The sequence below is a fragment of the Pollachius pollachius genome, assembly GCF_949987615.1.
Source record: "Pollachius pollachius genome assembly, chromosome: 3".
Taxonomy (NCBI): Eukaryota; Metazoa; Chordata; class Actinopteri; order Gadiformes; family Gadidae; genus Pollachius; species Pollachius pollachius.
Window position 1 is genome coordinate 15,896,745 of NC_136936.1, and position 65,101 is coordinate 15,961,845.

At 45.1% G+C, this 65,101-nt stretch overlaps 2 protein-coding genes across 2 annotated transcripts; both read left to right on the forward strand.

The window, feature by feature from the left end:
* Positions 1-24,831: 24,831 nt before the first annotated feature.
* LOC307073754 (uncharacterized protein) lies at positions 24,832-28,360 on the forward strand (the record flags this gene model as incomplete). Its single annotated transcript, XM_079733714.1, has 6 exons — positions 24,832-24,836; positions 25,015-25,226; positions 25,855-26,017; positions 26,780-26,871; positions 27,904-28,052; positions 28,190-28,360. 6 exons carry the CDS (start codon positions 24,832-24,834, stop codon positions 28,358-28,360), a joined length of 792 nt encoding a protein of 263 aa, XP_079589840.1.
* An 8,194-nt stretch (positions 28,361-36,554) lies between these two features.
* Positions 36,555-45,412, forward strand: scn3b (sodium channel, voltage-gated, type III, beta). Its single transcript, XM_079731803.1, has 6 exons — positions 36,555-36,665; positions 37,953-38,119; positions 38,621-38,849; positions 41,092-41,230; positions 44,308-44,408; positions 45,126-45,412. Exons 1-5 carry the CDS (start codon positions 36,611-36,613, stop codon positions 44,378-44,380), a joined length of 663 nt encoding a protein of 220 aa, XP_079587929.1. The 5' UTR covers positions 36,555-36,610; the 3' UTR covers positions 44,381-44,408; positions 45,126-45,412.
* Positions 45,413-65,101: the final 19,689 nt, after the last annotated feature.

Here is a 65,101-nt window from a genome sequence, read left to right on the forward strand (position 1 = left end):
GGCCACTACTGTCCCGACGGGACTGCAGTACCGCACCCCTGTCCCCCAGGTGGGTTATCACTTTTCAGCCCGGTGGTAAGATCCATAGGAGGACTCTCTGCCATATCACCATGGGCACAGATCCCGGGGGGGTTGGGGGGGGATACGTGTACCCACCCAACGTAGATTATTTATATTTCGATGTCATTGAAATATATATTTAATAGAAGCAGGCTCCACTTTTTTTTAATAATTCTCACACATAAATACAACACATCCTAAAGGTTTGTATCCTGCTTAGTGGTGAAACCGTTGCCTACTTTCAGAGAATGCATGGTGCTGCATTTGTGGATGTGTAAAATACGTAAATATGGATAGTGATTGCCTTAAGTGATTTATTATTGTAGCTACTATTAATGGCTGTGTGTCTGCTACAGCAGATCACTTGATGTACGTTGGTGATATTATTGGTGTGTCCCCTCAAGAGAATGCAGTGCTCAGTTATAATGAGATCTGTGTCCTTGCAACATAACATATGTGCTACTGTATCGTCATGAGGAGGCCATATTGCCTTATTTTGTTCAAGGCTTTATTCTATGTACTGTCTAGAGTTGTTCTTCGTAGCCTTTCTAAGGAACTGCAATTTATGAATGAAATCCTCCCGAAGATGCACTGTGCTCTGGCTATATCCGGGACTCAGACCAAAGTTGTAGAACCTAAAAGGAGCACAGGAAAAACATCATCCTTAAAAGCTGGCTAATAACCCCCTAATAGCTAGCTACTTAACAGAGCAAATAAAGCAGTCTGGGAATCTAAACATACCTAACGTTATCTGACATTTAGGTGCACACGTGTGTGTCTGTGTGTGTGTTTCTGAACATGTTTCTATGTGCATACGTAGGTATGTGTGCATGTGTGTGTGATTGATAGAGAGAAAGTGGGGGATGAAGGAGAGTGTGAACAAGCTGTCCTGGTTCATCATGGCTTTCCTCGCTTAACAGGAACCTTCCAGGGCCGGTCTGGGGCTGCGTCTCAGGGCGCCTGTACACCCTGCCCCCCTGGGTCCTACTGCCCCTCCTGGGCTCAGCCCTCCGTCCAGCACCTCTGTCCCCAGGGATGGTTCTGTCCACTGGGCTCATTGTCTGACCATCCTCAAGGTACACACAAACATGCATGCACGTACGCGCACACATGCACGCACATACACACACACACACCCACACACATACACATGTACACATATGTACACACACACGCAAACACACACACAACCACACACATGTACACATACGTACACACAAACACACACACACCACACACATGTACACACACGCACACACGTGTACACAGGCACACACTCTCACACACACACACACACACCAGTACCCACACACACACACACAAGCAATCTCATACATTCACGTATGAATGCGCACACGCACAAACACACAGTCACACACACACAAACAGACACAGTTCATTGGTGCTCAACCGCATTTCAAATCAATGCCATAAACAATGGTAATTTGCAGTAAATGGACTTCTATCAATAAGGTGTTGCAGTACCGTCGGCTGATGGACAACAAAGGCAACTTTGTCGGCTACGGGGTCAGCTGATGTCACATGTCATCATTTTTATCGCAATTGCATCACAGAAACCAGCCAACCAGGAGCTGTTGGTTGTGCTAGCCTGTGTCACAGATTGAGCTGTGGCCCATGAGTGCATGCTTTATTGTTTCATCTGCTAAATCACCCGATATAAATAAATATACAGCCAATAAGAATGAAAGACTGCAGTGAGCAGTGTAAAACCAGAGATTCTGCTGTGACCTAGGTTTATATTTCAGCGTTTGTTTTAATGCCTAATCGTGATACCTTACGTATATATCTTATTTGGTACTTCCAAGGGAAATATATTGTTTGAAATCTGCTTTTTTTGTTTAAACCTTCAACCGTGGAGTAAATACTCTCTTACCGCTCTCTACCCACCGAAGGCGTTTGTCTGATCTTAAACTACAAACCATGGCGAGGTTTATTGCTTCAAAGCGCCTCTCCCACCTCTTCCTAATTTCCCGGCTGCGTCGAGATTCTTTGAAATACTACTTCCTCCATTTCTTCACCCACGACCGTTCGTGGGAGAAGTCGCTATGTTAAACGAAGCATGAAAAGGCAGTCTTCTTCAATCTCCTTTCCACTTTGTCGTCAAAGACGAGCACCTGCTGCCTGTTGTTCTCCCTGGTGCCCTGCAGGGGGAGCTGCCTCTTTCTTATTCCTCGCCCCATTGACGCCCCATTGACCACCCTTCTTATCCATCAACTCCCATAATTGCCTTCTAGTCTACCTCTGTAGGACTATCTATACATGTATAGATACAGGTATTGACTATCATTGTTGATGTACTGTATGTATCTGTCATTATGTCTAGATCGTTATCCCTTTATCTTTCCCTCTATCTGCCTCTCTGTCTGTATGCCTCTCTGTTTGTCTCTCAATCTCAATCACTATATCTCTATCTCTGTCTCTGTCTGTCTCTCTCTCCCTCTCTCTCTGTGTCTCTGTCTCTTCAATCACTTCACTGGGTCTATAATGTTGGGGATAGGTGTGTCTGACACACTGATGTGTGTGTGTGTGTGTGTGTGTGTGTGTGTGTGTGTGTGGTACAGATTGCCAGTGCCCACCGGGCCATGCATGTCCACCTGGAAGTTCTGAGCCGGCGGTCTGCAGCCCTGGAACATTCCAGGCCTCCGCTGGACAGTCAACGTGTGAAGCTTGCCCACCAGGTGACCAGCCCACCCACACACCAGGTTCTGGGCCCAGAGTTCTAGGAAGTTGTTATCCCTATGGTAACGGCTCACTCCAACTGTGCGCTAATTGGTTTTTAGCGAGTAGCCTACGCGTCGTTGAGTTTAACTGTTCGTTAAAATGAACATTGTTGTATATAAAACGTGCCACACACACCGTGGCGTTATCCTACACGTGTCTGAAAGGCTTAAGCCTGTCTCGGAGTGAGGCGTATCCATAAACAGCTGACCAGACAGAGCTCCTCACGTCCACACGTCAACACGTCCAACCGCACAACATAGTGTAGCCTACCCTCTCAGTGTTGGTGTCGGCTCTGCGTTATGTCAAAGTGCCTTTAAAAAGGCACCTTGACATTATGAAAAGAATGGGACCTGACAGTTGGGAATGGGACCAAGCAGTTCATAAACTGTTTGGTGGGAACTGGCAAAAACAATGCAACAACAAAACAACTAGGCTATTTTCTAAATGACGCTAGAGACTCCTATGTCCAAGACCATAGAAGGCATACCAACACAATATGATTTTGAGTCCACTGGCACTTTAACGAGAGATACCAAACCCAGGCTTTTTTGTGAGGGGAATTGACTGGAATTTAAATTGTCTTGTCTAGGTTTCTACTGTATGGAGGGTGCGTGGCTTCCTACTCCATGCCCCCCAGGAAGTGTGAGTCCATTACCTAATCAGACAGCCCCTGGTGACTGCTCCCTCTGCCCCTCCGGCTCCTTCTGCAAAAGCAGCGGTCTGACCCAGTCGTCTGGACCCTGCAGCCCAGGTTTCAATCTCCGATCTCATTATGTTGGGGTGAACAGTGGGAGAAGCTATCATTTTGTTTCGTGTGCTGCAGCCCACTTGGAACTAAAAATAGACGGGGCTGTATTAGCTTAGCTTTTTCTTCAATATCCTTGGCCCCCCATTACTCGGGTACGTAACGTATAAATAGCAACCTAACCTTTTGGTATTTGCAACCTTTTTTTTCTAGGTCATTTCTGTACTCAGGGAGCCAGCGAAGCTTCCCCTGTCTCCCAGCCTTACGGAGATCTGTGTCCAGAGGGTCACTTCTGTCCTGAGGGAAGCGCCTCTCCCAAGCCGTGCCCTGTGGGCAGCTACCTCCACCAGACCGGGGCCTCCTCCCCCACCCACTGTGTCCCCTGTCCCCCCGGGGAGTACTGCCTCGGTGCTGGAGCTCCCCAGCCCACAGGTTGACCGGAGAAACCCAACGTTCATCAGCTATTTCAATCAAACATACACAGAGAGACACACAGTATTTCCTCTCGAAGCCCAAAAGGACACGCAGCAGGGATTTCGGTTCATATTTACAGTCGCACCATAAAACATTTATAGAATCCTAACTTTTTATCCAAGCGAAACACGGCTAGCCTGAATGTACCGGGGATGTGATTCTTTGCCTGCTTCATGTTTGGCTGAAGTCTAATGGGTGTGTAAAACTGGAAACAGCTTTAGACACCTGCCCCGCCACGGACCTGCGCTTTTGGCTGCACACCCGATAAATGTACGAAGTAAATGTGCTGAACCCCTGTCCTGTATCTTCTGGTTGTAGGTGCGTGTTTGGCAGGGTTTTACTGTTTTGGGGGTGCAGACAGCCCAGCGCCCCGTGCCAACCCATCCTTGTTCAGCTGTCTGATCCGGGCGTTGGCAGATAATACCACAGCGCTGGAGTACTTATGGACCCGCAATCGTTTCTGCTTCAACAGCCCTGATGTCTGTGGTAAACACAGTTAAGCTTCCTCAGATAACGCACAATTCACAGAGCGACACCTGTGTTCAGGCAGTTCTTTAGATAAAGCAATGTATAATGAAAAACCCTGTCCTGCAGATTATTCTTTTTACCCTTTAACTTGCCGTGAAACTTTCCCACTTAAAAGAAAATCGAAATAGTTATTTATTAAACACGGTTCGGTCAAGTGTCTTGACTTATTAGATAAAGTAAGATTTGCCTATTGATCGTGGATTAATGTCAGGGGAAGAAGCTAATCCTCTGTTCCTTCTGAACCTGTTTGAGCATGCAGGTCCAGCTGGATGGGGGAATGAGAGCGTGCAGTCAATGAGGTTTTCTGACCTCCTATTCAGCCAGCTGATGCTCTGTCTGAAGGCTCCGGCTCCCGCTTCAATTACACACAAGGGAGACATCTGCCCCAGGGGTCCGTAATCCCAGACTGAGAACCCACATTTATACCTAATAAATACTGAATATGGTATTGATTGCCGTTAGAAACGTAGAAACCATATCACCAGAAGCAGAACTTCAATCAGAATCCAACATATATCCATGCCATATATTCAATTATTAAATATGGGTTTAGGTCTAAAATGCTATTGATTATGACTCCCAATTTATTTACTTACTACACAACCTTGGCAAAACCGTAATCAATATTTACTGACTCATTTGATATACATGCATTGGAATCTCATCCATAGCATTATCCATAATTTACTCAACATAATATTTAATAGCTGCACGATTTCCAGTATTATTCCAATAAACACCCCTTTAATGCGCTGCGTCCTCCTAGGTTTCTACTGTCCGTCAGGGTCTTCCCAGCCGCTGCCCTGTGACGCAGGCTCTTACTGTAACACCACTGGTCTGGCTGCCCCGGGGGGTCTTTGCGGGGCAGGCTACCACTGTACCAGGGGCTCCACGGACCCCCACGCCCTCCTGTGCCCCGCCGGGCACTACTGCCCCCGGGGATGCCCCCAGCCCCTGCCCTGCCCCGTCGGAACCATCAGAGGTACTGAGAGAGGCTTCGGAAGGCATAACCCTCAGGGTGGGTCGAGGCTTGCTGTGGTTATGGCGACGCACTCGCCGTGTGAAGGAAGATGAGAGCGACTGTGTCACATACCGCCTTGCCAAAAGACACATCGGGCAGGATGTAGGTCTCGGCTTGGTCTTTGCGTTTGTTTGTGATGCGCGGGAGATGAATAATTGAGTAGACCCAACACTGAACAGAAGCGCAAGGCATTTCTTTCATTCGATTGTGTATGGACTGCATTTGTTCCATTCTATTCCATCGGCTCTCAGAGGAAGTGGAGTTAAAGCTCCCTGTTCAGAGATGCATGGAAATATATTACTAAAAGGGGCTTTTGTTCTCCCTGCGGCGGCTATAAATAATTACAATTACGAAGTGCTTCAGTGACATAATCAAGTTCATGTTTGCTGATGAGCAACCAAACTCCATTAAATGTAATGTACAAGAGCCTGGTGGTGGAGTGCGTGTGTTGGGGGGGGGGGGGGGGAGAAATTAATCAACCAACGTCTTCATTAAGTTAACTTGGCCTATCTTGTAATTCACATGTCCATTCAATCAACCAAGGAATCGACAAAGAATCGGAGCCCTCCGGTGTTTGAGTCACCGAGCCAATTAGCAGTCGGAGAAACAAACCAGCAGGGAGATTCCTATCGATGGCAATAATTGATTTTGGTGCAATGTACACGTTATGTGCTTACAGATTCCCAGGGTGGATTTACCATGGAGGCTTGCAGGCCGTGTCCACCAGGACTCTACTGTGCCCAACCGGCCCTCACTAAGCCCACTGGGCAGTGTACTGAAGGCCACTACTGCCCTGAAGGACAGACCAGCGGTACACCCAAACAACACGTCTGTCAGCCTGGACACCATTGTGAGAAGGTCAGTCCGGTCTATTTGCCGACCGTCCGCCAAAAACTGAGTCTGTTACCTGTTTTTGGCTGTTGATGTTCTCCTTACAGTGACATCTGCAGGTTTATTTGTTTCGATTTTTGCTCATTTGCCCTACCATCCTTTAAGATAGAAGCACTGTGATTGATGTATTTTTCTTCATTTTTCATTTTGCATCAGGGCAGTGGCAGAGAGACAGCATGTCAGCCAGGCAGCTATCAGCCCAGAGAAGGGCAGGGGAGCTGTGAGACATGCCCTGCTGGCTCCTACTGCCCAGACCAAGGTATTGGACGCATTGCCTAGACATGGATAAGAATAGCCATAGCTCCCGAACAAGATATCAGTAGATGTTGTTGTAGTTGAATTATTCATTCCAAAGGCCAAGATTCACTGTTCAATTTTCTTTCACATTTTGAGGTGTTTTTTCTAAGTGCCATATTTCAATGTTAACCCTTTTTTTATGTAATCCCATCAATACATCAGGGACGGCCCTTCCGGTCGGCTGTGACAGGGGTTATTATTGTATCCGTGGATCGGAAAATCAGCGCTCTTGTCCCGCAGGGACCTACAGCAACCAATCTGGATTGGTTGATGAATCACACTGCCTGCGCTGTGACCCCGGCATGTTCTGTAAAGAAGCAGGTAGAAAAGTATCAACACTTTACTGTTGTTGTTGTCTCATAATCCACTTCTTGCAATCCCCATGAGGTGCAGTCAATAATTGAAATAATACCATACAATTAAATGCTTATATATAAAATAATATAAATAATAAAATTGAGAATAATAATTAACTTGCATGGATAAAAACGTAATAGTAACACAAAATAAAGGATCCATGTTGAAAACTCAATTCAATTTATATAGATGTTTTTTTGAATCAATTTATATTGTATGACTACACCTAAAGGCAGGACGTTCCCGAGCGGCCCCTGTGCGGCGGGCTACCTGTGCACCGGGGGGGCCTCTGAAGCATCGCCGGCCGACCACCTCACTGGGGGCCCCTGCCCGCCCGGCTCCTTCTGTCCCCTGGGCACCACGGCCCCGGAGCCCTGCCCCAAGGGGACCTTCAGGTGCGGACCCTGAAACCAAGAGCCAACCCGTAGATTGAGATTGTAGATTGTGCCCTCATACATTGTAGAATATGGTATGTTTCGTTGTATGCTAATACGTTGGGGGGTTCATTATTGAATTTGTATCATACAAGGAAAGAGGAGCTTCCAACATTGATGCATCAAAGGTTTTATTTTGTTGTTGGACTTAATTTTGCACGCCGTTCATCTCCTGCTCCGCTGCCTGGCAAGCCTGTCACGTTTTGACCTGGGGGGGCTTTGTCTCTTCCATGACAGCGGGCGCGGGGGGCTGGTGAATGCTTCTCAGTGCCGTCTCTGTGATCCGGGCTCCTTCTGTTCTCAGACGGGGCTTTCAGCGGTCTCTGGGCCCTGCCTGCCAGGTACTCCTGGATGCCTGCCAGTCGCGCTGCACTACAGACCATCGCATTGATTAAGTGTCTTCAGAGACACCAAAGCTCCTCCATGGACTTTCGGTAACAAGTTAGGGAGTAAACCTGCCCACCCCCTGCCCTCTCCAGGTTTCTATTGTCTGGAGGGATCGCACAGTGCTACGCCAACCTTAGGAAAGGCAGGAGGTCTGTGCCCGATGGGTCACTATTGTCCCGTGGCCACCAGCGTGCCAGCAGCGTGCCCTCCTGGAACCTACCTGGACGCCACCGGAGGGAGGGAGATGCAGGAGTGCAAGCCGTGCCAGCATGGTAAACACTAAATTAGCCGTCAAGCGGTGCCGTGTCTTCCAAAAGCCCGCCCCCCCCCCCTCCCCCTCCAAGCATTCCGACCAGTGTTGTTGTCTGTGTGCGTGTTTCCCCATCCGTCTCAGGCTGGTACCAGGATTCGTCTGGGCAGGCGGAATGCAAGCCCTGTCCCCCCGGGTTCCTCTGCCACAACCCGAGGGCCAACCTGACCAGGGCCAGCCCCAGAGGGGCCTCCAGCCCCCAGCCCTGCCCGGCGGGCTACACATGTTCTGGGGACCGCCCCGGTGGCCAGTCCCGCCCCTGCCCCGCCGGAACATACAGCCCCAGCCAGGGTCTTACTGCCACCGGTGAGCATCGGAAAATATACACAAAAAACCTCCTGGTTCTGTCGCAGGAACACCACTTCCCCATATTTGTGTTTTGCTTTCTATTGGATATTGATTTGTAGCTCTATTGATATTGAATATATTCTGTATTGTTTATTTTACTGAAATGTTATTGCCAAATTGACGAAGAAACACACACACACACACACACACACACAGTCAGACATCATCTCAGTTGGTCAACACGTGTGTGTGTGTATGTGTGTGTGTGCGTGTGTCGATAGGAGAGTGCCTGGCGTGTCCAGCCGGCCTGTTCTGCGGGGCCGAGGGTCTGGTGGAGCCGTCCGGGCCTTGTTCCGACGGATTCCTCTGCCTGCTGGGGGCCACGGTACCCAACCCCAGCGACCACAGGACGGGCTCTCCCTGTCCCCCGGGGATGTTCTGCCGGCAGGGCTCCATCGCAGGTAGCAGAAGACCCTCAGATCCATGGTCATCTTGGTTGAAAAAAAAACAACGGGTTTGTCGGGTAACGGTGCGGACAGATAGCCATCCGGCCTCCTGTTCGACAGAGTTTGTGTGTTTGAGAGGCGCAATTCCATTTCCTGGGTCGGCTTAGCTCAGGCGGTAGTGCAGTTGTCTTGTAACCGAAAGGTTTCTAGTTCGATCCCCAGCTCCTCCTAGCTGAGTGTTGATGTGTCCCTGAGCAAGACACTTAACCCTAACTGCTCCTGACGAGCTGGCTGTCGCCTTGCATGGTTGACACTGCCGTCGGTGTGTCAATGTGTGTATTAACCGATGTAAGTCGCTTTAGATAAAAGCGTCTGCTAAATGCCCTAATTGTAATTTCCCTCTTAAAAGTTTGGTCATGTAGCCAGGCAGCCGTCATTAGGAGACAGTACAAGTGTCAGTTTGGCGCATCTCGCCGATTAATTAAATGACTGCCGCGCCCTTTTTTTCCGACATGTAGTCAAGTGGTAAGTCAAGACAGAAGGCCCACAGGGGGAATGTTCCCGTTTGTTCTCCTGACTTTCTTCCCGGCGCTACAGGGGAGTGCTGGGCCGGGCACTACTGTGATGGGGGCTCCATGAGGGCCGACCGGGCCCTGTGCCCTGCTGGTGCCTTCTGCCCCAGGGGAACGGCCGCCCCCCTGCCCTGTCCTGCAGGTACCTTCAACGCTGCACGAGGCAACACCCACCAAGACAACTGCTCCACCTGTCCCGCTGGGCATCACTGCCGAGGTGAGGCGGCGAGGGTTCCTCGTTCCCGAAACGGGAATGGATGATTGAATGAACGACTGGCTGAATCCACCTTTTCGTAGGTCCTTCCATCCAATCCATCCAATCTTTTCATCTGTCCAATCCATCCGTAAAAAACGTACAACAATTCATCCAAACAGTCATCCAATCATCCATTATTCAATGCATTATTTCATTCGTCTATCAAATCCATCCATCCATCAATACATGAATTGTATTCATCCATTGATCAATTGATCCTTATATTCATCCATCCATCCATCAATTGATCCTTATATTCATCCATCAATACATAAACTCATTCATCCACCCATCCATCGGTCCAAACAACATCCACACATCCACCGACCGTTCAAAGAAAGTGTGCATTTTGGTATTTTTGGCTCCATCCTGTCTTTATATGACCTCCATGTTGTGAACCAGGTGAGGGCACAGTGCAGCCTGTGCCCTGTCCACGTGGCCACTACTGCCCTGCAGGGCTGGTGCTGGGGTTGGAGTTCCCCTGTCCTCCAGGAACGGTGCAGAACCAGCCAGGAGCCTCCAGCCCGGGCGCCTGCCTGCCATGCCCTGCCGGTGAGCCCACTGTACCTGTGTTCGACCCGTACGTCAAAAGGGTCAACCCGTGTTTTTCAAATGAGGTTAAAGATTTAAATCCTTCTACCGGTGTAATTGAATTGCACAGCCCAGGAGGCCATCCTGCTTCTTTGGCAAGTGCAGCACTGGGGGGTTCGATCCTCTGTCAATCATTGTTAAGTGTAGACGTGTCCTTGCGGGACCCACGTCGACCCTTAACTGTCGAGTTGCTGTGAACGTGTATGTGTACGTGCAAACGGTGGCTCTTAAAGAATACATTGTGTATAGCAGTCGCGGAGGAGACACGAGTGCAATGTAAATGTATACATCGCCGTGGTGTTTTTCATTTCCTCCAACCTTTTGTGTACGCTTGACCTTTTTTTTCCCATCAGGATCGTTCTGCTTGCTGCCGGGCCTGTCCCAGCCCTCGGGACTCTGCGAGGCGGGATACGTATGTCCTGCCGGATCCACCAGCCCCAATCTGACCACGGTGCTGCAGGTGCTGTTGACGCATCCATTGTGTGACTGTTGTGATGTCCCTATGTATTACCGTGTCCACGGATGAATCATGGCCCTGGTGCACAGCAGCGCAGGGTGAATGACAAATACGTCCCCTCCGCAGGGGAACTCCAGCAGCATCCGTCTCTGTCCTCCTGGTCATTACTGTCTCGCCGGATCGGGCTCTCCGCTGCCCTGCCCGGCGGGCACCCTCTCCTCGTCCCCGGGGCAGAGAGGGGTCGACGGATGTACGCCCTGTCCGCCGGGACTGTTCTGCGACAGGCCCGCACTGGCAGAGCCGTCGGGAGCTCAGCCATGCCATGCCGGGTACACAGCACAATGAGCCTATGTGAAGGCTTTCGGTTCACCACCTCCTCAATTCTCTTAATAAAGTGGATCTATTTCTTAAAAACACGTCAACTCTTTGACGCGTTTTTATCACAATGAATTTGGAATGTATCCCCGATTAGTAATCAATGAGTTAATGAATCAAGGATCTTCGTCTTTGCATCACAAAGGATTTGTGCACAAAGGAAGTCCCCCTAAATCAATACTACCTACTCTAAAGCTTCACATGCTCTCCCCCCCACAGTTATGTATGCACGGGCGGAAGCTCCAGCCCAAAGCCCACGGACGGTTACCATGGATACCTGTGCCCGCCCGGCCACAGCTGTCCGGCTGGCTGTGCTACGGAGAGACCTTGTGAGGCCGGGAGCTACAGTCCTTCTGCCGGGAGAGACCGCTGCCTCCTGTGCCTCAACGGGACAGCCTGCCCCTCAGTGGCCACCGTGGAACCCTCAGTCTGCCCCCCAGGTCAGAGACCCCGTGCCAGGGACCTCAATCCAACAACAAGATCAAACCTGCACTAAACCTACACACACTTTATTGCTCTTTACTGCAGCTTTTTAGTACCATAAACAAAACATGGACACGAAATGAGCTCAAGAATTGAGCTCATTTCGACACCCATCCACCAGTCAATCCATCCAGGGATTGTTCTTTAATGGGCCTTAAAGCGACATGATACAGAACAGAATGTTTTTGAAAGATGCTGAAATTGGTTTTGCAGAGATACATAAACAGTTAAACAGATAAACAGTGTGAGAATAATGCGTTGTTTCTTTTATATACAGCCGTGCAACCCTGTTCTAGTAGTAACCCAAAATGCAATTATTAACCCTAAAAAAGCATGACATGGGATCTCTAATCACAAAACTGCACAACAACACCTCTCTGCTGCACTTATTGGACACCCCTTCCATTCTTCTGTCTGTCAGCACTGCCAAACAGGGACAATGCCTTCTCTAATGGAGACCTAACAGGGTACCTCGCTACAAATGGAATGTCACTCTGGTATCCTGTGGCACTCATTGAAACCCAAACACCGAGAATGGCCATGCACTGTGTCTCACCAGAGACAGCACCCAGCCCCGTGGTTTAAAGATAGTCCTTGAATTCTCTTAATAAAATAAAGGTTTTGCTGCCGTTCCAGGTCACTTCTGTCCGGCCGGGACGGTCCTGCCCCTGGCCTGCCCGGCGGGGACCCTGAGCGGGCAGACAGGAGCTGCTTCTGCTGCCGTGTGTGTGGCGTGTCCCCCCGGAGCCTACTGCAGCTCCCCCGGGGTCTCGGCCCCAGACGGTAAGCAGATTGTCAGGGACCTCCCTGGAGTCATAATGTTGACCTTGTGGCCGGGTTAAATGTTTTTTTTCCAAGAAACAAGCCTAGTGATTATAATAGTGGTAATAACGGTGACGACGCTGTGGTTATGGTCTCTGTTTGTTAATGCTCCATTGTGTGGTGTGGTCCAGGCCCCTGTCAGCAGGGTTTCTTCTGCCACAGTGGCTCCGTGCATCCAGCGCCCCGGAGCTCCGAGTCTTTCCCCAGGAATGGGCCCTGTCCCTCGGGCTACTACTGCCCCACTGGGTGCCTGTCCCCGGTGCCCTGTCCTTTGGGCAGTATCCGCAACACGACGGGTATGCAGTCCCAAACACAATATGAGGTTTATTGTTGGAAGCAGAACCATAGGTGTACAATGTATTCCCATCTAGGAGCTACTTAGTGTTAGAAGGGGGATGTGTGTGATTTATAAAGGAGCACCAAAACAACCAATTCCAGCAGGAAATTGGTTATTTTGGTATACCTTGTTGCAAGCAGTTTATATGTGTGTGTGTGTGTGTGTGTGTGTGTGTGTGTGTGTGTGTGTGTGTGTGTGTGTGTGTATGTGTTTGTGCTTGTGTATGTGCTTGCATGTGTGTGTGGCGGGGGGGGTTGGTGCCTGCGCGTCTGTTGATGAATTGTCATGTGTGTGGGAGCGTGTATGTGTGTGTGTGTGTGTGTGTGTGTGTGTGTGTGTGTGTGTGTGTGTGTGTGTGTGTGTGTGTGTGTGTGGTTGATTTGGTTACGCAGGAGGCGTGTCGATGGAGGGCTGCAGTGCATGTCCATCAGGCTCCTACTGCTCCGCCGAGGGCCTCTCGGGCCCCACGGGGCCCTGCTCGGCTGGCTTCTACTGCCCCTTTGACTTCTCCTCCACCACGCCATACGCCTTCCTCTGTCCTAAGGCAACCCATAGCCTTTTACTTAGTCTCAGGGCCCTTTTCCCTCCTTTGTTTTATGCTGAGTCAAACCTTTGTGTGTGTGTGTGTGTGTGTGTGTGTGTGTGTGTGTGTGTGTGTGTGTGTGTGTGTGTGTGTGTGTGTGTGTGTGTGTGTGTGTGTGTGTGTGTGTGTGTGTGTGTGTGTGTGTGTGTGTGTGTGTGTGCGTGCGTGCGTGCGTGCGTGCGTGCGTGCGTGCGTGTGTGTGTGTGTGTGTGGGACAGCGTTTTGCCAGGGGATTGAACGCCTGTTATTGTTAATTTCCTAGGTTGTGCTTGACTCATACCCCTTTCCTTCGATTTTCATACGTTTTCTTATATCAATAAATTACAGTCATGCACTTTGAGGAAGAAGGAAATTAATAATTTCTATGAATATAATTGTGCCTCCTGTTTATATTATACATTGTCAACCATTAATCATAGGTCATTTCAAATTGCAAATATCCTGGTTAAATACAATATAAATCGGCACAATGGAGAGAGAAGGGGAGGTCGACAACACGTTTATATACATTGGCCATGAAAGCCGTTTATATATTGGCCTTGAAAGCGATCTATGCATACAATCATCATACACTTAGTCCCTTTGGGGCTCATCCTGTCATCCCTCCCCCAGGGTCACTACTGTCCAGTGGCCTCCCCCCTAGCCCTGCCCTGCCCAACAGGGGCGTACCAGCCCAACGCAGGCTCAGAGAGCTGCATCCCATGCCGGCCGGGCTACTACTGCGAGGAGGCTATAGTGGGGGACCCCTTGCCCTGCCCGCCACACTCATTCTGCCCTGCAGGTGCATCTTTTATCCAGTTTATCTGTTTAGCTTAATTTAGATATTATGCTTAGCCTAATGATCCCCCACAGTGTAATGGTCCCCACAGTGTTATGATCCATGCATGGTAGCATCCACTATATCAAATCCAGAATTACTACTACTAATAATAATTATAATTATAACAAATATAAATATTCCCTTTTAGGCTTTGTTTTTTTGTTTTTCTGTTTGTTTCAGTATTTTTGAACAACAGTCCTGGGCATCTCACGCCTAGGCATGCAGTGATCCATTATTCTGCGATTGCGTTTATTATGTCTGCAGGGACCATGGTGCCCCACCACTGCCCTGCTGGCACACACACACTGCTGGAGCAGGGGGGGCTGCAGAGCGAGAGGGAGTGCTTACCCTGCCCCCCCGGGAGCTTCTGCAGGTACCGCCAGGGACAACGCATGACCATCAACACCACCGACGCAATCAATGCATTCCCCTGCTGTCATGGGCAACACACACGCACACACACACACACACACACACACACACACACACACACACACACACAGAAACACTCTCACACCCACGGCGATAATATCTCAACATGCCCAGCGACCCACCTTTAGCTCATGGCTGCGTCTCATCCATAATTAGTGAGGTTTACCATGTTCAGAAGCCACGGTTCAGCGAGCAGCCAAATTAGCCGCTGAGCATCAATAAACAAATGATGAAGGTAATGAATCTGGACAACAGCGGGGGACCGGCCATACGGCAGCGGGCTCCATGATGACGATGCCGCTGTTTCGCTGGTGGACCTAATGATGCGCACCTTTCTCTGGCCTTGTAAACGTTAACATGTTTTGCCAAGTAGTGACCTGCATAATGCTATGTATTCAGACTGAATTAATGTGTGTGTGTGTGTGTGTGTGTGTGTGTGTGTGTGTGTGTGTGTGTGTGTGTGTGTGTGTGTGTGTGTTTGTGTGTGTCATTCTCAGGGCTGGGAGGATCCAGGGAGAGTGCGCCGCAGGCTATGTCTGTGCGTCTGGTAGCGCAGATTTCACTCCACAGGGCTCTGAATGGAGCTGGAACCACTGTGAGTGGGGAGTCCAGTGTGCTGGTCTGTGTCCACCAGGTATGATAACATATACGCCTAAATAAACAGCACCCAGACACTCGCCTCCTCATCCACTTCCTCCTCATCTCCTCCTCCTCATCCTCTACTCTTCCTCCTTCTCCTGCTCCTCCCCCTCCTCCTGCTCCTCCTCCACCTCCTCCTCCTGCTCCTCCTCCTGCTCCTCCTCCACCTCCTCCTCCTCCTCCTGCTCCTCCTCCTCCTCCTGCTTCTCCACCTCCTCCTCCTCCTGCTCCTCCTTCTCCTCCTCCACCTACTCCTTCTCATCCTCTTCTACTCATCCTCCTCCTGACAATGGTAAATACTTATTATTCTTGTGGTTATTAGTAGCACAAGCACAGCACGACTGCTGGTGATAAATATTTAATATTGGAATTAATTTTTTATTCATGCATGTTTCTTCAAAATCAAAGACTGCGTTAGTTTGACTTCAGACGTCGCCGACCAATGGCATCAACAATTCCAGGCTTGACATTCCAAATAGAATCTCCTCGCGGCTGCCGCCATTGAGTCCCTCCTCTTAACAATGAAGGAGAGATGTAGTAGAGGAGCTGTTTATCTGAATGCAGGTCTTGGCAGAGCTCTCCCTCTGTGTGACTAGGGGGTACAAACAGAGAATGGTTTTGGTTTTAAATTCCTGCTGCTGAGGTTGGGTGGATTTCCGTGATTGCACCTTCAAGGTCAGGCAGCAGGATTAATTCTTCGAGGGAGGATGGCTGGGTGGGGGAAATAGAGGCCAGGATGAAGCGACGCCAGGATGGATGTGGTGCGCTTGGCTGTATGACGCCTCATTAGGATTTTGGCAGCGCCTGCCCTGGATAGACTGACGTGTGTATACAGAGTCTTGCCAAGTATCGGCTTTGGAATAAGGGGGAAATAAAGAGAAGAATGCACCACTGTAGTCTAGCCCAGAGAGGGATATTGACTCACCACAAGTGTAGAAATGGACCCAGGCAGAATCTGGGTGTCTCCTACTCTGACTTTCATCAATGTGTTAACAAGAATAGAAAGGGATCTGCACCCCTTTATCCCGAGAGAGAGAGAGAGAGAGAGAGAGAGAGAGAGAGAGAGAGAGAGAGAGAGAGAGAGAGAGAGAGAGAGAGAGAGAGAAAAAGAGATTTAATTTCCAATTGACTCAAAGTGTGTGCATGTTTCCAGGCTTCTACTGCCCTGAGGGCACGGAGAGACCCCAGGTCTGTCCTCCTAACACCATGAGACAGGCCCCGGGTGGCGCCAGTCTGCAGGACTGTGTAGCGTGTCCGCCCCATCACTGGTGCATACCTGGTAAATGGCTCGTTCAAATGTGTGTGTGTGAGTGTGTATTTGTGGGTTTTCATTGTTTAGCTGATTAAATCAGATGAAAATCAAAAAAAAAATCAAAATCAAATAAATCAAATGAAACAAAATCCTGTAAATTAAGTGAGTTGTCCAAAGCAGCAAAAATCATACAAAACTAAATGGCTGATATTCGCCCAACCATGTTTTGTACATACCTCTTTAAATATACCAATCAAACTTTGCTCTTGTATTATTAAGGTATTCAAGTTGCTTCTCTTCAAAGTTGACGATGATGATGCCTCTGTGGTGTGTGGTCTTCCAGGAGACCCGGAGCTCCACCTTTGTCCTGCCGGTCACTACTGCAATGGTCTGGAGGGGGGCCCCGGCAGAGGGGGGCCCCAGGAGTGTCCGGCCTTCACGTACAGGGCCACTCCAGGGGCCGGGGCCAGGAGCCACTGCCACCCCTGTCCTCCTGGGTCTTACTGTAACACAACAGGTCTCACATACACACAATACACGAACAGCGTCACAAAAATGCTTTTAGATTTGTGGACTTTCTTTGGAAATCCACAAGATTCACACTTGTAATTACATTGTTAAAGGGCCACTGTTTTACCAAACAGGTGCGAGCGTTATGTTACCTGACCCGCCAGATGGTTTCTCACACTGAACCATCTGGGATGTCGTCCTTGGAAACTGTTTGGAAAAGGGCGGGTGCCCTCAGAGATACTTACCTAGATACATACCTTGAAGCCTGGCAAGATGGATTCTTGCGCGATGTTGATATTGCATATCCAGCTGCTTCGCAGGGTTAAGTGTGATGTGCCGTCACAAGTCATTTCAAAATATGCCATCTCCTGACATAATGAGTGGGAGTATCCCCCCAGATCTATGATGAATAGAGAGGCCTACCAGTGGGTGCAGTCCGCTGGGTAGGCTGCTAGACAGGTTTATCCATCACACATCTGGGTGGACAGTCCCACTTGTAATCTCACCAGAGGGTCGATTTTGTAATGGCTTGGAACGGCTAAACACACTCGGTGTAATAGGGGCCCTTTGAAAGGGTATTGACTTTCATCTTAATCTCTTTAACGCAATTTTCTGTTTTGTAAAGTATAACACAGATTGACATTTGATCAGAAACCACCCATGCTTTGTATGAAGCTTTGATGGCATTTTCATTTTAAAAGGGTAGTGTAGATGAGTTCATATGTTAATATTGCTCTGAATGCAACGGCAAATACGTGCACAACAGCACAGTCCTTCTTGCCAGTGTAAATCAAACTGAGGGGAGGCTGGGGGGAAGTGTTTTTCATTTTTAGACCGGAATACATCTATCAAGATAATCCCATTTTCCATGGGAGTATAAATAGCATCAATCTGACAACATGGAAATCATGAGCTCCATCAGATGGAACGATGGGCGTGTCCTTTTGGAGTGGTACTATTGTTCCAGGCGTCTGGACACTTTGTAAATGACGTGGTCAAATACCCTAGATTCGCATGACCATGTCATGCGTGTCCTGAATGTCCACAGAATTACCACAACCCCATTCAATTGCTTGACACAAAAAAAAAAAATGATGAGAAAATATCAAATGGAAAATTTACATTTCTGTCTATGTTATTTCCTTTGAGATAAACTTCACACGGTTTAACTCAGGCTTTCTCATGCGTTTATTTGACTGACTTGATTAATGCATGTATTAATCCTGATTAATACATGCATATGGTACTTGATAGATGTTTTTAATTGTCACTCTGTTCTCCATCCACCTATTGCAGGCCTGACAGACTACACCAGCCACCCCTGCCCCCCTGGGTACTGGTGCAGTGGGGAGGGTCCGCCCATCGTCTGCCCTGCAGGAACCAAGAGGAGCCACCCTGGGGCAGCTGCGCCCAGCCAGTGTGAGCCCTGTGATGGGGGCACCTTCTGCCCTGACCCCCAGACCACTGGCAGGCCCAATGTGTGGGGGATCCCCTGCAGACCCGCCTATCACTGTCCGCCAGGGAGGTTCACTAACACTGTCACCACTGTCACCACTATCCACAGAACTACCACCATCACTGCTGTTACACAATAACCACAATCACCCCAATGACCACTTTCACCCCTACCGCCACTGCTACCACTGGCAGCACTATCACTACCATCGCCACAATCACCCCTATCAACAGTGTTACACAATTACCACCACCACCGCTGTCACCAAAATGACCACTGCCACCACCACTACTACCATGGTCGGCACTATTGCCTTTATCGCCGCTATCAGCATTATCAAATGATCACCACTATTACCCCTGACAGCACTATAACCCCTAGCATTATTACCACCACCATAACCACCATCACCACTGTTTTGACGGTACCCACCACTGTCACAATCCTGCCCACCGTGGCGACCCGGTGGACTCTAGCAGCTTTGTGCTGGCTGCGCAGGTGCGGTGTCAGAGCTCCGCTGCAGGGGCGGCTCCTTCTGCGGAGGCCGGACCGCAGAGCCCGCGGCCTGCCCCAGAGGATACTTCTGTCCGGAGGGATCCCCTTCTTACAGTGCGCCCGAGCAGCGGTGGGTACAGGTTCGCACGCACCCTGAGAACCAGGAAGACTCCTCCTTCTTTCCCCTGGATACGCGTGTGCCCCTGAGCGGTTGTGGGCGAGGACAGCTCGTCGGGCCTTATAAATAAACCTACCCTTGATTCCCCGCTCCGCAGCTGTCGGTTCCCCTTCTACTGCCCGGCCAACAGCTCCGCCCCGCGCTCCTGTGAGGGGGGGTCCGCGCCTGTCAACACCACCGGGCTTCGAGGATCCAAGAGCAGCTGCTGTCGTGTGTGTGAGGGGGGCACCTACCGGCTGCACTCCTCCCCGACCCCCCACTGCCTGACCTGCCCACCTGGATATTACTGCCCCCAAGGTACACGACCCTACTGCTGTGCTGATTACTGCACTGTACCCCCCCCCCCCCCCCCCCTTCTGTCCCGTCTCCTACACAAACACACGCACATACCTAACACATGCCGTCGGTCTTGTTGGCCATCTCGTTCATTCACGCGCCCAGGTGCAGAGGGTTACCACGGCAACCCCTGCCCCCTGGGTCACGTGTGCCCCGCGGGCACGCCCCGCCCCCTCCCGTGCCCTCCGGGCTCCTTCGGTAACTCGAGCCGGGCGGGGCGCGGCGAGCGGTGCCACGCGTGCCCAGCCGGCACCTTCAACCACCTGCCGGCGCAGCGGGCCTGCTTCCCCTGTGGCAGCTCCTCCAGCTCCTCACAAGGTCAGCCGCCTCTCTATGGGATGGATGGTACTAACTGGCTGGTTGTTCTCTTCTCTATGTAATGGATGGATTAACTGGCTGGTTGTTCTCTGCTCTATGTAATGGATGGGATTAACTGGCTGGTTGTTCTCTTCTCTATGTAATGGATGGTATTAACTGGCTGGTTGTTCTCTGCTCTATGTAATGGATGGTATTAACTGGCTGGTTGTTCTCTGCTCTATGTAATGGATGGATTAACTGGCTGGTTGTTCTCTGCTCTATGTAATGGATGGGATTAACTGGCTGGTTGTTCTCTGCTCTATGTAATGGATGGGATTAACTGGCTGGTTGTTCTCTGCTCTATGTAATGGATGGGATTAACTGGCTGGTTGTTCTCTGCTCTATGTAATGGATGGATTAACTGGCTGGTTGTTCTCTGCTCTATGTAATGGATGGTATTAACTGGCTGGTTGTTCTCTGCTCTATGTAATGGATGGATTAACTGGCTGGTTGTTCTCAACGCATTATAGGCATGGTTGTGGTAATTTTTCTCCCTTGCCCCGCGCAGTATCAATTCAATCTCCCGATAATAAATAGCACTCTTTGCGCCATCATTTTAGGTTCAAACGAAAGAAGGAAAAGAAAAAATCTTATCCCTATTGATTTAATAAAGGGTTTTATGGGAAAGGACACAACTTGAATTTATTGAATAACTTGAAGAAAGTTAGTGTGTGTATACGTGCAAATTATTTTTTTCTTTTTACAATGAAGTAGGTTGAATAATGAAATGAGTAACTGCACTTTGGACTATACTTATTTATTAGGCATAAGTATGTGGTTGTTTTTATGACAGGGTCCTTAACGGCCGTTAACCATGTAAACTGTATTTTCCCTTGGACACGTGTTTAATAACAGATTCACACGTTAATATATATTCCTCAAAGCATCAGAGCGGTAGGCTGTCAAACACCAATACAAACAGCAAACTCTACGCCCACATGTTGATGAATCCGTCCGTTGAACTCCCAGGCTCAGCCTCATGCACGTGCATGGGGAAGAACCGTGCGTTCCAGCACTCAGACGGTTCCTGTCTGTGTCAAACCGGCTTCATCTTCTACAACCAGCTGGACTTTAAAAGCTCCAGCGCAGACAGTCAAGTGGACTGCCAGCCTGAGGTGAGCCATTTCACCAAGCAGACGGAATTCATTTACCTCACTTTCCGGCTGAATGGCTTCCTTGGCATCTGAACAATCAAAAAATAAAACAACTCCTGAGTTTTACTCCCCACTGACTGACTCTGAATAAGCTCTTATAAGTAACATACTATGTGCCTTATTTATTCACAAAATGGCTATCTTGGTTCTAAACGCTAGCCTGGTGGTGGGGGGGAGTGGAATGCGGGATTTAACCGTAGTGTTGACAACCAACACGGTTGCAGGTTGTCAGATGAGGCCCATTTGAAGGAGCATTTGCCATGTTCTATTCTCTTTGTGTCTGTTCCATGTACGATTAGAAACAAAGCTTGCCTGCCCCCTTAATACGCATGCAGACGGTGTGTATCAACATCAAACCACTCGTGTGAGGAGGTTTCTTAGACATATATATCCACTGTCCCAGGTGAATATGCGCTGCGCCGCGGGACAGGTGCGGCTGGCGGCGTCCCGCGAGTGCGTCTCCCCCTCCCTGTACCCGTGCAACGTCACCTGCGGACCCCACGGCGGGACCGTGGACGCGGAGATGGGCATGTGAGCGCCACGATAGGGGAACCAGGACCACTACAGATAAACACAAATCAATCAGCCTCGGCTGGACCCAGAGGTTATTGGTGCTGAGGGGTTTTAAGTGGTGATAATCCTCTCCCCATCTGGGCGTGCTCTCCCCTTCCCCAGCTGTCAGTGTGAGCGCTACGTGTCCTCGGAGGAGCTGTGCAACTCTTCCTGCGTGGCCGGCCTGCCGCAGCTCTCCGCCCGGCTCTCCGCTGACGGACAGCTCATTCTCAGCCTCAAGCAGATGGACAGCAGGCTGTGGGTCCGGGTAAGCACGAGCGGTGGGGGGGGGGGGATTGGGTACATTTTTTGCTGTTGTTGTTGTTGTTGTTGTAGTAGTATTTAAACAACTGTGCTTCGGCTTAGCCATTGGCTGATGCTGAGGATTAGCAGGGTCTGGTATCATCGGATATATACCGTTTTCATTTTTTTGGGGTTGTGTTGCATCAGCTTCGGCTCAGGCTGCTGGGAACGAACGGGGTGATTGGCTGACGTAAGGCCTAGGAAGGACACCTGATAAAAATGGTGCAACTGCCTCATTAGCGGTTGTCCATTTCCCAGCGGTGTAAAGTGTAGTGGAGCTTGAGGTTAGAAGGTCCAGGAAATGATAACCAAGAGCTTTATATTATGACTAAAGGGAATGTTGTGTTATGCAAGAGAAAGAAAGGCGTAAAGAAAGGAAGAAAGCAGAGAGAAAGAGAGAAAGTAGGAAACAAAGGAGGAAGGAAAATTAGACTACATGAAAATATCCTCAAAACCAGCATAGTTCTGTCATTTTTTGGTATTTATATCTATCAGCATTCTAACAGATGCTAAGTACTTATAAATACACCACACAACAGATGGCCTGGCTGGTTGTTGCTGCCTAACCACCATGTATCTCTGTTTGAAATTCAATTTGAGGAATTAACATGCTGAGAGACGCTTTATAAATGTTGCCAGATTAGGCTAGTTATAATCGTCTATTAATTCAAGAATTGAACAATGACTTCTAAAGTATAAGCTTTAGGCATTACATTTGCATACACATCTATGCGAGTCAAATTAAGTCTGATAAATTTGTAATGCCGTTGCAAATGCAGTCTGAAGAGAAACCTTTCTTCTAGGAAAGGATATATATGCATATATGCATACATTTTAATAGTCTATATAGATTATTGGACCTTGAAATTATGGAAAATAAATTGTGTCTTTGTGCAATAAAGCCTTATACAGTATGAATAAAACTAACCTCCAATTTCTCTCACAGAATGGCAGGGATATTTTGGGCCCCGATGTCCATTTGAAGAACATTGGGAAGGTCCATGTAGTCCAGTTTGTCCCTGATGGCGTGTTTGGTTGGATCTTCACGGACAGAACGTTGATGACTCAATTTCTGTCAGGTGACTCAACCGTAACATTCTGTGTCTACATGTGATTTGTTCTGAGCAAAAATGCAGCGTTTTTTAATTGGGGTCTAGGCACGACCTCAAAACTAAGGTAGGCAATTAGTTGTAGAAACATTATTTGTCATATTTGCTGATATTCTCTTTACACCCCAACAACAATCAATCAATCAAATGCTCTGACAAAAAAATCTGGTATATGCAGCTGTCGAATGCCTGTGATATCCCATGTTATTACCTCATTTTTTTCCCATGTTATTACCTCAAATGAAATGATTGGATGACCTACCTTAATCTAGCTAGCCAGTCATGTGTTTTTAAAACCTAGCTTACTCTGGCTGATTTCTCCAAATTTCCTACTCTACCTTCAATCTACTGATTCAACTTAAGGACTGCATGCAAACATGCTGATTGTTTTCCTTGTCCATACATTTAGATGAGGGGGAACTCCTTCACGACAAGGATAGGAGTAAGAGAGACACAGAAACCAAAGGGACTCCTGCTCGGACGCCCGCCACTCTCCCACGAATCCCGAATCCCATCAGTTGTCTGTCCTCTGGAGACATGATAGTGTTCCAGCTCACCATCAACCACACTGGTAGATTACTATCCTCACTCATCCTTAAAGTGGTTGCAGGTAATATTTGAGATTTGTAAAAAGAGAGAATGGAACCGATCGAAGAGAGCAACAACCCAGAAAACGCTTCCTCCCTCTCTGCTCCTTCCCTCCTCCCTACGTCTCTCCACCGTTGAGATGCAGATGCCGTGTGGCTGAATGTGATTGACAGGAAAGATTGATTCCATGTACCCGTTAGGGATGGGAACACTAATTGGTTGGCTAAGGTTGGCTATGTCAATTCAATCTTTAACATATTTAACTTAAGACCTGAGGGCCAAACATTGGATCAAAAGTTGTTTTAATACACATGGCGCACCATATTACTTTAATATATGTATTTATTGCCTTTTGCGTAACAGTGAGTTTGTTCAAATCAGGTAGGTAATGAGCTTCTTGCACAGGGTTGCCTACAGGGAGACTGTAGACATTAGGGTCAATGCAGGATATATATAAGAATATATCATTAAAGTCAGTAATACTATCAATCATGTATTCCCACCAAGACCGCAGCCTCAGCCACTTCCCGGTGTATCACAAAGACCACCTGTTCAACAGCAACCCCGGCTGGGATTTCGGGGCCTTCCGGCGTCTCCAGGTCCTCATGAAGCAGACACACTTCAACTCAACAAGGTGCCACTCAATTCAGTGCTGCTAGAACCGGGCCATATGGGAGAATTTATTATCATTGAGGATCCTAGGGAATTGAAACCCAATCTATATTCAGCGTATGTGTCCAAACCACGCACTTTAATTAAAAGTTATTTCTGAAAGGACCCAAGTGGGGATAGTTTTTTTTAAGTATACGGCAGAATTCGGTTGAATCAGCAAAGCTCCCCCTGTTCCCTCACATATTTCAAACCCAAGCCTCACTTTGGGAGGGTTTATCAGCTCATTAACTGCAAACTGGGTATAAGTGTAGGAGTGATTCCACGATAATTCAACATCGCTCAAAGTTATTGTCAAATTAACGCTACCGTTGGATTATCTCCCTGCCCGAGCATTAAAACGTTTAACATCATTAGCATAAATGATATCCTCCTCACCCCTCCTCCACCACCTATCCTTCTGCTCCCCTTTCTCCCTTTGCCGCCTTAACCTTTGTTATGAATACATTCTTAAGTAACTACGTTTAAAGGGGAACCGTCACTCTCTGCGGTTTTCTACAATTAAAGAGCAGCGCTGCATAAAAAATGCGGCCAGCCACAACAACTCCGGGTAAAACACAGAAAAGTTGGACCATTGACATTGGCGTTAATGTTGCAAAACCACAACACACGTCGGAGCGGTGCGCTCCTGGTAGAAAACAGCCGAGCGCGGCGGTTCCCTGTCACAGTGTCTGTGTTCCACCCCTGGGCTGCCCCCCCCCCCCCCAGGTTCGCCCACGTGTTCTCGGAGACAGGGAAGTACGTGCTGGTGGACAGCGCGGTGCCTGAGAGGAGTGTGGTGGTGGTGGTGAGTGACAGGGGGACGCAGTGTGACCCGAGGGCGGCCGTGTTCCAGCCCCAGACCCCGGCACAGCTGGTCCGCTTTGGGATCCTCAAGCAGCGCCGCCTCAACCTGCTGCCCGACTGGGGGGTCATCGTTGGTGGGTGCCGGTTTGCTTGTATTCGTTGGCCCTCCATTTCCTTCGATGAGCAACAAACAATAGTGAATAATCATAATACCTTGGATTTATATTGGGCTTTTTTTCAAGGCACTCAAAGTGTTTTATGGTGTGCAATGGATGAAGGATACGACCCCTCATCCCCTACCAGTGTCTCTCACCCACCTGGGTGATACGCCAGAACGCTAACCACACACCATCTGTCACTGTGGAGAGGGGAGGGGATAAACTATCCAATTACAGACATGGGGATGATAAGGGGTCAATTTTGAAGCAAGCTTGAAGGTGGGAATTTGGCCAGGACACCAGTGTTAACAACCCTACTCCTACAATGAGTGTCATGGGATCTCCAGGGTCCACCACAGGGTGCCAGGACCTTGGTTTAACGTCTGATCCGAAAGACGGTGCTTTTGCACATGACAGGAGGTCCTCGACTCTCCTAGGGCTTTGGGGAAATGTCATAGGCCAGAGGGATGAGCGCCCACTACTGGCCATCCAATACCTAAAGTATAACAACACCATAGGTAGATATAATGAGAATCCCTTCCTTGAAGAAATGCATGGATCCAAGATTAATGAATACTCGTGTGATGCTTCTTTTGGTGACCAGCGGTCCTGAGTCTCCTGCTGCTGCTGGTGGTGGTGCTGACCAGTATAGCGCTGGTTCTGAGGCCCAGCAAAGCCAAGCTGATCCTGCAGTGGAGGAACAAACCACGCTGGCGAAGCCTGGGGGAGCCCTGCTGTCCCGTGGAGTACCTTCCCCATGGAGACAGGTCTGTAGGCTCCTTGGACCGCAGTTTCCTTAGATCGCACCTTCCTCATGGAGAGAGGTCTGTAGGCTCCTCAAATAGTCCCTTCCTCATGGAGACAGGTCTGTAGGCTCCTCAGATAGTCCCTTCCTCATAGAGACAGGTCTGTAGGCTCCTCAGATAGTCTCTTCCTCATGGAGACAGGTCTGTAGGCTCCTCAAATAGTCCCTTCCCCATGGGGACAGGTCTGTAGGCTCCTCAGATAGTCTCTTCCTCATGGAGACAGGTCTGTAGGCTCCTAAGATAGTCCCTTCCTCATGGAGAGAGGTCTGTAGGCTCCTCAGATAGTCTCTTCCTCATGGAGACAGGTCTGTAGGCTCCTCAGATAGTCTCTTTCTCATGGAGACAGGTCTGTATGCTCCTCAGATAGTACCTACCACATTGAGACAGGTCTGTAGGGTTCTTAGATGAGCAGATACTGATCTGCTAAGGCATTTGTCCAAAACATTTTGTACAAATGTCTGCTTAAGGATGGATGTGTGGTTGACAACCGAGCAGTCTAAAAATAATCGAGAATCACAATATAAAAACAAACACTGAGCAACAAGAATTTTAGTATATATATAAACACTGCAGGAAGACAAATGAACTACCTTAACCTTAAATACTTTCATATGAAAGGGAGAGGGGTAAAGTGTGCAAGTTTTTTGTTTGTTTCAGTATTTAGATTGGAACTTTTGGCGTCATATCCTGAGTGAAATCAGGTTGACTGTGTTTCTTTTTCAGCTTACCCGCCCCACTAAACTCTGCAGGCCTACTAGGTAACAGAGGAGTAGGAGAGGGGGCAGAAGCAGAAGAACCTGCTGTCTCAAAGGGAGGTAAAGTCCTACCTATATTCATTATATTCTGCTTATATTCACATTCTTCATTGTCAGTTTGTAAGGTAGTAAATTAATTTTTGCAAACACATTTTCATTCCTCTCATCGGTCAGCATAACAAAACTCACAAGATACTCGTTATTCAAGAAAACTGGAGATCATCGTAGTTTATAAAAATAAAAGTGTAAAAAAAGCTTTGTTGGCGGGCTATCAGAAGTAGTTTTAAAGTTATGCGTTGGCTGAAACCAACGATTAGAGGAACTAAACTCAGCGGCAACCGCCTGTCTGCTCATCCACACTTCTTAGGGCCATCTGGAAATCCTAGTCAGCATTATCTTCTATTAATCTTTGCCAATTTGCACATGGTGTCCACATGGCTTTCCCCTTTTGACACGACTGCTGAGAAAGTTCTAATATTTTAAAACCGTACCCGGCTCCCTGGAAGAAAATCAAGTGGCTGAACTGTGTTAATGTGTTGGGCTTAATATGCAATGTATTATTCATAGGGCCGGTTTAAAGCGCATTAAGCCCTGCATTGCCAAACCACCAGGCATGACCAGGTAGCAGATAATAGCCTGGTCTTCTGTTTGATTGATGATTTGGGAAATAATGACTACAATCTCGGTATAATGACTTCTGAGGTTATCTGCAACTCTCTACGCAGGCATTGTAATTTAACAGCTAAATATGTATCATCCATACCTTACGCAGGGCCTTGGATGTAAAAGGAAAGGAGAATGAGACATACTTACAAAAGAAAAGCCTCTTTTATCATCAAGGGTTACTTTAATTACGTTATTTTTGGAGTGTGTGTGTGCTGTAAATATTCTCAATATTCAAATCCAATATTAAGGAACACTTATCATGCTAAAACCATACGCAACAAGGTCAGCACGTTCTATAAAGTGTGCAGCTGCATACCGGTTAACCTTTGATTTAAATTCACATTAAACCCCCATTGACCTTCCTTATACAATCTGGGTTGGATTCGAGTCTGACTTCTGAACTCTGCCTTCCGCGAGGTGCCTCAGAGCGTTTTGACTTGGAGGAGTTCAACGTTAAAACCCTGTACGACAAACTGGAGGATCAAAACCTGCACCTGGCTTCACAGTTGGCCCGCCACCGCAAAGACACACAGGAGTTCTACAGGAACATGTGCCAGCAGGCCGATGGCTTACAGGTGGTACACCTATTAAATAACCTATTTTGCTAGAAGACATACATGCAATTTTCTGAAAGGTGTTTAAATTTTAAATGAAATCACAGTTGAGATTGAGTGGTGGCTGTGTTGTCAATTATGTTGCATTTTCCCTCCAGAATCTTTTAGAAAACATGGATGAAAAGAAATTAAGTCTTCTGAAGGAGCTGGGCCTTGACTCCATGAAGCGTAAGCTCTGTACCGAGGCTGGGGGAGAGAAGGAAAAACAAGGTACAACACCAGGGCAATTAAGCTCTCAGAAGTGTATTCCGTCCAATAAATCTGCATAGGCCAAGGCCAAGTAAAAGGCCAGGAAAAACAAACCACATACACAATTTTTTTAAAATGCAAATGAGCTCACCAGGTTCTTTCCTTTCGTCTTTTGTGCTTTTCCTGCATTTCCTGCATACTATGGGGATCTGCATCCAGCCGATGCTTCTGTGGCCCTGCTGGGTGCTGTTCTGGGGTCTGTGGAAGCCCTCATAATGCGGCTGACGGGGGAAGGCTGGCAGAACCAGGATCTGCCCTCACCACCCCACTGTCTAGACAACCATGAGTGTGAGGAGTATGGACAAAACAGCGAAGCACACGTGTGTGATCCACAGGTGGGACGAGAGGATACCTAGGCAGCAGAACAGCTACATTTGTATTAATTATTTTAATACAATGTATTATAATTGTATGAAATCCTTTTCATATGAATTCCTCTTGCCAATTATATCCAACAGTCGTCCCCGAGGAATTTAACAAAAATAGCAGGTCCTCATCAAGATTCAGGTAAGGCTTTTCTTTGTTTATATGCAGATCATTATTCAGATCATTGAAAGGAGGTAAGAGTGTTTACCAAGACTATGTAATAGATGTACCGCATCTTTTCCAGGCCATTCGCTGAGTGACCAGGACCTGTCCAAGCTGGTGGCCATAACTCCTCTGTCTAGAACACTGCAGGAGATCCAGCAATCTCTACAGAATCTTACTTCCGCTGGCCCTGGTAAAAATTTGTGGAATATATGGATATATAATTCATAAAATAAATTAAATGAGGTTAAACAAATGCAAAGACATTTAGAGGCCATTGCCATCATTTCATCAATTAATAAGTTAATTAATGAATTGTCTCATCATGTATAAAACATTCATGACACTGAACAATAATCCATGCGAAGAATATTCAAACTGAATTAATAATCCCTTCTTGTCTATTATGTTTTTTTTTTTGCATTTTATCTATTCGGTTCTTTTGTAGTTGTTAACGACCAGGCTGTTATTGAAGACCAGCCCCTGCAGCCAATTCCGGTCGCCCTGGACAATCTTCCTCCACAGCACTCTGCCATTTTCCTGTTTGGTTGCCAGGTGATGCGGTTGCTAGGCAAATGCCCTTTGTTCCCGCCTGTGCTTTTGTTGATCGCAAAGTCCATCCCTGTCTCCTCCTGGTCCTCCCCGGGGGGTTTGCTGGCACATTGCTCGGGGGACTTTCACTTTGACACGAGCAATCAGATACTCTACCTCTCTGAGGCCAAGCTCCAGCACGTGGGTCAGTTCATCGCCACCATCCTTCAGGCCATGGCCTATGTGGCATCAGGTGACTCAAGATATAAGAGAATAATAATAACTAAACACACATTCAGGAATTAACTATGACAGCCCCCCCATGCATGTCTTCTTTCCATTGAAATATGCTGACGTTTTCATTTCATTCTTCATGCGTTCCCACCAGGGTCCAGGCCGCAGATCTTTATGCAGGCCCTTCATCAGGCAATATCAGCGCTGAGCCTTCAGCTCTTCAAAGTCTCCTTTAAGTTGGACCAGGTATGTTGTTTGAATATGTGATAAGAGTGGCACATATCTCCGTACCAATAGAGGTTGGAAATCAGAATGCATCATTGGATTCCTTGTCATATTGCAATCACTCAAGAGAGTTGTAGTAATAAAACAAAATCAAGGTAAACATAATGTAAACTAAGCAAATTAAAACTTGTTTTGCCACATCTCGCATGAGAAATGCTGAGGCACTTTCAAACACAACAATGCCTCCCCTTAAAGGCAAATCACTTCATGATTAATTATTTAACAATGACAAAGAAAGTATGATTGCCAACACAATTGTCAACCAACAAAAGCTCCTATGCAACCAAAATGAAGGCGGTCATTGCGATGTTACATCACGATTACAAGCCCTATGCACACACCCAGATGGTGTTGTTTCAGCCGGAAGACTCTGAGGCTCCACAGAGGTCACAGCACGGCTCGTTACCCGACGACTTCCTCAACGTCAGCGTCCCCTACGAGGAGCATTTCACTGAGGATCTCCTGGCAAGCAGGTTTGTTACATATCATCTTATACACAATACCGATCACTTCCCATGTTGTCAACAAATCACTTGCATGCAATTACATTTGTCATTTTCTTTTCCAATTTCCAAGACTTCAGAAATACAAGTTTTTCAAATTAGAGCAGCTAATCAGAGATCTGAAACATGGACCACAAACAGCTAAGCAGAGAAACATGGGTAAGGTTATATGTTTATAGTGATCAAATAATTAAAATACATCACCGACCTTCGACCTTCCAAGGTTTAGAAGATAGTGTAAGTTGTATATTAGCACATAATAACAGTACAAACGTACATAACAAATTATTATCTTACAGGTGTATCCCCTGAAGGTAATCCTGCTCAGGTAATTATCACACGACTCGTTTTCAGAGCTATTTAATCCTCCATATTTTGATGAGTGATTTTCATGACGTGTACTGATTCTACTTTGCCTTTGAACTGAACAACACTACAGGTCTCCTCCATAGAGGAGGAAATAGATCGCTTGAATGAATCCTTCCTACATCTGAGTCTCCAGCTGCAGAAGAGAGGTCAGATGCACACTCAGCGCTGGGAGAGTCAGCATACTTCAACCGATCATGCGGCTGTAAGTGTGTGTTTGCGTGCGCAAGCCTGTGTGTCTGTGCATGTGTGTTCTCAATTTTATAGAGAGTTATATTAAAGTAAAGTAAAGGGATTTCATACATTCTTATTCAAATATTAACCATCAATGTGTTAGGCCATTAGAGCTTTATTCCTGACTAGCATCAGGGATCATTATCACATGCCCCCTGCCCTTCTCCGTTGTAGAGGCCAGCCGGCACAGAGCTGCCAGCCCTCAGTCGTAATGGAACAATCCTGGTGGAGCTCCAAAGACGATACGTGTCCCAGAAACTCGACGAGCTGCAAATCACATTAGAGCAGAGAAGGCCGTGCCAGCGGCATGACAGCCCTTCACAAGACGGGCCCAAGAAAAACCCAACAGCCACCGACAGCTACACCGCTCAGCAGGGGGGACACCCCCCCGGCCCAGAAGACCATCAGAACCACGACGACCACGGGGCTCTTTCAGAGAGCTGCAGGCAGGACACGGCTCCAACTTATTACCGCAGTCAGAGCCAACAATCGGTAGTCCCAGAGAGTGGACATTTTGGAAACTATTTATTAGAAGGGCATGTTTCCGACCAGAAGGCTCAAGCTTCCTGAAAGTTCTAGCGATGGTGATGATACATGCATGGCTGACTGATGAATACCAGAGCCTCCCGAGTACAAAGACCCAGGGAAAGGTGGAGTTGAATTGTCAGATAGCAGAGGAGTGGCTGACAAGAGGGACAGATATAGACGACCTAATCACCCGGCGCCGGGTCTGAATGTAGATAAATAGCTGAGGTTTTAGTTATTCGTCATATTTTTCTTTCTTTTGTGCTACTCTTATAACCGAATAGTTGACGTTGACAAACGACTGAGAATACTCAATCAGATTCTCTGGGTTTTTTGAGGTTCTTGAATTTGACAGGAATGACGAATTATACTTTGCACAGGCTATAGAATAAGTGAGTGAGTGCAGATTTCATCATACCTGATCCAGAACAGAAATATTCTCTGCCTGGCAAGAGTTGTGTTACACAATCTGTCATTTTGTCCAAATAGTTTCCAAGTCAGGAGTACTACAGACCGTGTCGGTAGCAGCCCACTAGTTGCCACACTTGTATCAACACATCCAATAATAGGCTGTTGCCGCTGCACATAAAACTGAGACAGATCATGAGATGTTCCCTGGCCTGTGTGACCTTTTCTTTCATGTTCCGTTCACCTTGTTCTGCCCGTCTTCCTCGTTCACACGGCCATCCACAAACCGGACCGCTGATAAAACCAGAACCTGAAGTAGACATTAAACATTGTGAACCTGCTTCACTATGTGCCTTCTCTCCATGTCTGAGGACAGTGCTCAGGGTCCCATAATAGCAAGTGAGTTTTTCTTCAGGGGACAATAGTCAGTGAGCCAATTTCCGAAGGTCAGCCAGGCAACAAGGTCTTCAGTGGCTATCAGTGTTAGGTTCGAGCTCCATGCCAAATCCTTTTGGCAGAGAGATACACACTGCTCTTCTGATCCAATGTTCCCTTTTGAGTGTGATGTGGATTTTGGAAAGCATGTGTTAAGGTATGCCTGTGCATGTACGGTGGGAGTAAAAACAGGGTTTTTGTCTGCTCGTGTTCGTGTTTCTCAAGACAGTCAAAGAGAGTGAGGGAAAAGAGAGAGGGCAGAGAATGGTAACAATGGCTACATGAGATTATTGGATTTACCAGTTGGATCAGCTCTGTGGTACCCCGTAATCTTCCTTCTGTCTTTCACATTTTTGTATAACACCATAACTCCCTGGGTAAATGCTCTGTTCAATTTGTGTGTGTGTGTTTGTGTCTATGTGTTGATTTGCACATTATCTGTGTTTAGTTGCGGTTATTTATAGAATGTATATGTGTGTGCACATGTTTCTGTGTGAACATGTATGTGTGTGTGTGTGTACACGTACATGTGTGTGCATTCATGTACGTTTGTGTGTGCATGCCTTTGTGTGTGTGAGCAAGAGAGAGAGAGAGAGAGAGAGAGAGAAGCCATATCATTTAATACCCGTGTTTTTCTTGGCTAGTGTAATGGTTGGCAGCTGCTCCAGTAGCTACTGTGTGGTTCCAAACATGGCAGTTGTAGTTAACCCCTACTAGAACCATCACTTTTTTCTCCGCCACTGTGATTGATTTTCATATTATTTAGCATTTTCACATCGCAAATAGTAATTGTCATTTTCAAATAAAACTCAAAGTAAAAACATCAAAGACTTAAGCCCATGTTTTGGTTCAGAGAAAGCTACTCACACTTCATACATTTCTAGCATGTTCCATCCGGTCAGCTTTAATCATGTTCTTGTAATCTTCAAATCCCTCAAAATCCCTCAAAGTCTGTTCTCACTATCTCCCTTACAGACCCTTGTGGCCTCTGGTCATCTTTCTGAATCAGTAGGCTGTGGAGGAGGCTGAACTGGCAGCAACCCCCAACGCCATGCTGAACACGTTGCCATGGTTTCCTTGTCCGGCGGTTGCTGTCTCACCCGGCCTGCCATAGTTAGTCTGTGTCTGCGAGTCATTGCCTGCCTGCTGCCTGAATCATAGGACCCCCATTCATAATCCCTCTCCTCCAAATTCTGAACGGGGACATTTGGAGGACACGTTTTACCTATTGTCATCATGGTAAATATAGTACTGAAGTCATATATCGGGCAGTACATGCCCGATGGTTAACTATGATGTGTTTTAACCTCTGCTAAACTTTTCCAAAAACAAGCCAAAGTACTCTTACTTTGGAATCTTCCTATATTGTATTAATATCCTATTGTTTATGATCTGTCCGATCATGGGACGGAGTCAATAGATAGACCCCGTGTGGCAAGTTCACATCACAGCCTATCAGAAAGACACAATACTCATACCAACTGTCTCCAGTGAATATTAATGAGGAAACTAGAGCCGTTGCCATTTAAAACTCTATCATATAATTGTTTTACCTTATTTTCCTTAAAACAGGGACTATTCCGGGGACAGCTCTGGCCGGGGACATGGCACTAGAAACGGTGACTCACCCTATTTTCCTGTTGCCTTATATGGTTGTTGTGACTGCGACGTAGTGTCTTCAACATTATATATGTACAGTACAGCCACAGATTTTAAATGGTGTAATCCATATTGGAATGAGTAAATCCTTGACTCTGCCTATCCTTCTAAGCCTTTCATTCCCCCATATATTTACCCCTAGATTACACACATTGATGTCACAGCAGGATTATTCTAGCTCTTAAAGACTCTAGTCCCAGCAGCTGCATTGCAGGTTCACCTCATCCTTCTATTTCAGCCGGAGGCTATTCACAAACGTGGGGTTGACGGATGACATGAACGAGCCTGGCTTGATTTTAATAATTAAAAACATAAAAAGTACAAAAATAAGTTAAAAAATAAATAATAAAAGTTATGGCAACAGCAGGGGTTCCAAACGATACCAAACAAGCAGCTCACAGAGATGGGGAATTGTAATATAAACATCCCCAAGGAAAGTTGAAAGATATTTGCACAAATTACCAGATTTTAATAAAACTCTAATTTAACAAAACATATGTTCTAGTAAAGAAGCTTTTTTTTCTGCATTGCTTTCATGTTACAATCTGTCGTTCCAGAAGCCCAATTAGCTTTTTTATTCTTCTGAATTAACTTTATTATACATTTATATACTCGTTTCTCTTTTGTAAGACGATATTTAATATCATACCTCTCTACAAAACCAAAATCAAATACGCAGACTGAAGTAAAAAAGTAGAAGGTATTTAATAGTGGTGTGACGGGCACCCCACTCCTCTGACCCTTTCAGCTTCTGTGTGTGGGTGTGACGGGCACCCCGCTCTTCTGAGCCGTTCAGCCTCTGTATGTGGGTGTGATGGGCACAGGGGTGACACTAATAGCTGGGCTTATATAATGGCAGCGACGCTGTATGAATAAGAGTCGCTATTGTGTTCCAGTGTTATGGGCGACTCGCCTCATGTCATACACCAAAACAAGTTGAATAGCCCAAGGATCTATTGGTACAATACAAATCAATAGCATATACAGCAACACTAGGAGTGAATTATTTTTTTTACTCCTTTTCAAAGGTGAGTTTAAAAGTGTCTTTCTGTGTTTCAGTTTTCATCATTCGTCATTCATCCTACGGCGAGGAACCTTGACAGAAAAGACAACATAAATCCATAGCTTATACAAATAACCAACGGCTGCTAGTGGTGTATATTAGCCAAATATAAACAGGAATTTAACATGTGATAGGCCGTACTGTTATCTTCTGAACCCCGTATCATAGCTTCAATAGCCTGTATGTTAGAGCAAAAAGTTACTATCAGTAGGACGATGCGTATTCTGATTGCACCCATGCAATGTATTTCAAAATTCAATGTTCCTATCATCAACATTGGCTATGCTCTTTTATATGCACGCTATGTTGTTCGCATCTGGTTAATCAAGTAATCCCTATGCTATAGGGATTTGGGATAACATGCGCTTGTTTGGCCTAACGCCTGAAAAACGCTGAAAGCCTCAAGTGGGCTCTGATCATCATGAAAGCTCTTCATGAATAAAGTGAAGACCGATGGGAATGTTTGATCGATACTCCCTACTAGAAAACAGCCACTTAGGAAAAGTATTGGCCTACTTTTAGCTGTGTCGAACCAAACTCCGTGAACTTCTCCTCGATCGTTCGCTCGTGAGTTTAATTAGTAGAAGGCTGTTCTCCTCATTTTTAAAATGTGACAATCGTAAAATAGACGATCGTAAAATATCGTAAAAACGCACATGACGTTGAAGAATAATAAAATATCTTCTTGAAGAGTGATGCGCGTGGCGCCACGCACGAGCCTGCTCCAGCGTGGGAGTCACGCATGCGCATCAGAGCCTACGTGCTGCCACACCAAGTGACTGCTCACTGTGAAAACAAAGGCAGCGGGCTGCGACTTGATAACGTCATTAGTCCGTATCTGATATGTTCGAGAAAAAAAAAGAATCTATCATGTCCGAGTGATATTCCTTGTTAGGTAGTAAACCGTTTGGCCTGTTTTTCTCTGTCGTCTCGGAACAACGTTGCAAAAACGCGCTAACGCAAGTGGATTTCCGGACTCTACAGGTCTCTTGTTTTGTTGAATCGTTGTTCATGAGATGTGATGAAGGCTGTCTGGATCAGAGGACAGCACCTCTGCGCCACTTTATCTTTTGGCTTTTTGATATAAAGAGCAATTTCAGCGCTAATACAATCCTTTTGTGCCGTCCGGAATGTAGAAGCTTTTATAAGTTGGTGATTATGTCCTAGTAGAACAATGTTTTTTACATTGTTATAAATGGACAGCCCTAAAAGGCATACCAAAATCCTGCTTCCCAGAGTTGTTTTTGCCACTGGGATAAAGAGACGTTGGCATTTGAACCTGGCTCTCGTTTGGACCTCAGACTGGTGATTTTAAGTAATCGGCAGCAGGATTTGTAACGGATGGGCTCTGGCCTTGGTCCTGAAGATATTCCCTCTTATCAACTCGGACCATCCGCCGCCCTGACCTGAGATCACGTCCAGGAGAACCACAGAAGGGATCCAGCAGGACTCAGAAGTTAAAGACACTAATCATAATTAGTTCCCTCAAAGTGTTCACTATGATAGGGCCTCTCAGCGGTCGACTGCATACGCTGTTACTTGTAATGTGTGCGGGTAAGTAGGCTATGAGTGATTTATGTGAAATTATTCATAGTTTTTATTTTTCTAGGTCATTTATTTCCCTATATATTCTAGACCTAAATCCCAAGGTCAGAGTGAATGTATGGCCCACTGCATCATCAACTAGGTTTCCCTGTTCCCTCTCCTTGAGACCTTGACATAACTGTTTTTAAACCACTCCCAGCTGAATACATTCCCCACTAATACAAACACAAAACAACAACAGTAGCATGTCCTCTTAAGAAATGGACCCATCTTCAGACTGTCAGTGAGTAGCAGCAGGCTAACCCTACTTCCCCTTGCCCACTCACATGCACACATGTTATGTCTGGTTCAGTGAGCCTGTGTAGAAAGGCATGTGGATGTAATTGGTGTCAGGACTGTCTGCCCAGGGGGCTAGGGGTTACATAAGAGCACAGGATTCAGCACTCACTGGAACACTCACACACAGGCATCCATGTCAAGCCCACCCCCACATACAGGAAAGAACCAGTAGCTCGTATTTTAACTACGTTAACCAATTTAAAATATTTGAACTCTTTACAAGACCATCAAATATTCCATGATAATACATTAAATCAAATATACAATAACAGTTCAAAGCATAAATGTACATTTGTATGTGTATAAATAGACCTCATACACTGCTGGCCTCAATGAGAACAACAACAACAATAACCATAGAATATAATCTTCAAGGTTTTGTGTTTTTATTAGTTTTCAAACAACAATGGCTCTTAAAATAGCCAGACTCTTGCAAAGAGGTTATTTATACATTTATACAGAAGATGGGTATGAATTATTTAAAATAAAATCAATGACCACTCTAACCACCTTTTAATTGAAACACTATTCCAGCATATACAAACACATTAGATGGACATCGTAGGCATATATCTTAACATACAATCCGAATATAAATCTTTCTCCAGGAGAATTTACTCCTAAGGTTTAGCCGAGGTTAGGGTGTCTGATTTCCCAGACGGAAGGAACTGGGTTTGATTCCCCATGTCTGCACCCTACCTGTATGCACGATTTCCTAACGCATACCTGCTAATTAATGACATGTTCCTGTATTCACTGTATGTGTCTTCGGATAAAATACACATTGGTTGGATTCACCTGTGATACCCCCATACACAATGACCACTTACCCCCTGCTGTGTTCCAGCGACCAATCAAAGGTTCCCTCTCCTCTCTGATCTTCCCAGATCTTCCAGTATAGATCTACCTGGATAATGTGTCCCATGTTTCCCCTTGCTGTCTCTCTGTGTGTCTCAGTGCGTTTGGGCCATGCGGTGTGCGTGGACATCCCCTCAGAGACGGAGGCTGTGGTGGGCAGGGCCATGAAGCTCACCTGCATCGCCTGCATGACCAGAGAGGAGGTCAAGTCGATGACGCGCGTGGACTGGTTCTACCTCACCAACAATGGCACCCTGCTCATCCCTGTAGGCCTGCGCTGCCGCCGCTCCTTCCTTACCCCCTCCCTGATGCTAGTACAGACCGATCGATTTAGGACTGGATTTTAAAGTCATCCTCATTTCAGTCTAGCTTTTTCCCTGCAGCAATCACTTTTGCTTCAAATCTGATTTTCTTGCACTTTTCCCACAGACCAAAATTGATTTAAAGATGAAAACTTTTTTTTCTTTTAAACTTTTTAAAAGATGAACATTGCAATATATGCAGGGGAAAAGTTAAAAATACTGTTGAATAAGTGATGGCTGGAGTGACAATGTTACAAAGCGTTCCTTCAAAGAAGTGAATTTGTGAATATATACATAATTGTATTAATTTTCCAAAACATTAAAGGTGTTTAACTTAATACCCGATGACCCATTTATTTGTATCAAATTATGTATCTCATTATGCATGGAATTCGTTATGCATCTTCCTTTGAGCTTGTGTGTTTTTACGTCTTTAATTGGAACTTAGCTTCCCCTCTCCAACAGATCTTCCAGTATAGGAATGGCCGCCCGAAGGAGGTGGAGGGCCCCTGGGAGAAACGTCTCTTGTGGAACGGGAGTGTGGACCTTCAGGACCTCTCCATTTGGATCCTGAACGTCTCCCTTAACGACAGCGGTACCTATCGCTGCGACGTGTTTCGTCAGTTTAAGTTTGACTACTTCACCCCCTCGGTCAACAAGACCAAGGTAATCCAGTTGAAGGTGTATCCAACAGGTGAGGCCAGAGTGTTCTTTTGACTTTTTGTTATCTCTGAGTTCCCTCCAAAGTGCCTGATAATACGTTCGTTCCTGAGTGGTAATCTGTAGGCTGAACCACATAGTTCAATGTGGAGGATAGATATTGAGCACTTTACATATTCATCTTCTTGGTAGGAGTAAGAGGATGAATATGTAGTTATGCTTGTAGTTATTTTTCTTAAAAGTTGTCAACATTATTGACTTAATACAGTCAATAATGTTGACTGTATTAAAATACACAATAATTTTATTTGGATTAGTGCCATTAGTCCTAATTAATTAAGCAATTCATTATGCAAATTAAATCCTGCAAAGAATTTGGGTCACCATGATAGATGACGTCCTTCGTACTGAGAATTGTGGGCATGGCATATTTTTCAGTTATCCTTTGAAATGTGATCATGTTAATGCTACAAATCCTTTGGGGGAACTTTAGTTGTGTTTATTTATAAAATATGTTGGTGAAATCGCTGTTATGCAGTGTTTCACTTGTGTGATGATAACATTTGCCTGAATGTGTTAGCCTCAATAAGCACATGCAAAGGGATTGTACGCTTTGGTATTATAATTATTATAATTTTTGTGACTTGCTCCCTCCTCCAATAATGGAGTTTGAATGAAAAAGCGTCTGTGACTAACACCATCAATACCCTTCTGTCCCCTTTTTTGTTATGTGTGTACCCAAGGAATAATGGCTATGTTTTGTCTGTCTATCGTTTGTCAAAGCTTTCACCTATTGTCAGTGAAGGGGTTAATTCAAACCACCTGCTTTGCTATCTTTTATAAGGGGTAATGTATTCTGCGTTCCCGAATGCTTGGCTTGCTGAATGTGTTGTTTTTCACCTCGTTCAAATATACATAGTACATGTATATTTGAAACTTTGAATGTACAGATCCCTCATGTCTTTAATATCTCTATGTGTGTGCACCTAGTGTGGTTTAATGTTGGATGGAGACATCCACTGGTTGTGTTGTTCCTGAAAGAGTAGTACAAAGCACTGGATGTTATAATAATCAAATGATATGGTCTTTTACGATAAACTACATTGTATTTGCATACTACACACACACACACACACAGAAACACATTATCTCCTTGCATCTTTGTAGTGTAGTGGGGCCAGATTTCAAAAAGCCATAGGCCAGAATGCATAATATTTGAGTATCAGGTTACAGCAATGACGTCTTTCCTCATTGAAACAACATTGATTGGGTCATGGTTTTATGGCCACTCCGTTCTAGGAATGGACCGGGTAACACGCCCATAGTCTCTTTTGAAGTCAATGTTAAAACACATTACATATTTGTAATGGGTCCGACGGCTTGTTTGGGGTTTGGCACCCGTTCATTGTCACAATGGTTTTCATCCGATGATTTGGCAGTTGTTTTATTGGTTTCTTTACATTGGATATTAATCTCTCTCGTGGCTCTCTCTAAATTAGCAGTGTTATACCATTAAGATGATATTATTGCAACGGCATGCAAACCACTGTGACACGTGCATAACCATCTTTTAATCTGATTTAAGCCAAACTACTTTAGGACAGTAGGAGCACACTGTAATCGTACTGTACATTTGCTTGCACATCATTGTCTCAGAAGAAAGTTTTGCATCAAATAGCATGTTTCACTTCGGGATACCACATGACAGTACATGCTTGACAGTTAGTGGACACTGTAAGGTCGGCATTCAGAGTTATCAGGGTCGTAGCAGACAGAGGTCACCCTTCCGGCTTTAGGAATGAGCTATTCTGCCTAGCCTTTTAAGAACCATCTGGATCTTTGCTAATTAGCACCACCCAACGGTATCACTAATGAGCGTTTCAGCACATCGGTAGATCTAAATAAAACCTGGCATGGATTTTCACTGTACGGGCGCTCGTCGACCTCTGTCTCATTAAGCAACTTGAACACGGGACTGCAATTGAACTGCAATTTAGTCGCTGTCCATCATAACTAGCAGCACTCTCACCCTCTCTACAGTCTCAAGCGCAACAGCCATGAACCAATTTGAACAGTATGACCCCACACCATCACAAATAAACCCCACTAGACGCATCCATGTATGACCAACGGCAATGATCCTTAAGATGAGGTGAATGAAGACTATCGTAGCTCACAGTGCTGTACTGTGTGTGTGTGTGTGTGTGTGTATGTGTGTGTGTGTCTGTGTGTGTGTGGGTGGGTGGGTGCGTGCATGTATGCGTGTTCCTCTGCAGCCAAAATCGACCCGGCGTCGCTGTACTCGGAGGTCATGATGTACGTGCTGCTGGTGAGCCTCACCCTGTGGCTCCTGGTGGAGATGGTCTACTGCTACAGGAAGATCTCCAGAGCCGACGACCACACCCAGGACCCCGCGTGAGTTTGACAGCCTCACAGACCGGCTCCTAGACCTAGGCATACCTACAGCCTCATAGAAAGGCAGACATACAGCCTCACAGACAGGCACCTAGACACAGGCATACATACAGCCTCATAGAAAGGCAGACATACAGCCTCACAGACCGGCTCCTAGACCTAGGCATACCTACAGCCTCATAGAAAGGCAGACATACAGCCTCACAGACAGGCACCTAGACACAGGCATACCTACAGCCTCATAGAAAGGCAGACATACAGCCTCACAGACAGGCAGACACAGGCAGACATATAGCCTCACATAAAGGCAGACACAGGCAGACATACAGCCTCACATATAGGCAGACGTACAGCCTCACAGACAGGCAGACACAGGCAGACATAGAGCCTCACAGACAGGCAGACACAGGCATGCATACAGCCTCATAGAAAGGCAGACACACAGCCTCACAGACAGGCCGATAAAGACAAGCAGACACACAAGCAAACCTGTGGGCACACACGCATGCAAAAACACACACACCACACACACATGCAACCAAACACACACTCACACACACACGCACACACACAGCAAACTGCATGCTATCCTTGTATATCTGCTATGTCAGCCAAGGGCACTGACATGTCTTTGAATGAGCTGTGTTGCTGTATTCTCCTATTGACCTTGATCAAGCTCACTGAAGGAGCATTGCAGACATGCAGAGCTAAACATGCCAGGGGGATAGCAGAGACAAACCATGTTGAGGCAGCGAGAGTATGTGTTTGTGAGTGTTTGTGAGAGGGTAAGAAGGAAATGTAGTGCAAGAAAGGGAAGAAAAAGAAAGAATGATTACAAGAATGAGAGAGGAGGAGACAGGGGGAGAGAGGGAGAGAGAAAAATAGGGCGAGACAGAGAGTGAGTGAGACATAGAGAGACAGAGAGAGGGCGGGAGGGAGGGAGGGAGTGAGGGAGACAGAGTGAGAGCGAGAGAGGGAGAGTTATCCAGTGCCACACTAATCTGTCTTTTGGAAGGCCACCTGGCAGGTGTGGGTAAATCTGAGCACTGCTGACTCCCATTCCCATTCCAATTCTAAACAGCTTTTTTTTTTCCAAACATCCCTGCCAGATCTGCAACTCGTTCATAAACAGAGTTTTTGCATCACCTTTGATTGGCCAACAAAGACCAGAGCGTACCTGTGTGGGCAGGTCTCTGTGGGCTGCCAAACCGCTGACTTGGCCACTTCATCAGGAATCCAGACAGGCAATTTATGACCCCGACAACACCAGCCTGTATAGTTTAGAGCAGATAAGTGCTGATAAGTGCTTCACTGGAAATACACTGAGTGACTCCATGCTCCTAATAAAATGCAGAACACATAGAGGCTGATGAGCGGGGCACAGCTGTGTGTGGCACCGGAACATGAAGTCGTTATAGTGTGATGTGGTAAAAGTATTAGGCGTTCCTCTTACAGGTGACAGGAATGATCAAAGGAAAATAGGATATGCTTTGCTTTCAGATAAGGTAAAAATGCAGATCAGTAATGCTGTTCAGTCATGCACGTTAAGTTCAGTTAAGTTCAGTCATGCAAATCAACAATTTGAGTTGAGCATTGAAGGCATTTTATTGCAAGTCTGCGGGTTGCCATGTTGTGACGACTGCTCTCGCGTTGTGATTTAGGGAATAGTAGAAGCTATCTGACAGCCCAACAGCTGATGTGTGCAGGTCTTCAGCGATCTTCCTGGAGTAACTCGACAGAAACCTAATGAACAACATGGCAGATGTTCTTCAATGCAAGTGAATAGGCACAAATATTGTATCCATAGGCAGTTTCTAGGCATTTGGTGCAGTCAGAATTGTAAATGGGGTCACACACCAGGGTTCTCGCCTTTTTTCAAAGATGGCTCAGCTCCGTCTGTGACAAAATTTACAATCTACAAATGCAGATGTAAAACCAATGCTTTCCACACAGCCACCAACTAGTTGCACTGCCCAGACTGTTGGATTCTCCCTCCAATTGGAACCCAATGGCTTTCAAGACATGAAAATCAATTTCCTGCCTTGTTATATATGCTATGTCCTGTCTATTATGCATCACTACACGGTGCTCCTCCTATGGGGCCCATGCCACATGTCAAGTCATCCAGGGTCAAGGCCAGGAACACCACTTTACAATTCAACCATTAGGGAACGATTCATGTTTGTTTCTGATCCATACTTCCACAATCAGACTAGACTTCCTTACTGTTTTCCTCTGGGAGTCAATGGCTGGAAATCAGATGACTTATTCTACACCAATCTGGCAACAGATCTTTGATCTATATGGAACGGCAGTCGAGTCAGTCAGAAGTATGAAAAATATGCAGTGACAGTCCAATTACAAGAGTCCTGCTCTGATTTACATTTGAGAGTGGGCTAGAATGACAGTACAAAGATTATGCTGACTCTGTGACTATTAATAGTGATGAGTATGCTATGCTTTGACTGGAGTACACTTTAGAATAATGCGTGATTAAGTGCACCCACTCAGCGCAGAGCCTCTGTTGGATGGAGCACTTCACAGTGAATTCAGACGTAGTTCAAAGTTCAGAGGTAATGCTTTGTGCACTTATAGTGCATTTATTTGTGCATTAAGTTCAATCGCTCAATACTGCCGTTATGTAACCAAGGGAAATTGACAAATACACTGTTAATGTTAGCATTGACCATTTCTTTGTAAGCATTCCGATTGTATTGCTATGATAAATCAATAATCAATAATAACAATACAATGTTATTGTTATTATTGAATTGTACATACTTACAATATACAAATATTTAATTATATAACTATGATTAAGAAACTAACTATGGGATTTTCTAAAGATATATTCTTTATTTTCTTGTCTGCGTTATTTATTTATGCGTTAACTTATTTGTGTTTATTAATTTAGAGTTAAGTAAGACATTTTAAGTAAGACATATTTGGATCCGGATTTTCTATGGGATTTAGCACTGTGAATGGGTGAAATGTATAGCACAACCTAGAAATGTCACATTTACTAAATAAACCCAGTGGACATTTCATTTCTAGAAATGCCTTTTTTTTTTCTGCAGGACAAACTACCTAGCCATACCTTCTGAGCAAAAAGACAATCCAGCTGAGCCGGTTACTGATGTTATCGAATAAAAGTGGTTGTCTTGCGATCACAGACACGGTACTTTACCAGACACTCAAATTGATCTGCGACCAAACAAACTTAACCCTTCATTTCAACTCATCCTTTGCATATTTCCACAATTAAAGGTTGTATCAGTAAAAAGCAATGTCTTCAAACCACACAGAAAGCATGATGACTGTGGGATGCGTAGATGTTTTTGAGTGCTAGTGTCGAAGGACACGCCCCGAGTCTTCATTGTAACACATCCACAATAGCTGTCTTTATATTTTGCTTCCTGAAATCCAGCCATCTGCTCTCGACAGTTTTGGCAGAAAAACTGGTAGACAGCATGCATTTAGCTGTGTATATATAAGACATATTTTAATTGTTAACCAGCACCCAGTAATTCATACTGTCATAGTATGGCATACTGCCACAACCTTTAAGACTTAAACACTTTGTATGTATTTGTTGCTATGTTTTTTCAACATTCCTATTATTTACACACTACACAAACATACATTCCGGCCATTTTCACCACATACACTTACTGTGTTCATAGTTTGCTGTTCTACTGTGTGCATAATACCAATAATGTCCTGATTCCATTTAGATTATGGAAATGTATGTTTATGCGTGCAAGAGCTACTTTATGCGTGTCATGAGAAGGTACATTATTGTTTTACACTTGAATGAGATGAGGATTCCTGTCTTTGCTGAACGGGAACGATGTGTTCGAATTTGAACACGTTTACATTGTTCTTTCTTTTCCAGGTACTGACCGTTACGAAGGCCACTTCAACGTTGCGGGGGCAGCAGCACAGTTATGTACACAGACATTGTTCTCACACTGATTTCACTGAAAACACTTTGAAACACTCGTCAACTCTACAGTGAGTGCTCACGGTATGGTCAAATACGTTGTCACTCAGAGAGAAATTGGAGAGCAATGTTCAGCCTCTAGGTCCCATCGTTCTCTCATCCGCTCCCTCTGTACTCTTCTAAGTTGCTTGCATTGTGCAACAGTCGAGGGGATGCAAACGGATTTTTAAAACGGAATACCTAACTGCATGTCTGATACATTTTGTTTGTTCTGTCCGTGTGATTCATACTCTTGATAGACAATGTTGAGATGGTAGTCAAAAGGCAGTTTCTACTGTGATATATTCTCTTCTTTCTACTTTTTATTTTTTACAAAAAAAGGATTGCATTGCTTTGTATACTGTATGGATGTGTATCTTGTGTCATAGTCAAATACTACTAATAGTACTTTTAGTACTGGATAATACTGTGTAAGTTCACAATATTGCAGTTGATGAAGTCATCTTTGCCTTTCCTTTACCGTGTCCATCTGAAATCTGAACGCCTGTGTTACCGATCGCCCTGACCTCTAACCGCCGCTGTTGCTTGTGTTCTCCAACAGCTACAATAGCAGCGCTCCATATGTGCCTGAATCTATAGAGAAAATACTGTAGAAAATAATGTGTTTCATATATTTGGTGCAATGATATCATTCTGCATTATCTGTGTTACGCATCGTTATGTCCTGTGTGAGAGAACTGCTTGTATTGGAATAAATGTATTGCATTGCACACATCAGTTTAAGCTCAAGGTATTTTCCCCACTTACCAGCCAACATTATTTCCCTGTGAAATTTATCGTTCTGGACAGATCCTAAACTCATGCCTAGCACGTATCGAATATACAAGTAAGCAGCGCTTCTCATTTTCCCAGGTATCCAGATATTGAGAGGCAAACACAATATCTACTATAAACAGCAACTGTAAAACTTAAACATTTAGGCTCAAATACCTCATCTCAGTTAAAAGTCAACCTGCCTCTCTTTCAAAACTCTGTGCCCTCTTTAGGCTTCAGTAGTATTAACAGCACAATAGTGGAGCTGAGGCATATTATCAATGTGTGCTCCAGCTGTATTATAGTTAAAAATTACAACGGTTGAGAGAGCATTATTGTCCTCTTGAACATGAGCTGCCGGGGCAGGTGACAGCTAGCTCCAACAGAGTGACAGTGAAGATGGAGAAGATAAAGAAACAGCAGTGAGACAGACAGTGATGTGACTACAGGGGATGTATAAAGCCACCCCCCTCAGCCCCGCTGGAACCCCCTGCCCCATCTGATAGCTGTGACCCACAGCTGTGACCGATATAGCAGCAGCTGTTGTTATAGCAACCCAGAAATGACTGAGCAGGCAGATTGCCTGGAAAAGATAGCACTGGGGTGTCTAGCGTCTTCCATGTGTCCACAAACACACATAAACACGCGCATGCACATACACAAACATGCACACACGCACAAAGACACACATGCACATTGACATCGACGGACACATGCATACGCCAATGCACCAGCACACACACTAATGAGTAGTTTAAACTGTAATTTTTTAACAGTTGTATGCACCATCAGGCTTCTTAATGAGAGAGACTACAGGTGTGTAGATTCAGCATTGGCCTGTGGGACTGCACTCACAAACCTGACCTCTGGGTTTCTGAGGGTCTTTGTGAAGGGGGGAAAAGGCAGAACTAACTAAACCTGTCTCCATCTCTTGATTTCAGATAAATTGCTTATCGAATGTGTACCAATCTCAAACAAACACACACACACACACACACACACACACAGGATGCCTTGCCAGACTCTATTGCTAATAGCGGCTCTCTCATCATCCTCAGTTGATTGCCCTAGTAAGCCATGTCCTACTAGCAACATAGACTCTATATGTTGACTCATCTTGCCCTCGCTCTCTCTGTCTCTCTCTCTCTCTCTCTCTCTCTCTCTCTCTCTCTCTCTCTCTCTCTCTCTCTCTCTCTCTCTCTCGCTCTGACTTCCATCGCTCTCTCTCTCTCTCTTATTGATTCCCCGGGGTAACAGCCCAGTAATGCGACCCACATTGTACAAAAATACTTCTCAATTATAACAGCAGGCTCGCCCCGACCCTCACAAACACTGTGCTGTCTGCGTCTCAAGTCCTGTCCTCACAAGAACGTTTGACTGCATTAGCAGTGAGCAGTCTCCAGAGGGCGGAAACACACATCTGCTAATGAATGCAGCTAACGGCTTACACAGCATGCAACACTGCTGTGTTTGAAATTGTGCTCTTTTAAAAGCTCATTAAAGGATAGTTTTTGTAGTGGTTGCCTCGTTTTTTTGTGCAACTGGGTTGCTCTCTGTGGCTGCTTATGAAAACTCAACACTAACGGCAACAATAATAGATCAGCATTAAAATGTTAATTGAGCCATCTACCCATCAGTCATAAAGGTTTATGTAATCATATGCTGACATAGTTCATCTATTAGGGGTCTTTGTCTCCCTCTAGTGTAACACAATCACAGTTTAGGTCACATGAGTTGACATGTTATAAGTGACAACTCAGCTCTTCATAACAATAAACTGTTCCAACCCAGTTCTGTGTATATTCTAAGTACTGACTAGCTTTCTTTATGATAGAAGTCCAATGTATTGTTGCTACGGTATACACTAATATGGAACGCGCTTTATGTTCCCTGATTAACTGGTTGCTGCCACTCTTACCAAAATAAATCCATATAATTTCGATCAGCAGCCGTCTCTTGGTGGTGCTATTTTGGGGACTCCACACCTACCTGATGTCATCAGCCATAATGGATGGAACAGTAAGGTCAATAAAGTGCTCGGGCGGTCATAATTATTCATGGGAGCATTAGCAGTCGTCTTGGTGATGAGAATGATAGGATCATGGGAGTTAGAAAGGAAGACATGTTTTTCTGGTTTTATTTTCCAACCTCCTCTAACTCTGCCTCGTCGACAACCCCAACACCTCCTCCCCCCTGCGACACACATCTCAACCCCTCTCCACCTCCTCCTTCTCTCATTGAGTCTTAATCCTCTGTACGGTAACATCCCCAGAAAACATTTTGCAAGCCTGCACCAGACCAACCCCAGGCTGAGCAAATGTTTCCACTGCCGTTCTTCACTGTTTCTTTCCATTGAAAAAAAGCAAGCAATATTGTCTGTAAATAAGGTGTGTTGAATCATATTCTCACTAAACATTCACAATGCCTATAAAGCTTTTTTGCACAGAGTTTCAATGTTTTTATTTGGATTGGTTGTGATGTAGCAGTTTGCTCAATAATTGGATGAAGTTTTTGAAGCCTTAAAAACATCCTTCCGTATTCAAAAGCACAAAACATATTTGAAGTAAAAGTATTGGCAATCATTTTAAACAAAGTGGAGTCTTGGGGAATGAGGACCATGGAAATGGAGCATGTTGAAATCATCCATAATGCTGATGCTGATAATCATCTCATGTATTGTTCCTTCCTGCATAGTTAATTTTGGTTGACTTTCCATCCGACCATCATTCTTGCAAGGATCTTCATTTGTGTATTTTTTCGGCATAGAGAACATTATAGCTCTTAAAATAATCTTGATTTGGTCAAGGTTCAGTGGTGTTATTTAAACATTGTTATTCAATCGTAACAGGCTAATTGAAATCAGCATGATTCATGCGGAGGCAACTAACCTCGCTCTTTCTATTATTTTATATTCCATTGCCCTCAGAAGCCAAAGCAAATTGTGAAATCAAACACCCCGATCCATTCCAGCACATTTCCCGGGCATTTCTTAACAAGATTTCTGCCAACACTTCTAGCACCTCTTTACACCTTAGTTAGCATAATTGGATTTCGGACAAAGCATTTTGTCATCTTTGATGAAAGCCAAGATCTATAATTGAATCAATGTTGTCATTTTAAATTTTGTTCACTTCCATCAGGTGTTTTAATGCACTAGGTGAGGACAGGAGAGTCACTCCTTCATTTTAAACAAAGTGTGCCATGCTCAAAGGTTGCATGGCTTCACAACCAGCATTGCCTGTCATTGTGGTGAGGCGTAGTTCATATTTGGTCAACATGCCCCAAGGATGGCTACAATTTTAGGTTTTCTATTTATCATAATTAGATTGCTTTAATCCAATGCAGAGTGCTCCCTGAATATGGAGATTTCAATAGGCAGCAATTGTTAACCGTCAAAGTTAATTATTGACAGTGACAATTTGAATTAACCTCAAATTTTCTATTGCCTTATTTTGCCTTTTTAGTGTGCAGGAGGTATAAAAATGTAACCGTATAAATAACTTGATTTAGAGTGCTGCGTAACACAAGTGGCTGACAAAAAATCGTTTTAACTAGTTTTGTGGGTACAAATATTTCAATTTGAGGATTTCAATGAATCTTCAAAGTGTTTCTGTAAATCGAGTGGCTCGTTGGAGTCTAAGCTCCTATCATGTGTGCCGCTCTTCCGGCATGTTTACAGTGTCTCAAATTAAAAGACAGAATCATGTCATTCACCACACCCCTAGCCACTCAGAAAAACTCATTACAAAACCGAAATGCATGAACAGCCTCTTCTGCATTCATTGCCTCCCCCCCTCTCTCTCTCTCTCCTTCTCTCTCCCTCTCCTTCCCCCTCCCCTCGTATCCATCCATCCATCCCTCCATCCTCGGTCCTCTCCATCAACCCGTCCATTCTTCGCTCACCTCCATTTTCCAACAAGAGGGTGGCCATTATTGGACAGGACAAAGGGGAGGCCTTAAATAAAAAGAACATTTACAAGTCAGACCGCGTGGTGCAGGGGAGGGGGGGGCGGCGAGAGGTGGGGGTCTCCGCTCTTTAATTGGTGCTCAGAGGACGGGGACGGAGCCCTGGCCGCGTGACGTCACCTCCCTTTTGTTAGTGAAATGAACACCTGGCCACCAGAGACGTGCTAAATCCCGGACGAGTGTGTAGGCAACACCTGGGGCCCGCCACACAAACACAAGGTGGCAAAATAATAACAACCGCCAACGGCTACAGTCGCACAATATCGTGCAAATACTCTTCATGGTGTGTGTTGTGTGCATGGATTGTATGTGTGTTTTTGTTTGGCATTGTGTGTGTGTGTATGTTGTGTTTGTGTGTATGCAAGAACACCGTCAGTGTGTTTGTTTGTGTACAGTGTGTGTGTGTGTGTGTCTGTCCTTTGTCTGTTTGTTTGTGTACTGTGTGTGTTTGTTTTGTGTGTGTGTGTACTGTGTGTGTGTGTGTATTTGTACACGTGTGCGCGTGTGCGTGCCTGTGTATGCATGTGTGTGTAAGTGTCGACGAAAGCAGGCACGCACCAGCCGAGGGCTGTGCTAACGTGAAGTACGGTGCTAGAGTAAGAGTAGATTAACGGACTATGTTACAGTAACCGTAGCCCCTGGCTGCTCAGCTCTGCAGGCGGCCTCCCCTTTAAAGGATGGGTTTGTTACCATGGAGAGAGTGTTAGCGTTGCTATATGTGCTGCGGCACGGTTTAGAGAGAGTGGAGCAGAACGAAAACCAAACTCAATTGAATGCAGGGGGTCGATAGAGGTGTTAGCGTGCTTGCCGCAGATAGCCATGATGCGCGTTTTACTCTTTGAAGTTGATCATTGGAGAGGGAAACAGGGTTTATCACTTCACTGAATCCCAGGCAGAACGGCTTTACTTTTTCTGTACATCCAGCAAGATAGCAGTTGGCTGATATGCTTCTAGACAGCTGTAGTTAGGGAGAGCAACACCATGTCTGATAAATGTTATTATAACCCTCTGGCAGAGAAACAGGAACACACACACACACTGTTGCTCACATACACATGCATGTGAAAGCTTACACAAACAGGCGCACACACACACACACACACACATGCACACACACGTTATGCACAAATGCATGTAAATGTAGATGTACACACATACTTACACACACACAAACACACACACACACACACACACACACACACATGTACACACACACACACACACACACACACACACACAGAGAAACACAAATGTAGTTATTCTCTTGCATGACCTTTTTGTATGTATGCACATCAAAAGGTTGATGTGATTGTATGGGATTTTTTCCAGTACTTTAAAAAGCATGAATGTGTGTGTGTGTGTGTGTGTGTGTGTGTGTGTGTGTGTGTGTGTGTGTGTGTGTGTGTGTGTGTGTGTGTGTGTGTGTGTGTGTGTTTGTGTGTGTGTGACACAGGGCAGGAGGTTTATAAATATTCATATGTGTTATTCCTGAGTTGACAGGCCACTATGTTGAATCTGTAGATCGTCATTCTTTAATTTTAACTAGGTTTTTTAATGCGCACCATAGCGACATTTAACAAAATGAATAAGCCTTCAAGCTTTTCTGCCATGAATCAAAGTGGAAACCGGCTGTGAAGCAGCGGGCAATTTGGGGCAGCCGCTAACAAATATGTGGATTGAATAGAAACGCCACACAACAGAGCCAGCTACTCAGGCAATTCCTTATATGTATTCCTCCGGTAGTGGCCTGTGAAAACAGCTGAGCTCACTGACTCCTGAGTGGGGCCCGAGGCGCAGAGTCCCCTGAATAGGTATGGAGGGATTGAATAGGCCGCCAGCCGAGCCATTCAATACAAGAAGTTGCTCAACCACACCATAGCAGCAGCCCAGAGTAGTTCAATACGAGTCAGTACCGCAGACTCTTTTGTACATGGGATATATTTAAGATAGCTGTCATCCCAGCAGGAAGCAGCTTGGGAATGGGGGCTCTCGCTCTAGGGAGGATCACACCTGAACAATGCCACTTACAGTCAAATCATCAAATCATCAAGTCAACAAATGTTCATGCAGTTCTAAGTCACATGTATGGCCTTTAACACGGTGTGATAGTTGGATAATAATAATATAAAGCTTTAGAATTGCTACATTATGCTCACTAAACTGATATGTGTATTATCTGACTCAATAGATATAGCCATGGTGATTGATTGTAGCTTTTATATTCAGTTTAACATGCACAATAGATAGCATCACAGCAGGTCGGCAGTCTTTAATGCCAAACAATAAATTAATGGTTCACGTAAAAGATGACTTGCAATTTAACTCATCAAATATAACGTTGGGGCTAAAACACTAAAATATAAGCTTGTAAAAGAAAGGGAATATACTGCCATCTGGGGCAATAAAAGCCAGGACATGCTGTTAGAGTTTATGTGCTATTCTATGTGTTGTGATGTCAAGCCTTCAATGGTAACTATTGAAAAGGCTTTTCATTTTATCAATATGCACATAAAATGAATTACATAACCAAGTGCCGTGCCATAATTTGTATGTATATATATATTTCATATATATATATATATATATATATATATATATTAAAGGTCTTCGACTAAGCTTTTGCATAGTCAAACTGATTTGTAAGACCAGACCCATTGCCGACTGATCACCTGTTGCATATCTTTATATATTCGGTTCAATGATGCCCTGCTTTTGTTGACTTTTGCATGGTTTAAATGCATGAAAATAATCAATTGGTTAATTGGTTTCCAACAGTTGTGCATAGGCGAGGGGCTGCACCTCCTCAGAAGATCAACCACCTCTACCATCAAATCTACTTATCACAATACGACGATGTGCTCATTTGATCAGGCCAGCATCTGCATTCATATGACAGAAAATATAATAGCATAGCAATATAACAACAGCATATACAGTATATATATATACAAACATCAAAGGATAAATATAATGGGACCTTTATGTATGTGTTGGGGTTGTATATATATATATATATATATATACATAGCTTATAGCTTATAGACTATGCTATACTAAAATGATGTATACAAGGCACAACTGAGTCCTTTATAGGAACTATTTCATGTCCGTTTCACTCTATGCTGGTGAAAGCCTGGGGGGAAACAATATGTTCAAAGCACTGAAATAAAGTCTATTCTTTCATTGATTAGAGTAGCTCAAGGAAACACCACTCAGTTTTAATAACCTGAAAGTTATTTGCACCAGTGCTCAACACCGAGATACAAGGCAAAGTCATTCCCTGCTTAACATAATGGAAAAATGGTAATGCTGTGTGCATATGGTCTTTATATTGTGTGTGTGTGTGTGTGTGTGTGTGTGTGTGTGTGTGTGTGTGTGTGTGTGTGTGTGTGTGTGTGTGTGGTAGGAAGTGATTATTTTCCTGTTGTGTTGGAAAGTGTATGCATTTGATAGCACACTGATCGAGCCATTATGTACTTTGGTGTTGAATATGGACTTGGAAATAAATGAGGAATATATATTTCTAAGTATTTTTATCTTTAAAACTGTGACTCTCAGGAGGCCTATCCGCAGTGTTCTTGTTTGGCACAGGGGATCTGTCAGTTATTTCGGATGGGATCGAAGGGAAAATAACACAAATGTTTGGCCAAGTTTAGAATAACCAGGGTACACTGTGCCGATGCTGAATAAAGTGATACTCGGCTAACAGATCTAAACCTTAATAGGAAAAGTGTTTCCACTGAAGAGCCATCGCTCACTCTGCCTACTCTCCCATTGCCACAGCTGGGAGATGATTCTCATGAAGGACCCTAGCTTCGCCTCACCATGCATCCACAGAACCTCCACGGCTGGCTGGTTGCCTAGCGACGTGCATCAAGCCAAAGGGGGATGGGAAGGGCTTTACGTATTCAGCTTGGGCTACAAACACACCATAATTGTCTGATCCTTATACAAACTTGGAAGCAACAATGATGGATCTTGCCCATTCTATGCTGAATATATCATATTGAACATACACATGTGATGCCAGGAGAGGTCCTCCAAGGAAATAAGAAATATTGTAATAACATTTCTGCTACCCATCAGAGCTGATGAAAATGTGTAATTTTCTTATTCCGCCCCCCTTTGTTCTTTAGTTGAGTATTATTATTTTGATTAAATGTCCCATTGTGAGAAGACTATTCCTGTGGCTATTGACACCTATGCTACCTCAGTGACACAGACACTAGGATCTTCCCAGCCAGGGGGAAAACCCTCGCCTGAGTTCAGCTCATCCCAGGATGGGCGTTGATGACCAGAGTGATACACGAAGAGGGCCGTCATTATGATTACGGCAAAACCTTCCAGTCACGATGGCTGTCCGTTTTACTTGGGCTGTGTTGTTATCTTTGTCGCTGTAATCTCACGGGCTTTGAAGTGTTTTAGTCAAGTACAAACCGCGTGAAATGCAAAGATACAACATCGAAGTCAGTTTCTTTCCCGCTAAACGGTTTGTGTTTGAAGGAGCCGAAACATATAATATATATAAATATTAATATTTATCCCTTGTAACTAACTATGGAATTATGGTTGCTAGTGTCCTTAGATGATACTATAACTGGTGTATCTCACTTTTGGCCGTATCTTTCTGAATCAAGTGAATATGTCTTGTTAATGAGCAGGGCTTGTATTGTTAGTCCATTGATAGCTTGGGAATAAACCACTGCATTTAATGAGATAAATTCTGGTCCTTATCTTGAGCTTTTCTATTCAATAACAGAATAACTTAAATAAGTCCAGTGATATATCCATTGTCGTTATCTATACTCCCCCGCTCTCCTTCCCCGCTCTCTTTCCCCCCCCCCCCCCCCTCCCCCTCTCATTACGGCTGTAGGAAGCGAGGGCAAGCGGTCATGTGCCTTCGTTGCATGGGCATGCACGTGTGCCCATGCGCATGTGTATTTAAAGGACAGTTTTGGCAGTACATCGTTGCCCTTGAACTCAACTCCAACATAGACAGGCTCCTGTTGTCCGCTCACATGTCAGGCGACGCGACGCTCAGCGATAGTGAAGGCTGAGGAGCCTTAACTGCATTAGGTGACACTCACTATCGCGCAGTCAAGGGGACTTCTGTCCCCTGTCATCCGTTTTCATGGACTGAAGACACAGTGCCAAGTGGAGGTATACAGTAACGTATGCCCTGCGCGCGCATACACACACACCCACGCACACCCACGCTTAAATGCAAAGACACACACACACACACACACACACACACACACACACACACACACACACACACACACACACACACACACAACCACACACAACCAAAAGGAGACACCTGTCAAAAATCCCTATAAGAGTGAGATAACACAAAAAGCCAGAGGCACTGAAGATCAATGTCTGCAGTCCTGGTCTGCAGAATGGACCTGTAGATATCTCAAACAGCACACCTATGGAGTCAAATTTGTGGCAAAAGTATTTTCTGCATTTAAAGGAAATCGAAAAACCTTGATGTCTTAATTCTGACTTCCTTCTCTGCACCATAATGCATGCCTTCAGTCAGGGAGGTACACAGAGCGAACATCATGACGCATATGGCCGGTTGACAGTCGGCCCCCTTCCCTTCACCTGTCTCCACATCAAATTCATGCCAAAACAAGAGCACGATAAAGACTGAATTGTGTTCGTGACAAAGTGCACCGTAACCTTGAGAAAAAACGTTTCAATTTAATCATGTACATTAATGAACATCACATTCCAGTTTAAAAAATCAATTTTTTTTTGTGTTAAAGAAATGTTTTGATCACATGAAACATTTCCCATGGTCCTTTGTCTACAATACAGTCCCTAGAGCCATCGGGCTCATCAACGGGACGTTTGAGTACTGGGCCTGATGCCCTGATTTCTGATCTCTGTTTCTGCTTTATTTTCCCTGGATATATTAACCCATCTTAATATCATTGCACAATCATTTTTTGAACCGTGGATAAATTATTTATCCACGGCATTAACAATCTCCATAATGTGTATCTAATGGTGTGTTTCTGTTTTGAGCTACTTGCTGCTTACATTTCCTTTGGGTTTAATAAATTGATCTATTCATCTATCTATATAGCCATCCATCCATCCATCCATCCATCCATCCATCCATCCATCCGTCCATCCATCCATCCATCCATCCGTCCATCCATCCATCCATCCATCCATCCATCTTTCTATCTATCCATCTATCTATCTATCTACCACACCATGCAGGTCTTTTTGTCCTAATACATTGGCCCCGCCCCCGATCCTGTTTTTTCCATGGTTCCCTTGTTGTAACCTGCCCATAGTAACCCTGTTGTAACCTGCCCATAGTAACCCTGTTGTAACCTGCCCATAGTAACCCTGTTGTAACCTGCCCATAGTAACCCTGTTGTTGCAGCAGCAGGAAAGACACTGAGTCTCAGACCGTGTGCTTCTCTAACGTGAAAACATAGGATACATTTTACGTGTATGCTATACAATCAAGCATGTCGATTTTTGATTGGCAGTAGCTTAGGACATTGTAATCTCCTGGAATACATGTTGCCTTTACGGCATTCAGGTTTTGGACAGGAATTGCCAACATGACATATGATTCTCACCAATGGACACTGAGAGTTGCAGTGCTGAGTTGAGACCACATTCATTTAACGAGAAGAGAGAGAGAGAGAGAGAGAGAGAGAGAGAGACTAACGGAGAGTGAGAGAGGGAGAAGAAGAGAGGGGGAGGGGAGCAGTTGTGATGCTGACAGGCTCCAGGGACGTGAATAAGCAGCGTGCAGGCTGACGCTGCTCACTGCATGCGGGGAGACCACAGAAGAGCAGAGACACACACAACACACATCGGACAAGTAGATACCTGCTGGCTCCCATCGCAATATGTTTGTGAGAGTTGGTCTCAGGTGTTTATCCAGTCAACCTTTGCCATGATAAGTGGAAAGAAAGCACAGATACACACACAAACATATGCACGTGCACGCACGCGCACACACACACGCGCACACACACACACACACTCAAAAACCTCCATGCACACACACGCACACACACACACACTCACAACATACATGTTCACACACAGACACACACACAGCACTCTCCCACTCACACGCACACATACACACACACACACACACACACAAACACACACAGACATACACACATCACACGCATAGACACACAATGTAAATGCAAAAACACACCTCTGGCATTGCCATTCTGGAGGGAAGCCAGAGGAGCTGTGTAAACCAAGCAGATGCAGACAGTGTCAAAGAATGGAGGGCAACCTTCAGGCTGCCGCAAAACAGGACCAAAGTCAATTGCTGGCCTTTGATTTGGACAGCACATGCAAGAGTTACTTTAGACCCCAGGTTTGTGGTGACTAAAGTGCCTCAGCCAGACTCTGAGGATTCTCTCTCTCTCTCTCTCTCTCTCTCTCTCTCTCTCTCTCTCTGTCATTCGCAGATACCCACACAAATCCACATCAAAAGGCACTCGAGCAACCTACAATCACACACACACAGAAACACACACACACACACACACACACACACACACACACTGAGCTCCATTTATGCATGTGTATGTTCTTGCCCAGTCAGCAGTGCTTTGTGAATCTTTTATAATTGTTCTGTTTTTAGGGACTTGTTTTACGAGACGGTCCTTCTTTCCTCAGCAGAATTTCTTTAAAGAACACAGATTAGTATCATCGACCTCCCTAGCAGCTTGCTATCCCCCTTTTTAAAAGTGGTGGGTGATGTGTCCAACTATTTTATGCACTGTGTTTCCTACAGGGGTATCATGGAGATTCAGGGGCAGGGGTTGAGGCCCTGCTACGATGCTGCACACTCAGAAACTGAGGACAACATTTTTGGGCCATCTTTCACCTGTGCTCTGTTTCAATTCATCCAGACATAATTTAGGCCCCCTTTTCTCCTTCTTGAAAAATTAGCTCTGACTCCGGTTACGGCACCTGACTTTGTTAATTGCCAGTGCAAATTAAATCCTTTTTTCAAATACCATCCTGCATTAGTTGAAGCTGTGACCTTCACTGTCACCTGACATTTTGTTTGAGTAGTGGAGAAGAAACAAACCACATAAAACCCCACTAACTAGACTAAAAGTGTGGTCAGATATAATGCTCCTAATGACTGAGAGTGTGTGGCCAAACATTGTGCTCCTATAGGCTGAGAGTGTGTGGTCAGATGTTGTGCTCCTATTGGCTGAGAGTGTGTGGTCAGACAGTTTGCTCCTATTGGCTGAGAGTGTGTGGACAGACAGTGTGCTCCTATTGGCTGAGAGTGTGTGGACAGACAGTGTGCTCCTATTGGCTGAGAGTGTGTGGTCAGACAGTGTGCTCCTAATGACTGAGAGTGTGTGGTCAGAAAGTGTATTCCTATTGGCTGAGAGTGTACGATCAGACAGTGTATTCCTACTGGCTGAGAGTGTATGGACAGACGTTGTTCCAGACCTGGCAGGACGTAGCACGTATTCCCCACATGTCATTGCTAGCCTGCTAGGTTTGAGTCCGAAGGCAAGATGGATGGTTCATTAGCCTCAAAGGCAAACTATCTTCTTTTACTTTCATATAAAAAAGTTGTGAGCTATCATTTGCCTTTACTGAAGTTTGTTTGGAAGTTGTGGAGCTGATCAAAGTTATTTTATCAGATCATTTGTTCACAATAGCACTCCCAGGGACTCTTTACAACACCCTTAACTTAAAGGAAACGTTGAGGGAGAACATAAAGTAGAAGCAGCCATAATACAAAAAGCGGAAAGAGCTGACAGCTAACTTCAAAACACATTTAATTTCCAGTATCTACAGAGAGTCCTCCTGTCAACCTCATTGAATTTAGATGGATGGGTTTGTCAGCATTGCTGATTGGGTCAGACGTTATTCAGCTACTGCGATGTGTACTGCTAGACTAGGCTAGAATTTAAGTTATATCCTTAAGCCAAGCAGAACTATTTATCTTTTAACATCTAGATGACATTTTACTGTAGTGACTCACCTCTTGATATAACTGACAGCCTTCATCACACACCTGAACGAGAATAGCTCAGCAATTCTCACCTTCTTCACAACTTTAAGACAACTTTAACTTTAAGACATCAGATTTTTCATTTAACTAGGGTTCCTAACTCTGTGTGCGTGAACTGTGGCCTTAAATAGTTTCTTTGTACCTTTTACTGCTTCTGGGTCTTTGTAGGTCCAACTGTATGGCTTTGAATAAATAATTCCAAATCTGTTGCATCGAGAAATGTTTTATTCATCTGTATGTCAACACAGATTATCGTTCAAGGATTAGGTGCAGAGAGTGTGGTGGCTAAGGACTCAAATGGAGTTGTATCACCAATCTCTGCAGTGTACCTGTACGCACCGTTCACAAAGCTGGCTAATCCTCTTACCTGCTGCCTAATGACAAGCATCAGGATTGACTGTAGCTCAAATGAAATAAATACATATCTAAATCCTATTGCTGCCGCTCGGGGTTTGCTTGTCTTACAACAACATATGATCTCTTCTTTCTTTGAATACTTATCTGGGCCATGCACCATGGGGTTCTCTGGCAGGGAGCAAAGGAGCCATGTCCCTCCAGCTGGTTAATGACCGCACTCTACACCATCTTCAACCCTTGCTAGTTCCCAATTAAAGTTCAAAGTCGGACCTGCTGCAATGAGTCTTCAGCGGGGTCCTCACATGAGACCTGTGAAGCCCCTCACGGTTTCAAAGAGCCACAGACCCTTTGCCCGACGCCCATGTCAAAGGTGTAGCAATGAGGAAATAATTTACATGTTTTTCTCTTTCTGATGATTATCCACTGAAGATGCAGATCCCCTGGCTGGTATTACACATTTTAAACAGAAACTAAGAAAAACAATTTTATGAACGAAAACCAAAAGAAATCCCAGAAATTGATAAATTACTCACGGACACCTACTCAACCATCAGCTGACCTGCAACGTGCGGTAGTTGAAGTATTGTACTATTTCAAAGATTTTTTTTTTTTATATTTACACACCAGCATTGGGCGATACAATGTGGGTTGTGGGAAAAGATACGTGGTAAGATGCAGCATATATTACGGAGCGGCTTATTTGTGGAATTTTGAAACATAAATACCCCTTTTTACGAAAGAAAAACCCACAGTAATGAACTTATTATTATGGAAATATAGTTGCTTAAATACTTCAGGGCCCGATGTCATTGGGGCTAAGATTAAGATGAAACTTTCATTCTTTTGCCCCTCCCTCCATCATTCAGATTATTTCTATTTATACTTTTAGTGAAATAAATGAAGATGCCGACTACTAAGTGATCGTTTTAGTTTGTTGTGTCGTGCAGTCATGTGCTTTCACCAACAGTATAAAGCGCAGTGTAGATGACCTCTCCACATGAATATTGAACTCATGGCTGTGGGGTATGTTGGGATGGCCTTTAGGGCTTGTTTTATAGGCTACCAAGATGGGATTAAAAAAAGTTGAATAATTCCAGGAATCTGATTTCTGACATTACACATTTTTGTTTTATGAAGACAGCGGAATAAAAAAACAATTTATTTTTATCAAAGCAAAATCAGTGGCCTCGCTTTTGTTTTCATTGAGTATACCAAACAACACTCAGGGGAAACATTGCCTCTTTTGAATTCTGGTTTCCTCTAGTGTTTCATTTATTCAAACGTACTGCGTGTTGTCCTAGTAAAAACCAACCAACCCCCCCCCCCCCCCCCCCCCCGCAAGAACGCAGGGAGTTGGGTGCTGGGTTGAGTTGAGTGAGTAAGTATCATCAAAGCCAAACAGGTTTGTGGCACACTACAATACGACCCATGATTCATGGAGGCGTGAATGGAAGGAGAGATCAACAGCCTGCTTCCGAGGTGTCTGTGCGCATGCTGGGGCTCACCTTGGCAAGTTTAGTGCTGGCCGACCTTGGCTCAGAGATTGCCACAATAAACCCTGCTCTCTCGGCCATTACTCTTCATCCTGTCTACACATGCCCCGCCCTTCCTCAGTCCTGCCCTTCCCCAACACTATCCTCTTCCACACTTCACAACTTTTGTCTCCGTTATTTTTGCCGAACTGTTAGCGTCAACATAGCGCAACGGCGGAGAGTTGAACGCAAAGAACCGATACCTACATTCATTTATGCTTTTTGGTATTAACTCTGTCGTTGGGTCTTGCTCCAGGACCATTCTGCGCTGCGTTGAAGTCATCGGGTCTCCAACTTCTGCCCCGCTGTCTCGTGTAAACTGGCAGGCTGGCAACACAGAGAGAGTTTTTCTGATGCAAAAGCTGAAGGAGAAACAAAGGGCTTAGATAACCGACCTCTTCCGACCCTTTTTTCCCCCTCAGCAGTTTCAACACTTTCAACCGCTCACAATTCCACAGTCCCAGTCCCACGGCCTATTCTTCAGAAAACAGTTACAATTCAATGGGCTTAGAGAGATGCCATGTTTCTTTATCCTTGAAACTGTAAGCCCTATTGGGTGTTGTCAATACTTACGCCTTCCATAACCTCCTCCGAGCCATGTAATTACTCTGTCCGAGAAAGCTATGCTTATCAACGTGGCAGTCGTTCCTTTGATATGACGATTTAGTCTCTGGTGGACGTTGTTTTCTATTCAATCCAAGCTCTTCTTTACCACCATTACAGTTCTAAAGTGCACTGATTGTCTTTGTTGAGCCATTCACTATAGCTCCCCTCCCCCCCATCTTATCGCCCCCTGACTGTGTTGTCATGGCAAGCCTTTTTTGATGGAGGAGGAAGGAAGGCCACATTGAAGAATAGCACTTTATTAAAAGGTCTCACTCATCATGTGACCCAATGGGAAACAGTACGTAGCATTGAGCAGCTCAACTGGTCACAATCACAGTCCTCATCTGACCTACAGGAGGGCTCCAGTCGAAACCGTCCTAATAATTGCATCCTGTGTCCTCACCACTGTTCCCTGATCTCAATGGAAAACAGCACAAGGTCAAGAAAAGACGTGAAGGAGAATTCATTGGGAAAAGAAGGGGTTGCTCACAATCATTCTCCTGTCCAATCATTTGTAATCGCATGAATTACTATGACTGTATGAAAATGACGGCTGAATGGTGCGACACTTAAGATATTCCTGCTGCAAGGGACTGTGGGAAGGCATTATCTACTTTCAACTGGAAGGGTTGCCCAGTGAAACCTATGCAAAAGGAGATAAGAAAGAAAGTATTGAAGTACCTTTCCTTAGCATTTAGAGAATACCAACAGCTCTTATCGTGGCTGCTACATAGATATGTCACTTCACTCAGATAGGAACCTTACTAAGCTACAAAAACGATGTGACCGCAGCCAAGGACTTCTATTTCCTTCTGGTCTCATATATCTTGTGTTTGTATTCAGTTTAATGTGTTTTTACTTGAGGCGTGGAGGTCATCAATGCTCAATGTCAGAATCACAGCACATGCTCAATGTCATGTGCTAATGTGCCAAGTGCTAAGCTATGTGCTAAGTGCTAAGCTATGTGCTAAGTGCTAAGCTATGTGTGGGCAATACAGTGGCTTCGTAGAGGTGGATTTCAACTTATGTCGGCTGATGAAAAAAAAAATATAACTCTCAAACTGTTTTAGAACTCCAAAGCACCATTAAGATTCTCAGAAAAGGATGAAGTCAAGGATTGGATGGAGTATTTGATTTGGTGCATCTGTTATGTGTGTGTGTGTCTGTGTGAGTATCTGTTTGGTATCTGTGTTTGTGTGTATCCGTGTGTGTGTTTGTGTGACATTGTGTGTGTGGTGCATGTGTATGTTTGTGCCTTTGTGTGACCTGTGTATGTATGAGTGTATGTGTGTGTATGTGTGTGTGGTGTATGTGTATGTTTGTGCCTGTGTGTGTGTGTGTGTGTGTGTGTGTGTGTGTGTGTGTGTGTGTGTGTGTGTGTGTGTGTGTGTGTTTCCCTGTGTGTGAGTGATAGTTTTCCAATGGATATCCCCTTTAGCTTTGCTCTCACTGGTGTACGTTTTGCAATCCTGCTAACTTATGAGTTTTCGGTGTGAGTCCAGGGTGTGGTGCACCCGAGGTTCTCTCCAGCCCCCAGGTGGGGAAAGTGCGGTTGTTGACTAGGAGGGGCGAGAACAACAAGAGAGAGAAATCATTCTTACCCTAAAAAAATTGTATTTATTTTGTTTCATTTCACGCAAAATTAAATCTCAAACATAGCACTGTGTGTACTGTAGCGTTAAGAGATAGGTGCTGCTGTCAAGTTTGAAGTGGTTTATATAATATTCAGCCACTGCACTCTCATCAGTCCAAGTTAATAGGGGCCAGATTGGGTATCACCAGAAGTGTCCTGTGGGAGCCGGGACTTCTGTTTGTAAATCTCATAACTAGTCGAGGGAAATTGTTTGTGTGGGTACGTGTGTGCATGTGTGAGTTTGTGCATTGTTTGTATGTGTGTGTGTGTGTGTGTGTGTGTGTGTGTGTGTGTGTGTGTGTGCAAGTGTGCGTGCTTGTATGTGTGGTTGTGTAAATGTGCGTGTGTGTGTATGTGTGTCTTCGTCTGTGCATGTGTGCTTACTTGTGAGTTTGTCCGTGAGTGTTCTGCACTATTGAATTTAACCATCCAAGGTCAGGGTTTGGGATATGTTTTTCACATTTTATAAATGCTATGACGGCCATGGTTAACACATACACAAATGATTAAAATTTGTGTTGATTGAGCAAGATATTGGCGTTTCTTGACTTCATGAGATAAGGATGGGCTAAGACCAAGTTCCTTTAGGTCGGGTTTTAGTCACAGAGAAAGGACCAAGTTCCTTTAGATCGGGTTGGAGTCCTGACGTGGGTACCAGAGAGACTGTTGATCTGATCTTAAGTACATTGCACTTTCTAAAATGCTTTTTTAACTATGCCTTTATTTTCTATCTAGTTTACTCATTTTTTGCATATGTTTTCTTTTACTTATCTATTCTTTTATTTTATTGTATGACAATGTTTATATGGGAAGCACTTTAAGTCTGCCTTGTGTATGAAAAGTGCTATTTAAATAAAGTTGCCTTGCCTTGCCTTGCCTAGACGAGGAAACAACTCTACAGAAAACAATAGAGAAAAGAGGATGGAAAGATTTGATATGTTCCTTCAGGTAGATAGGAAATATTCAGACATTATTTGCTTTCAAGGGCCACAATTAAACCACCACCGGTGAATGTGATTATCCATTAAAAGCCATTTGAAACTCTGTCCTGCCGGTACATTTAGGTGGACACTCACCTTTATGATGTCACTATACCACCGGGCAGGGCAGATATTGAAATGGCTTGTAATGGCTAATCACAATCCCATGGCCTTTTAAGTGGCCCCGAAATGCTCTAAACATATAAACTCAAAGATTGAACTCACGGTTTTCCCTGTTTGTTTCTTGGTGTTTATCATAGTAAGGAATACATGTTTTTTTGGACTTGAAGATAACATAAGCTAAAAACTAACAGGTCGTACAGGACATGAAAAAAGACGTCGTTATAAAAGTTATTTTACGATTATAGACTAGGCCAAAAGATAATCTTCAGCCTACTATATCATCTTTGACTTTTATCTATAGGCTATAAATGCAGTCGTGAAAATGCATACTTGTTCCAAATAGTGTGATTCAGACAGGTCTATTCGAGGATCGTAACTAAAATAAAAATTTGAAAATGGACGACAACGCGAAAATGATAGTGGACTACGATCCTTTCTATAGTCACTCCTCGTATTCGCCTCACGTCAAACCTCACTGAAACTGCATCCATTCATTTTTAAAACATGCACGCGTTTGGTTTCCCACAGCAAGTCCTGCACAGCCCATCCCTTCCCTATCGTGTTAAACAGATGAGAAACCCCGCCTCGATGATTCCATACTCCTTCCTCCTCAGCCTCTTAGAGTGGCTCTGAGGTCTCCAGACTCCCAGTCGCTCCTCAGAGGAAACCAAGCCGTGCGTACTCGGTGCGTAAAGCTCCCGGACACCACACGGATCGCCGCGCTTATCAACGGCTGCTTGGAGAAAACATAAACTGAATAAAAAAAAACCTGAAGGTTCCACCTGATATCCAGAAGGAGGGAGAATGTGTTTTTTTTAAGGCAACCCGGTTTGCTCAAACGCATTTTTTAGACTAGGATAGTCTAAGCA

Excerpts from the sequence above, each read along its gene's own strand:
- scn3b (XM_079731803.1), top strand. The coding sequence starts at position 36,611 with ATGATAGGGCCTCTCAGCGGTCGACTGCATACGCTGTTACTTGTAATG. Across the intron at positions 36,666-37,952 it reads GTTACTTGTAATGTGTGCGG|TGCGTTTGGGCCATGCGGTG; the intron begins GTAAGTAGGCTA and ends TGTGTGTCTCAG. Across the intron at positions 38,120-38,620 it reads ATGGCACCCTGCTCATCCCT|ATCTTCCAGTATAGGAATGG; the intron begins GTAGGCCTGCGC and ends CCTCTCCAACAG.